Source organism: Gymnoscopelus microlampas (genome assembly GCF_963454915.1).
Source record: "Gymnoscopelus microlampas genome assembly, chromosome: 9".
Classification (NCBI taxonomy): Eukaryota; Metazoa; Chordata; class Actinopteri; order Myctophiformes; family Myctophidae; genus Gymnoscopelus; species Gymnoscopelus microlampas.
In genome coordinates this window covers 40,905,404-40,977,492 of record NC_139946.1, presented here as the reverse complement: position 1 = coordinate 40,977,492, position 72,089 = coordinate 40,905,404, and the positions used below count along the sequence as shown (strand labels likewise).

The following is a 72,089-nucleotide window of genomic DNA, read 5'->3' as shown; positions in this document are numbered from 1 at the left end:
TTCTCCACTCGTCTCTCACTAACATTTTAGTCTAGTTTTTATTTGTTGACGAAATTGTCAATATATTTAGTCTAGTTTTAGTCATCATAGCTTAGTTTTTTTTTGTTTTTATTTCATTTTCATCAGTGAAAAAAGGTAGTCGACGAACATTCTTCGTCATAGTTTTAGTCGACGAAAACAACACAGGTGGGTGGGACACGCTCTCTATATAATGCATTAGATTGCAAGCTGCCTTTTATGATGAGTAGAGTTTGATTAGACAGAAAAGAAAATCGCTGACCTGCGTTCCACTTGCAGCTTAATGGATTGGCCCTCTGAGTAATGCTTTGTGATGACAGCTGCCTCTTTGTTTTAAATAGAGACACAGTGCTGCTACGCAGTAGAGCCGCCTAGATGAGGCTCTACTTGTAAAGCACATCTCAGTATTAATATCAGGAAATTATGTTAATTGATTGTATTGTTCATACTTGTCTCGTACATGTAATTAAAGTGCAGTTAATGTAATTACAGACTATAAAACTAGCACCTGCGACTGGAGAGAAATTCAAAGTCTGGGCGCCCACTTTCTCTCAGTATAATTAGTTGAAGCAACAATACATCATTTTAACCTCTAATGACATGTTGCATGTGACATTCTGAAGTCTTTGCTTTGGGGCATTAGCAACAGGGTGCGGTGCATACTGTGAACTTCAAATCGCATACTGTGAACTTCACATCAAGTTCACAGCCTTAATCGCATGTCATCCCCTTATCTTCCTGTCCTATTTTCTCTATACCTCTTCCCTTAACCCATTAAGACCAGGAACGCATCTCTGTCATTGTAAGATTTCTTTGGCTATTCAAAAATCGCAGATCTACAAGCTCATAGCGCGGCACCGAGTGCCGCGCTATGAGCTTGTAGATCTGCTATTTTTGAAAAATCGTGAAAACGTGTGCAAAGCTTTGAATATAATATATATTCAAACTAAAATCTTTGCCTCTGGGGGGTCCTTGGAACAACATATTTTGAGATGGGGGTCCGCGACCAAATACATATCATTTTGGGGGTCCATTTAGAAGAATCCCCCAGAAAACAAAGATTTGAGTTAAAAAATGTTCGCTTTAAAAAACAAATAATAAAGATTTGCACAAATGTTCACAATTTCTAAAGAATAGCAGATATACAAGCTCATAGCACGGCACCAAGTGCCGCGCTATGAGCTTGTATATCTGCTATTTTTGAATAGCCAAAGAAATCTAAAATGACAGAGATGCATCACCGGATTGAATGGGTTAATACACCATATAACGAAGCAGAAATGTCATGAAACAATAAAAGATATATACGGCATATACATCCGTTCCGCTTCACATTCTTGAAAAATACAAGACGTTGTTTCTTTCATGTCCCTGTGTTTGTGTTTGTGTGTCTTTGACATGATAAAAGTCGTGGCAGAAACAGCCCCCTGTTCTTTTTTACCCGTATCGTCAAAACAAGGTGATTGTGATTTGATTCCTGTTGCTGATCGTTATAGGTGCCGCCGTGGGCGGATGCAGCGCATGGGGATGAGATCCCGTACGTGTTCGGCCTGCCGATGATCGGCCCCACCGAGTTGTTTCCCTGTAACTTCTCCAAGAACGACGTGATGCTCAGCGCCGTGGTCATGACGTACTGGACCAACTTCGCCAAGACGGGGTGAGATGGAACGACCAGAACACATTCATTCACACAGTCACATCTCCAGTGTGTACAAACAATATGATATGAAAAACTATATATTTTGACTGTGTATCCATCCAACAATTCTCTACTATTTGCTAATAACCAGAGCAGGAGTACTCAAGCCTGTCATGCCATCTCGACAGATAAAACATCTCGACAGACACAAAATCTTTAAAACGGAAAAGTTGGTGATGACAACGTGCAGTGAGATTTTGTGGAAAAATAAGCACCTTTCTGGTTAGGAAATAATAATGCCACAGAATATAGTTGGTTTGGTTTGAAAATTCTATCATTATCTAGGGTTAGGCGCAAACCCCCCCGCACCCCCCACACCCTCCCATAGATTTTGCTATGGAGCACTTCTATTGTCAAAATGCACTCATATACATAATATGCATAATACAGTGGCTGTGAATGACGAGACGGCTGGATTATTATAACCGATTCCGTGAGTAACTGCTCCGCAATTACTATATTAGCGGTAATTTATCACCAGTCGATTACTCACGCACTGTACAGTGTACCATTTGGTAATTGCACTTGCAATGGTGGTTGCTCAGAATTAATCTGCATTTAATAACCAAGAGTGGTGAATTTTACCCATAGTGGTTGTACAGTGTGTTTGGTGGGGCCTTACACAGCATGACTGCTAGTCAATGCAGATACACTTCACCTGTCATGAAAGAAATGTTTTAATTAACCCATTAAGACCTGGGACGCATCTTTTTTATTTGAGCTGAAAAGCATTATTTATTTTACACTTTGGCTATTCAAAAATAGCAGATATACAAGCTCATAGCGCGGCACCGAGTGCCGCGCTATGAGCTTGTAGATCTGCTATTTTTGAAAAATCGCAAAAATGTGTGCACATCTTGGAATATATATTTTTAAAGCGAACATTTGTAACTCAAATCTTTGCTTCTGGGGGTCCCTGGAACAACATATTTTGTGATGGGGTTCGGTGGCCAAATAGATATAATATTGGGGGTCCTTGACATGAAAAAGTTTGAGCACCACTGATATAGAAACATACGTTTTTTCAGGGGTCGGGATTTAGAAGACATTCGTAGAATCGGCTTCAGGTCTTTTTTGTGGCAGTTAATGGCATTAGCCATGAAGAGTTACATTCGCGATCTGCCAAAATTAAAATCCCCCCCTCCCTCGCCGCCTCACGTTGCCTTTTAGCATATAGCCACGGCGGTAATTGTTTTTTACCGAGCATAATGGGGGGACATCGGCTCTCTATGCACTGCCCAGTAGCCCTGAGGGGAACAGAGAGACACTAATGATCCAGATATATAACCCTAAATTGACATGGAATGCAGGGCACCTGGGAGATTTATGCCACCATTTTGAATGGTTAAGCGTGTTCCTGATGAGGTCTGGCTGGCTCCATATGCCGATTTCCAGACAATGTGGCGCTCGCTGGGTCTCAATGGGCCTCAATAACTCCTATAGCTCCTGCTGCTGTGCACGTATATTACGCGTAAGAGGCTGAACCCCAGAGAGTCCAATGTGCTCTGTGCTGGTCTGGGATGCAAAGTAATGTTTTGGGCTTCCCATTTCTATGATACAAGTAACCTTTATCTGCTCCCTTTAGCCGCATGAACCCGAGCATCCCTATTCTGGGCATGTCATTCTGGGCAGTGGTGGAAAGTAACAAAGTACATTTACTTACATTTACTTAGTACTGTACTTAAGTACATTTTTTCCAATACTTTTACTTCTACTCCACTACATCTCAGAGGCAAATATTGCACTTTTACTCCACTGCAATTATTTGAAAACTTTTAGTTCCTAGTTACTTTTCTGATATACATGTTTATATTATAAAACATACATTAACCACTTTAGCCCTATTTTATACCTAGGCTGTTTGAAAATAGCCGATCTACAAGCTCACAATGCGTCGCATCGCGACGCATTGTGGGCTTGTAGATCTGCTATTTTCAAATATGTTTGTACTTTTACTTTTGGTACTTTAAGTCAATTTTGATACCAATACTTTTGTACTTTCACTCAAGTAAATTTTGAATTCCGGACTTTTACTTGTAACAGAGTATTTCTATATTGCAGTATTGATACTTTTACTTAAATAAAATATTTGAGTACTTTTTCCACCACTGATTCTGGGCGAACATTAGGCCAAAATAGGCGAATATTCAGGGACGATTTCTTTTGAGCTTGTAGATTGACAAATTTTGCAAAGAGATTTGGGGTAGATGGGAAAAAGGAAGGGGCCAAATACAGACCCCTGGAGGACCCTGGTGACACCGGAGTTAATCTAGGAAAGTGCACTCCTCGGAGCACAGATCTCCGCCAGGCCGGGTTGCCCACCCAGGGCTGTGTCAGTCAGTTGTGGGGTGTGGCCGTCAGGAAGTTGTGGGAGAAACAGTTTGCACGACAGCTGTTCGCGTTTGTAGCACCCCCCCTATGGGCAGAAGTGAAAGTGGTTTTGGAGGTGTGCTCGAATAGAGGCCCCTCATGCGATTTCAATTTGATTATGATTGGATGTTGCATTCATGATATATTATAGGCCCCGCCCACATATTTGTGAAGACAGTTACAGGCAAATGGTATGGAGTATCAAAGACCTGTTCAACAGTCATTGTCTCATGACTCACGAGACCATTGACTCAGGAGACTATCACAGACAATTAAGGTGTCACGATGCGATGCGTTGTAAGCTTGCAGATCGGTTATTTTTGGCAAACAGCACCATTGTACCATGCAGTATGAATTCAACATCAAGCTTCTGTCATTATCTTCCTCCTACGCATATATAGAGACCCCAACCAGCCTGTGCCCCAGGACACCAAGTTCATTCACACCAAGCCAAACCGCTTTGAGGAAGTAGCATGGACACGCTACAACCAGAAAGACCAGCTCTACCTGCACATAGGCCTGAAACCCCGGGTCAAGGAGCACTATCGTGCCAACAAGGTACAGTAAAATGTTTGTGTAATGTACAACACTAGAAGGTCGGGCAGCTACGCGGCCCTCCCATCTAGTAGCCTGGCCCGCACATCGGAGACAGAGACAGTGGAGCATGTAGATGTTCATTGCAACACCGGTGCTTGTTTCTCGCACATGATTTGGCAACGCACAAACCGAAAGCGAAACCTAACTGCAGCATGCAAACCGAAAGCGAAACCTAACTGCAACATGCTAAGCAAAAGCAAAACCTACATGCGCAGTTTTTTTTTGTGGACAAACCCTTTTTTTGGGACAAACCGCGCATGCCAATTGTATTATAAGATGTGTGTTGTACACATGGGGGACCCATTTTTGTCCCCCCACTTCCAGGTATTATGGAAAATGTTCCATATGTATCCGTATGTAAGCCTTAACTTTTATCAGAGTAAACGCTATTTCCTATTTTCCCTCCGTGTCCCCCCTCTACGTGGTACAATCCGGTGTAAAAGCCACAAATATACCCTGGGTATAGTTTGGTCGGGGGTATATTTTGGGCTGTAACACCGTTACCTTCTCACACAGTAATATTTTGGAGTGTTAGATTGGTGTTTGTTTCATCAACAATTATTGCTTTTATTGTAGTGTCATATGTTATTAATAATCATATTATAGTATAAAAAAATCCCATTATGTGACCAACTGAACACTAATTCCGATAAAACTTAAATGGAACATTAGTATTATTAGCCTAAGTGCATTAAGAATAGTTGTAGTAGTATTGTCTTACAATTTCCATCAGCATTGTTTCATTTGTTTTGTATAAGACAAGTGTGCTGCATTTTACCTCATAATGTTAGTATATCTAAAGCAATACTGCACTGTGTAAACAAAGTAGAACACCAAATAATTGTATTGCTTCACATAAATGTCCGGTGATAAACTATAGTTTAATTCAAGTATACGACATGTTGTGATTGCATGGCATTTTAAAATGTTTTTGAATAGGCCTTAAGTGGTTAACAGTTCATTAGATTAAATATTGTTTCTACTATTGTATTACTCTACTGTACCTCTCCTCTCCTCTCCTCTCCTCTCCTCTCCTCTCCTCTCCTCTCCTCTCCTCTCAGGTCAACCTGTGGTTGGAGCTGGTACCACACCTCCACAGCCTCAATGAGGTCACACAGCTCATCCCCACCACCACCAAGGTTGGTAGTACATCGTCGCTGTCAGATGGACACCTTGTATGTCCAAAACCATTACTTTTCAGGAAATGTAAAAAAAGAGAAATAAGAAAAGAAAATGTGCCAATGCATCTAGTGCATTTATTATTTAGTCACATTCTTAAACAGACACAGAGACACACAGACCACTTTCACTTAAAAAACAAAAAGCAAAAACAGCCGATCTACAAGCTCACAACGTGTCACATCCGGCTATTTTGTGTGACACTGTACTGTAGTACGACAAAGTGGGGAATTAAATCACAGAAGAAAAAAAAATACATTAAAAGTTGAAATATGGAGATACAAGATTTCTGCTCAACTGCATCAAAACCATCTGAAGTTGAATCACATTACAATTTTTTTTCTTTCTTTTTACAGCTAGTATGACTCTCGATCCCCAAGGTTGAGAATACTGTAAATCACCTAATAAGAGATTTTTCTAAAGTATTATCAGATGTTCTTGGTCTGAGAAGTAGTCAGATGATGCTGGAATGTATGGCTTGATTTGCTGGTAATCACATAGCAAAGCAATTTAAATTGACGGTAGTCTCACTGATCCTGAACATGCCTCACAATTATCTTATTAAACTGCTATGAATACATTTTAATTACATAAACTTTAAACTAAATATCTATTCTGCCCATTCATTTTTGGGAACAATTCCATTTGTTCCAGTTCCACCTCGTTCTTAGATAACTTTCAGTCCAAAGATACAGTACGTGTATCATTAAAAAAAACATGCATTATTCACCTCCCCAATAATGGTTCTTAGACAATTTCATACTTACATGACTTTGATTTTACGATCACAGATAAACTTTTAGAATAATACATTCAATTTGCTACAGTGACAGTAAAAATGTATCACATAACTAACCTTAAGAATGGGTAATTACTTGGTGAAGGTTTTTGCACAGCATGAAACAGCGGTTCATAATGTTTGGAGATGGTAAGATATGGCTCAAAGGAAGCTAATTGTCTGTTGGATTGTATTGTGCATATTTCAAAACCTCAGTAATCTGAAAGCAGGTGTGAGTCCACATTTTCCAGAATGGATTACGTTGCTAATTAAACATTTCAGCAGGTCTTTAATCGGTGTCATGCCTTAAAAAGTGGCCGCCCAATATAATAATACTATTAATATGATGTTATTTAGTGGTGGAAAGTAACTAAGCACATGTACTCACGTACTGTACTTAAGTACAATTTTGAGGTACAGTATTTGTACTTTACTTGAGTATTTCCAATTTTCAGTATATTTTCTTCCACTCCGTTACATCTCAGAGGCAAATATTGTAATTTTCCATAACTTTAGTTACTAGTTACTTTGTAGATTTTGATTGTGATTACAAAACATACTTTAACCACTTCGGCCCGATACATTTCAGCCATTTGAAATAGCTGATCTACAAGCTCACAATGCGTCGCATCGCGACGCATTATGTGCTTGTAGATCTGCTATTTACAAAATATTTTAATGCATTTGAAAACTTGAAATGGAACATTCTGCATAACAAGTACTTTAACTTTTGGTACGTCTGTACTTTTACAGTACATTTTGAAATCCGGACTTTTACTTGTAACAGAGTATTTCTAAATTGCAGTATCGATACTTTTACTTAAAGTGAGTACTTATTTTTCCACCACTGACGTTATCAACCTTGTCGTATAGGTGCCGCCACCGGAGGCGACCAACCGCACCCCCAAGACCCCCAAGGTGGTGACGAAGCGCCCCAGCAGCCCGACCCCGTTCCCCACGGAGACCCACGACAGCCACAACCAGCCCCACCTGGTGGACCAGCGGGACTACTCCACCGAGCTCTCGGTGACCATCGCCGTGGGCGCCTCGCTCCTCTTCCTCAACATCCTGGCCTTCGCCGCGCTCTACTACAAGAAGGACAAGCGTCGCCACGACGTGCACCGGCGCTGCAGCCCGCAGCGCAACGCGGCCAACGACCTGGCCCTGCACACGCAGGAGGAGGAGATCATGTCCCTGCAGATGAAGCAGCACTCGGAGCTGGACCGGGACGTCTGCCGGGGCGGCGGGGGGATGATGGTGGGGGGCGGCATAGGCGTCGGGGACCCCTCCATGCAGCACCCTCACGACGTGCTGCTGAGGACTGCCTGCCCGCCGGACTACACCCTGGCCATGCGGCGCTCGCCGGACGACATCCCGCTCATGACGCCGAACACCATCACCATGATCCCCAGCTCCATGGGCGGGCTGACCTCGCTACACCCCTTCAACACGTTCCCCAACAGCGGCGGGCAACAGAACAACACCCTGCCCCATCCGCACCCGCACTCACACTCCACCACCCGGGTATAGCCAAACCAACATGGACGAGCGACCCGCCCCGGCCGTCCCCCCATATACCGAGGCAAGACTCTTTTGACAAAGGCTGTCGCTTTAAGCTGATACTGTTTGCTAAAGGCAGAGACTTGAGGCTATAACAGACGCTGATACAACAGGATAGCTGAAAAGCCGCCCCGGCCTTCGAGCTGCCCAGACACATGTGGAATTAACCCTGGGATTCTACTCCACCTTGTCAATACCAGAGGAAATATAGTAAAAAGGATTTTTTTTTGTTGGGGGGGTGGGGGGGGCTTGGACCAGACAGAAAAAAAAAAAAAAAGAAGAATTATGTTTTTGTTTTACTCTTTTTGTAAGAAAAAAAGATAGAAAAAATTACAAAAATAGCAAACAAAAATAAATGATGATAAAAAAAAACCTTTCAAATACGGAGTTGAAGAAACTGACACACCAAGACGAGGATTTTTTAAAATATGAATATATATATATATATATATAATTTTTTTTGTTCCGGTATTGCAACAAAACAAGGTAAACCACTTCTTCTTTCATGCGACAGATATGGCCTTTGGGATCCTTTGGGAACAAATGACTGCTTGACAGTGTTATCTGGAAGCAGCCCGGAGAAGCTGACACGCCTCGGAGGCGCGGGGAAGAGACGAGTGCTTTGTAAATGAGAGAAAACATATTGTTTTCCTGTGGCATCAGGCTATAGATTACTCTTTTGTGGAGCTGAGAGCGCATAGATGCCAAACAAACCAATTCAGGCATCGGTTAACTTCTTAAATTGAGGCTATGTAAGATAAGACAAGAACGGCCAAGAGAGGAGCAAAGAAAGAACAGAAATACTTCAAGAAAAAAAGAATACCTGTATGCACAAAGGAGGACTTTTTGATGAAAAAAAAAGAAATCACAGATACTTTTGATCCTTTTTTTTTTCGGGTTTGGGGCGATTGGGAACAATTTTATTGTATAGAACCTATTTACATATTTAGATCTGTACACTAAGCACCAATGCTGTTTAAGCCCTCTTCTCTGGGGGCGTCTAATACTGCAAATTTGCCAGCAGGGCTGAACCGAGGGAAGAGGGGAATCCAACTACCGGCTTTCTGCCAGTTAACAGCTTCATCACACAAGTGCTGTCAACATAGAGAGCTGGGGGACAACGGATAACTGGATATTTTTAGCACGATGCGCATGACAATTTATCTGCTTGATGGCTGCTCTGCTGATTATGTCATTATTAAGAATAATTTTCATCCCCAACCCCCCCCCCCCCCCCCTCCCTCCTCCCCCCCTCGCTATTGGAATAGTCTCGGAGGGAACACTAATTCCTGATTGGCTTACAGGAAATACCAAACCCCTCAAAGGACTATAACGGGAAATGCACTTCAAGGTGGTGGATCGTCGTTGTTGCGTTGAGGGACAGTCACAAAGGAATGGTTGGGCTGGGGCTATGGTAAACAATTTTGTGCGTAACATATTATAGCTTGAGTGGAGCTGGGCATATAAGGACTAGTTTTGTACTCTCTGTGTGTTGGTACTACTTTTTGATAGTGGTTAAAATCACATCACACTTGTATCAACGGAAGTCATTGTACCTTCAGTTGAGATCAATGTTCTTTGCTATTCTATCTATTGTTTTTTTTGTTTTGTTTTTCCTTCTCACCTCTCTTGCTATACTAGTCAAAGACCACATTGGTGTATAGAAGTAATTATCTGCACTATTTCTGTTGCTTCAGTTTCAGTTTTTTTTTTTTTTTTTTCCCAGTTTCTTTTATTGGGAGGTGCTCTGTCTGTATGACCAATTCCAAGAAACAGTGGATGCCCCGTGGCTATGAAACAAAAGAACCATGGAATGAAAGATTGAAGGTCAGGAAAGTATGGAGGCAAAGGAGGCCTCTAGGCTACGAAGGTTTTCTTTTCCCTTATTAGCCTTTCATACCGTGAAGTTCCAATAGAGCTGTTTAAAGATGAATGCCTATAAATGACTAATAGAACCACAAGGCAAAAAGCCCTGACAGAACGCATTAAGAGGAAGGCTGTTATCCTTTTTGAACCTGCAACCTCGCAGCTGGTAGAGGACAGGAAAATAAGGAATAATCGCTGTAAAGGGAGAAAGAGAAAGCTGGTACTGTATAGGTCAAATCTCAGATTCCAACCATGTCGTCATCTGCTTCCGTGGGTCATATATCGGAGCCACGTTGCATTATGGGTAAAGCAAATTTGTCAACCATCCTTACCTTCCACATACAAACGACCCATTTACCTTACGTTGCGTTCTGTTTTTCTACCATCAATTCTCTTCTCTGTATTATTTTACCGTCTTAGTAAGTACTGGGCTTATTCATTGGCATGGTTACCCCTCATGTCCACACACTCACCCTCTGTCGCACATCTTATGCAAGACATGGTTGTGCCTTCTGGCGTACCGTCTGCAACAATGACTGTGTTGCTCAAGTCTTTAGGTCAGTGCGGCTCCCTCAGCAAGTACGTTACACATAGCAAGCCTCATGATGCAGTGTCCGCGTCGCAACCTCCCTTCACTATAGCTATACTGCGGTTGTCTGCCAAGAGTGTGTGTGAACGTGTCACACACAGTTCGCAGCAAACTGCATCCGTATCCAGTCGCTTAGAGTATAGGAGTCACCACAGGGTAAAATGGTGTTCTTCAAACAGACGGAGAAAAGGTATACCCTGGGATGGCATAAGGCTATTGTGCTCAGATATAGAAATCTGTATGCTCACACTGAAATGCTGCTTGGTAAGCTGAAATGCTTGTCTCCCCTGTTTTCCCCATCACTGACGCCTATATGTGTGTGTGTGGAGCCTCCTCTGTTGTGAGAATACATCCTGCCCCTCTTGGCTCCCTCACAGGCACTGTGCAGTCATTCAAAATAATGAGTACAGACTACTCTTACCCCGCATAACACTGCGCTAGACAAGCCGTATGGAGGGAGTGAAATCTAAATAAAATCTGTCATCAGGAGGGTTGCTTTTTGGGCGAGAGAGAGAGAGAGAGAGAGAGAGAGAGAGAGAGAGAGAGAGAGAGAGAGAGAGAGAGAGAGAGAGAGAGAGAGAGAGAGAGAGAGAGAGAGAGAGAGAGAGAGAGAGAGAGAGAGAGAGAGAGAGAGAGAGAGAGAGATTTAACTCTTTAAGACTGGGAACTCATCTGTGTGTCATTTTTAGATTTCTTTGGCTATTCAAAAATAGCAGATATACTTGTAGATCTGCTAATTTTTTTTTAAATCATGAAAAGTTGTGCAAATATTTGAATGTTTTCCTTTTTTTTGGCGGACATTTGTAACTCAAATCTTTGCTTCTGGGGGTTCCTGGAACTAAATATTTTGCAAATGTTCGCTTTAAAAAATATATAATCCAAGATTTTGCCACAAATTTTCACGATTTTTCAAAAATAGCAGATCTACAAGCTCATAACGCGGCACTCGGTGCCGCGCTATGAGCTTGTAGATCTGCTATTTTTGAATAGCCAAAGAAATCTAAAAATGACACACAGATGCGTTCCCGGTCTTAATGGGTTAAGGTTTAAATATAATAAAATGTTTGTCTCATATGATGTGAACTCACAAGGAGTTGATTTGGGGATTTGTTTTGAGGATTTTTATTTTGTTCCTTTTTTTTTTAAAGATTGTAGGTTACAGTTATTAGGGAATTATTACAAAAAATATATATATACCATATCTGTAAAAACAAAAAACATACGCAGGAATCGATCTTATTTTCCATCACAACACTGAGGAAATAACATGTAGGCCCTTATGAGTGGTTTTGCTGGGCGGCCTGCTTTTTGCTTAGTTGGTTCTTTTTCTCTGAGCGTGTCCTTCTCTCCAGCTTGTCCTGTTTTTCCCAGGTTTTCCATCTCTGAAGTACTCGAGTACAGCTGCTGGTATGTACACATGCACACGCCCATAAACACACTAGCACGCACACACACACACACAAAAGGCGCTAAGTAATTAAACCTAGGTTTTCCAAGTTTTTTTGGAATGGAGTCAAGATACTGTGTACCTTCTGATTGCCTGCACTCGGGCTGGAGATTTATAAGACCCATATAAAAAGCGACATGACCTTGTTTTCGGTAGTCCTAGCCAATGCCTGATATAAATTTCCCAGCATATAGAATGAGTAAATCTACATGCAAGCCTCATATTCGGCCGGGACAGCTCATACGTACTGTAGGTTGTTGAGGTTTGGACGTAATTATCCAAAGCATACAGTATGATCATTAGCCTATATCAACAAAAAAACATGTTTTACAACATTGGGTTTATGATTTTAAAACTATCCACACAAATCTGATTATGTAAAAAAATAATAAAGAGGAAGCGTAGGGGACAGTTTTAAAGTGAGAGATATTGGCTTCTTCAAATGTCACATTAATTTAGGCATTTATTGTATTCTGACTGACATTTTGTGTCCTTTTGTTGTTCATTGACAGCAGCATTAGGCCTAAAGGTTACTTCTCTGTTGTGTTGCAACACAGTCGCACATGTATCACCAGTGGTGGAAAGTAACTAAGTACATTTACTTACATTCACGTACTGTACTTAAGTACAGTTTGAGGTATTTGTACTTTACTTGAGTATTTTCAATTTCCAATACTTTTACTTCTACTCCACTACATCTCAGAGGCAAATATTGTACTTTTACTCCACTACAATTATTTGAAAAGTATTTCTATATTGCAGTATTGGTAGTAAAGAATTTGAGTACTTTTTCCACCACTGTGTATCACAATGCTTCTCACCCCAGCTGTATGCCTCTGAGAGGATGTAATGCTTTCAAGGATTTTATATTTGTTTCATGCACTTAACAATACAGCTAAGACAACACTGAAGACAGTGGAATTCGTGTACTTAGAGTCTCCTCAACAGTCAACTCAAACATAAATAGACAACAGAAAAGCAATCCCACATTCATGAACTACAATGAGCTTTGTGCCTTCCCCAATACACATAGTAAGCCTTTGGTTAAAATTCACAGGCTGTGTATCAATGAGTCCGGCCAAATTCAATCACTGCTCTCTAGTGACCAAGTACATTTACTCAAGTACTGTACTTCAGTACATGTTTGAGGTATTTTTACTTTACTGGAGTATTTCCAATTTTCAGTACTTTTAGTTTTACTTCTACACCACTACATCTCAGAGGCAAATATTGTACTTTTACTCCACTATAATTATTTTAAAACTTGTTGGTTACTTTGTAGATTTTGATTATTATTACAAAACATACATTAACCATTGTCAGCCCTATATACATTTCGGCGATGCGACGCATTGTGAGCTTGTGGATCGGCTATTTTCAAATGATTTTTATACAGTTTGAAAACTTGAAATGGAATCTTTTACTTTTGGTTCTTTAAGTATATTTTGATGCCAATACTTTTGTACTTTTACTCAAGTAAATTCTGAATACCAGACTTTTACTTGTAACAGAGTATTTCTACACTGCAGTATTGATACTTTCACTTAATTAACCCATTAAGACCTGGAACGCATCTGTGTCACTTTTTGATTTGAGCTAAAAAGCATTATTTTACACTTTGTCTATTCAAAAATAGCAGATCTACAAGCTCATAGCGCGGCACCGAGTGCCGCGCTATGAGCTTGTAGATCTGCTATTTTTGAGAAATCGTGAAAATGTGTGCAAATCTTGGAATATATATTGTTTTAAAGCGAACATTTTTTAACTCAAATCTTTGCTTCTGGGGGTCCCTGGAACAACATATTTTGAGTACTTTTTCCACCACTGGACATGCCATGGGGATATACCAAGAACCACACTTTGAATGAAACATGTAATTGCACTGTGGGTAAATAATCAAGTAATTGCAAGCCAGGCAATGTCAAGAGCTGACAGCTGACCATGAATGCTAATGAAATACCTGCCATAACTCAGCTGACTGATTGATGATCAGGGATAAATGCAACCTGAGTCTGAGAATGAGTAAATTACAATTTAGTCTAGCTATCGCAAATCTGATAAATGATGGGAATTAATAACAGTTTCAGCTTGTCCTGCGACTGAATGGTGTAGTCGGACCTACAGTAGCAGCACATAAGGAATGGGAGGTCTTTCTCGTTATAGCTCTAGAATGCGATGTTGGATTTACCAGTGGTGGGAAAAGTACTCAAATGTTTTACTTACAGTAAAAGTATCAATACTGCAATGTAGAAGTAGTCTGTTACAAGTAAAAGTCCGGAATTCAAAATGTACTTGAGTAAAAGTGCAAAAGTATTGTTATCAAAATGTACTTAAAGTACGAGAAGTAAATATACTAACATGTTTGAAAATAGTAGATCTACTGATGCCAACGTGCCGCGATGCGACGCGTTGGCAACAGTAAGCCTATGACTACCCCCTATAATAACTGATTGAAGACCAAACTGGCTCACTGATGGCTAGAAAACTGTAGTAGACCAGTTAGGCCTATTATAGTACAATGGTCAACTAAACAGTACACTATAACTGAGAGTTAATTTAACTGTGAGAGTGTTTAAATGGAATAAAGTTCAGAGTTAAATTAACGCTAACGATCAGTGTAGATGCATTAGGCAATGGTTGCAATGGTTGCAATTCAGAGAGTGTGCTACTGTACATTTGTAGCGCCACTGATTAGGCCACCTGAGTCAGACCAAAACACACACACACACACACACACACACACACACACACACACACACACACACACACACACACACACACACACACACACACACACACACACACACACACACACACACACACACACACACACACACACACACACACACCCACACACAGGCACATTGCATTAGCTTCATGTGCCTCTGTAACAACCAAAGGAGCAGCATAGACATAAAATAGGCCACTATTCTATCTCCATCCTGCCCTAATGCATCTACACATATCCCATATTTCTCACTACATAACAGTGCTGTACGTACCATAGCAGCAGCTATACTCTCTCTCTCGCTCTCTCTTTCATTTGACCATCCCTCAAAGAGTCGTTATCTTTGATTTGTCTGAGAAAGGAGAGAGGGAGAGGGAGCAGAGGTTTTAGAGATGGACAAAGAGACACCCCCTGTGATTTCCACATGAACAAACAGGTCTGTCGGAAGATGAAAATCAGAATTCTAACCCTTTGCGGCCACTCAGTTGGACACAAAGTCATGAAGCAGGACAGGCCATCCGATATCTTCTGATTATGGAGAACTCCCTGCCAAGATCACTATAGACTTGTCGTGTCACCAAGAGCTGCTCTTTGCTATTTGGAAAATGATAAAGGTGTACCGGGAACGCGTCTGTGTAACCACTTTAATTATTATTCTAAACTTTGGCTATTCAAAAATAGCAGATCTACAAGCTCATAGCGCGGCACCGAGTGCCGCGCTATGAGCTTGTAGATCTGCAATTGTTTTGAAAAATCTTGAAAATTTGTGCAAATCTTTTAATATATATTTAAAGCAAAAATGTTTTACTCAAATCTTTGCTTCTGGGGGGTGAAAATGTTTGAGAACTATACTGATTATAGCAACATAAGTTGCTATAACTCTTAGGATTTAGAAGACATTTGTTGAATCCCCAGAGGCAAAGATTTGAGTTACAAATGTTCGCTTTAGAAAATATGTATTAAAAGTTTTTTTTTTTTAAAAGCAGATCTACAAGCTCATAGCGTGGCACTCGGTGCCGCAATATGAGCTTGTAGTTCTGCTATTGTTGAATAGCCATAGTTATGAGCCATGAGCCATGAGCCGCGGCCTGGCTCACACAGTATAAATTAGGCTTTTTAGGCTATCCTTTATTATGGCACTGCTACTAAATCAAGCCTGTTTGAACAGTAAAGATTAACCACATGGACCCTAGTGTCTCTCAAACAATGTGAGCTTGTAGATCGGCTATTTTCGGCATCGAGATTTGTCGTAGACTGCGGAGGGGGCCAAGTATAGGCCCCTGGGGGACCTCGGTCAACAAAGTATGTTGGGTTTAAGAGGTTAACAATCCTGCATTTCCACACTTAAGTAAATTAGAGAAACGGCAGATGTTGACATACTCTAATAGGTTAAGGGCCCTATATTTGCCTATAATTTCTTTGCCACTTTTTCAAACATTTTCAAATAGTTCAACTAGCCGATCTACATCGACACGTTGTGAGCTTGTAGATTGGCTTTTTTAACTGTTTGAACATTTCTTTAAAAATAGTTTTAAAAAATGGCAAAGAAGTTTGGCGAAAATAGGGCACTAAGTTAAATATGCTGTTAGGTTTCAGACCTTGGTAGGGAGTTTTTTTGGATTTTTTTTTTTTTTTTTTTTACAAATCATGACCTGATGTACTGAAATAAGTAAAGAGATCATATAAGTATGAGCAGGGTTGTGTGTGCATGTATTGTTTTGTGAAAACATTCACATTTTAATAATACAGTTACAAGTACTCGAAAGTCCAACATTATATTCAAAACATGTCAAACTTATCTTACTCTGTGTTAGCCTTATCTGACCAGACCTTCATATCAGTGCGTTCCCACATTCATATACCGTACTGTATTTTAGGATACTGAAGTTTCCTTTGTATCCGGAATAATAGTATTTGTTTTTGAATAATATCGTTTTTTGAGGTCGTCCCAATAATGACAAAACCAAATATGATAACTGGTAAATCAAGCAGGATAGTGAGACATATACACAGTACACCATATCCAGTTCACTGTTTGTTTTGACAGACTTTGTTGGTTCTATTTCTATAACAATATCTGAGATATTCTGTTTATTCATGTATGGAGGGATATTTGTGGCCACAATATGAAGATGCGTATTAGCAAGACTTTAATTGGTAAATGGGCTATTGGTTGGAATACTGTATGCGTGTGGCACTCATTGAGAGAGGCCATATGTATTACCTTAACATAAAGGTTTTAAGGTAATACTTGTGGGTTTGAAATGAACTCCCATGCAGCCGTCATACTGACGTTGGGACTACCATGCACTCTTCTAAATGTGTATCTGGACTGTGTTGGGGCACAAACTCAAAACTGTCAAGATCTTGTCAAGGTGCAGCATTACTGGGACCAAAATGGGTCACAATGGGCTGATTATTTTGGATCCCTACATGTCACGAATATTAGTGTATTAGTCTTAATGAGGCACCAAGGCGAATTTAATTCATTGACTGTGCAAGGATGACAGCTTCCCCCCTCGTTATACACTGTACTACTCTCAACATGACTGACTGGTTATCCTGTGTTGTAGTGTGTATGTGGGACAAACAGGAGGAACAAAGCACTGCAAATGATTGTACCGCAACGAGTGCCATTTTCTAAAACCTCAAACAGCAGCAGAAAGGATCAGCCGCAAGACCTCAGATTGACTTGAGAAGGTTCTTTTTTTTTTTTTTTTTTTTATCTAATAACTAAAAGGGTGATTAGCGCTTTGAAAAGCCATGTGAAATGGGGCACTGTGTGAGTTGGTATGGCATTTGTAATGTATAGATTATTTGTCACTTGTCTTTCTTTCTGGTTAAATAGTAATTACTCTTCTGGAGCACAATAAATGATTTTAATAAGCTGACATGTTTATTTTTTTTTGTTTTGTTTCCGAGTGCCTTATTTCTTGACATTCTGTACATGAATAAGTTTATTTATTTTTTATTTTACTTGATAAAGCAAGCTCTTACTGTACCATCTGGCATTAGTGTCACTCACAACTAATTAGTTTGACAACTTATTTCTGATTCTGACTTCGTTAAACTAATTTCATTTAACAAATGGCAAGACACGTCTTCAGCCAATAAAATGCTTGTCAAGCCGAATACAAAATAATTGTGGACAAATATTACACTTTGATCAAGCGGCTTAATGCGATATATCAATTAAATCAGTTTCCCAAATTATGGGTCGGGACTCATGTGTGGGTCACAGACACATTTTTATGGGTCAAAACATTTTCAGATAAAAAAATAACTTAACACATTTCAAAACTTTGCACACATCGCAATGCGTTGTGAGCTTGCATGTAGATCAGCTATTTTCACTAGTTTGGGTCCTGGGGAGACATCAAATTTCTCTTTTGGGTCTCGAGCTAAAAACTTTGTGAACCACAGGTATAGTCAGGAGCTATTTGATCATTTTAACATGTCTCTGTAGTCTGTACCCAGACAGATAACAGATTGTATTCAACATCTTCTCTTTTCTATTTTTTTTACCAGGGCATGATGTAACCGGTCTTTTGCACGAGGGGAGGGGGTGGGGTGTGGGTTTGGGAAACGCTTTACACCTTTCTGAGTTATGATGGTTTATTAAAATGACAAAAATCTTATTTCCACAAATAATTCAAACTCTTTAATAACCTGTGTGGATATATCTAAAACTTATATGGCCAAATAAATTTGGAATTGGGTCTTTAATGGCTTCCTGTCAGTGCAGCTATTGGATTTCATGGAGCGTCACACAAACTCATATGTAGCTGAGATATCACTATAAAACCCTACAGTGGGGATCCTCGTGAGAGACATTTTTACTTGATGGCTAATATTCAGGTTTTTCACTACGATTGCTCTGTAAAAAAAAAAACTTAGAACAGCTTTAATGAAATGCAGCAAATGGGACACTTTTGGGTTCCATCTGGTCAGGTTGTTGGATTTGGTTAAACATTGTCACCATTGTCTGTGTGGTGGAAAGTAACCAAGTACATTTACTCAAGTAATGCACTATAGAGGTGCTTTTACTTTAAATGAGCATGTCTATTTTTCAATACTTTAAACTTCTATTCCATTACATCTGAAGAAGAGGAAAAATATTGTTGTAGGCCTACGTTTAATCCACTACAATAATTTGCAAATTTAGATTATTAAAACAAGATGTACATTAACCAATTAAGCCCTATTTTATTATTTAAAAAACAAAAGTATTCCATTTGAGTACCTTTACTTTGGTTCGGTAAGTATATTTTGATGGCAATACTTTCGTACTTTTACTAAAATAATGACTGATCTCTGTCTAGCATTACCTCTCTCATCTCATTAATTAAATACCATACTTTGCCACTATCCAATATCGCCAGTGTAGTAAATGTAATAGAAGTGTGTCCTTATTAAAGCTTATATGGCTCCCTTATGCCAAATCAGTTCAACAGAACCATATTTCCGTACGTACACATGTCAATTTCTGCACTGATACATTTTTCAATGATTCAGCTATTATTCATGTTTTATTGTTTTGACTGTATGCCTGTGGTTGTACTATAGATGTAGCATTGGTAGAGGAATAGAATGCCACTGCAATCTGTGCAGTATTGCTCCCCCTACTGAAACAAGTGAGATTGCTGTGCCTTTGTGGAAGCAATTGCTGCCTTTTTCCCCCCTTTTTCTTTTTACAGTACATCTCCTCTGATCTAAAACAACAAATCACACATCATGCTCAAAAGAAAAATGTGGCATTTGCCCGGGTGCTAATTGGAAATCAATCAAAATTCATCCACTGTGGAAAGTGACATTTTCCCTCTCTTTGACGTTGATTAGAAACAAATTATGCCAGTGTGTACTGATTGACATTTGGCGAAACAGGACAACATTTGGAGTGGAGAGTGTGGAAACGTTATGATCTCTGGTGTGTGCGTGCGTGTGCATGTGCGTGTGCGTGTACAGGGACGTGCACAGATAGACTCTAGGTGGTGCTAGAGCACTTGCCCTTTGCCCTCTTGACCAGAAGTGCCCTTTTTTTTTCAGTTTACAGCAGGGGTCTTCAACAGGGGGTCCGGGACCCCTAGCGGGTCCTCAGAGTTACTAAAGGGGGTCCGCCAGTTCTTTATGTGATATGATTTTTCTTTTTACCATAACCACTCGAAACCTAGCATCCCTTTTCTGAGGAGAACTTTAGCCAAAAATAGCAGATCTACAAGCCCACAACGCCTCGCGCTGTGAGGCGTTGTGGGCTTGTAGATCGGCTAATTTTGGCAAAGAGGTATAGGTGTAGAGGGAAAAAAGAGCAGACCAAGTAAACAAAAAAAAGTATAATTTACTTGAGCACCTGCCCCTCAAAATGTCTGCGCACGCCACTGTGCGTGTACATGTGTGAGTGAGAGAGAGTGAGAGATAGAGAGAGAGAGAGAACATGCATTTGTGAGTCTGACCAAGGGCATACATTAGTCTGGGCTGCTCAGCCGGCAAGCCCTGTAGGAAAAAGCTCGATAAGGGAGGCTTGTTTACCATAATAATGCATCACATCTTTGCACATCAAACACTCCTGCCTGGTCTGATAACCCGCTCTTTAATTTAGCACAACTGTTTGATCTAGCCGTATACCGCTGCTATCCCACGGCCATTGTCGCAAAGCAGTATAACAGTTGGGTAATTGCTGTGTACTGTAGCAATGTTTCACAAACAGAGCACTTATGCAACATTGATGCACCTATAGTGCAGGAAACCCCACTGTGTGTGTGAATGTGAAACTGCGTATTGAGCTGGGATGAAATCAAGCCTTTTCATCAATGTGTTTTTGTGAACCAATTTGATTTCTATCCCTGGGAGTTTTTATAGTAGCTGAAACTGAATAAAGTCAAAGGGCTACCCATAGATGTTGCTGCCAATTATTATCACTAATAACCATGCACAATTTACCAGCATTTGGTTGGTGTCTGGTGTTTTGTATTCATTCCCATCCCTGATTTTAAGTCAAAGAGACAATATGATTGTTTCAATATCACGAGCAATCTAAAATACTGAACACATTTGACGGTAACTCTATCGATTTATTTATTGATCCTGCGGGGTACATTTGTGCGGTCGTGTACTCGATAATGTGTGTGGAGAATAGAATACACTGATAACAGTAGAACAATACAGTATCCATGCGCAAGTAAGTCTATCAGTACGGTTTTGTCATCAGAGTGGATCTTACTCCAGAGTTATTGGTCTATTGACCGAGCAGAGCAACTGTGTGCCTCGTTGTACAACCTCATGGCTATACCAGCACAAAATACAGACCTCTTCGTGATTCGGGTGAGGGTGGGTGGGACATGATAGCTTCCACACCGTTCTCACTACCACTTCTAATAGGCTCTATGCACAGCAGCCATATTGGAAAGAAATTGGGCCTCTTCTTACTTCCTTCACAGGTGTTACCAATGATACTAATGAAGGCTCTGTTCCATTCTGGTCAAACAGAGTCAGGGTGCTGATATTGTGCATTGTTGGCTCACTGGAAACACTCTGCTACACCAGTGGGTCTCAATGTGTGGTCCAGGGACCCTCATGGTTCCTTGAGGGGGTTCCAATTGGCCCCTTTACGGGTGTGTATCAGAGTTATGGTGGTCCTTGAAATTAAAAGGTTTGAGAACCACTGTGCTACACTAAATGGAACAGAGCCTTCATTAGAATCATTGGTAACACCTGTGAAGGAAGAACGGAAGAGGCCCAATGTCTTTCCAATATGGCTGCTGTGCATAGAGCATATTACTTATTACAAGATGGGGGTGAGAACGACACTTCCACATCCAGTGTGGGCGGGACTACTGGGAGCGTTGCCAGGTCGTGTCAGACAGGTGACACATGGTCAGATGTTGGCCCAACTCGTCACTATAGTACGACTTGAGCGTAAGAATGTGTAGTCCAGGCAACTTACAGTTTGCATACTCTGATACTCAACCGGTGGTTCTCAGCCATTTTCCTGTCATGGACGCCAGATTAAGATACAGTATAAGCCACGGACGCCTCATCTGAAAAGATTTGTTGCCAGTATGGCATCAGTATTTTGTGCATGTCAAACATTTTCCAAAATAGCGAAAATAGTCTCACAATGTGTAGATTGTAGTTGCTTGTAGATCAGCTATTTTCTCTATTTTGGAAATAGGGTTCAAGTGGTTAAACTGTTCTTCATTTTGATGGGGACCGTATGAAACCCCCTCAACAACCCCTGGGGGTCCCCGGACCCCACTTTGACAACCTGGTCTAATCCACTGAAGTTCTATCCCCTGAAGTACGATTGTCCTATTTCATCACCTGAAATCACAATGCTCCCTTTAAGAAGCAGATCTGCTACGGAAATTACAGAAAGTTAATCACATTTAATTTTTCAGAGGAACAGACTGAATGAATTCCCGAGCCACTTATTAGATATCTTAAATTTGCCACGCTTTGATTCGGATGAGACACACATTCTCCCCTTAACAAGCAGTTTAATCACGCCTGTGTATATTGTCTGACAGCACAAAACCTTTGTTCATCTCGCGTGTTAGATTTAATTGGACTTTGCTGAGTTTTTGCACCATTTGTGTTGGTCCTTTCAATGTTATTGCACAAGGTACCCCCAGGTAAGGCAATTATAATAAGCATGCTGCTGTTCTTCTGTTGGAGGACACGATTCATCTAAAAAGCATCTAAGAGATCCCTCTGCAGAACGCGCAATAAGCTTGTTCCGAGCAATGTTACAAATTTTAACGATCAAGCACTTGCTTACATAACGAATAACATCTGTTCAACATTGTCCAGGTGGCTATAACTTGGGATTGAGTCCCATGGATTTAAAGGGATATTTCAACCCAACAAAAATACTTTTTTTCTATCGATTAGTCACCCCATGGAGACTTGAATTCATGGATATGTTTTTGTTATTGTCACATTCCTGAGCCAATAATTTGATGACCGGCAGTGGTTCCGGTAGGAGACACAAAGCTGCCTACCATCTGGTCATCAAATTATTGGCTTAGGAATGCGACACAAAACTAAAAAATATCCATGATTTTTTTGGGGGTGAACTATCTCTTTAAACTGTGAGAGACAATCGATTTAAGCTTATAAATTCATGGATCAGATTTTAGCTGTTATTAACAAACAATACAAAGAGTCTACTTTGAGTCTCCTACCGGATACATACTTTCCGCCGGTAATGCCATTTTTGGCTTAGGAATGCTACAAAAACAAAAAGTGAGTGAACTACTCCTTTAATCCCAATATACTTAGTTGACTGGTGTCCCAGGGCTCTAGAGCCCCTCCTGTTTTCCCTCTATACAAAATATCTTCAACACAAATGGCAGATCTGTAAGCTCACAACGCAACACAACACAACACGTTGTGAGCTTGCAGATCTGTTGTTATTTTTTTTAACATTGAATGTTCGCCACAGAATAGGGATGCTGGGGTTTAAGTGGTTAAATCTAAGAAGATCTCATGGCTCTCTTAGACTGTCTGTCAAAACATCTTTGACGATTAACAAGATCTGGCAGTTGAGGTCTCTTTCAAATGAAAAAGTTGGAACACTCCCTGATGAAGTTAATTTGACAAACCTGACAGCTATAGCCTCTCCTCAGTACCAACACACAACTTAAAAGTGTGAAATCCTGTTGGTTGTACCTGATGATATATACATACAGTAAGAAGCCTTGTTTTTCAGGCCAAGGACCCCCTAGCTGAGAGAGAGATGAATCAGGGACCCCCACTACATATTGTATTCATGTTAAATGTGTATGTTCAGACATTTAACCACTTTAAACCCTCAATACTTTGTAAACTTGACCGTTGGCTCTGTACGTGGTCTGCTCCTTTTTCCCTCTACACCAGGGGTCTTCAAAAGGGGGTCCGGGACCCCTAGGGGGTCCTCAGAGTTGCTACAGGGGGTCCGCCAAATCTCTGTGTGATAGGATCATTGTTTTTTACATTAACCACTTGAACCCTAGCATCCCTATTCTAAGGACAACGTTTGCCGAAAATAGCCAATCTACAAGCTCACAACGCCTCGCAGCGCGAGGCGTTGTGAGCTTGTAGATCGGCTATTTTCGGCTAAGAGGGGGGAAAAAAAGCAGACCAAGTACAGAGTGAAAGTTTACCAAGTATTGACGGTTTAAGTGGTTAAATGTCTGAAAATACGCATTAACATGAATCCAACATCTATGAAAAGCTTTAATCTGCAACACAATTTTATGTAATATATAGTGGGGGTCCCTGCTTCATCTCTCTCTCAGTTAAGGGGTCCTTGGCCTGAAAAGGTTGAACAACCCTGCTCTACACCAAACCTCTTTGCCGAAAATAGTTACGAACATATCTCCGGACCTGAGTCAGTCTTTGATGACTCATTCTATGTTCATGTGTGAGTGAGTGACCCCAAAATAGATTGTAACCTGCGGTGTTATAATTATTTTACATCAAGGTTTCACAAGAGTTCCTTTATTGGAACTTATGATGAATTTAATGCCATGAACATTTTCCAACCCATTGTTTCCACTGAGATCATAATACGTCAGAGGTATATGTGCACACACACGCACGCACGCACACGCACGCACACACGCACGCACATACAGTAGTTGGGTGTAGTTGCTGTGACCTCCGTTGCTCTTATAAAACACCCAATGTCATCGTCTCTCCTCCTCACGGCAGAGAAAATTAGTTTGGATGCAGTCATTTCTGGAAAGATGACAAGTTTATTGTGTCGTGAGCTACAGGGTCCTGAGTGAGTGAGGAGATGACACAGGACGGTATGAATTTCTGCCTTCCAGGCACATTTTAGCTGCTTGTTAAGGCTTCTGCCATGTTAAACCTCCTTCTGTAGCTCAGAAAGGTTTCCCACGATGTGATTATGTGAAGTGCTTCAACTTTTAATGACCTTCTGTTGTGCGCTTCTTTCCCAGTCAATTACTCAAGGAATTGTACATTAAAGCCTGATTTATACTTCGACGGTACGACACCGCTGCACATAGAAAATAGCTCATTTGCAAACTCACAATGTGCCGTGTCCGCGACGTGTTGCATAAACCCGGCATAACTTCTAACGTGAGGTCCAAGTCCAAGATGACAACAATGTCAAATTAGATGATTATCTGCTGTAGAAATAAATCTGGGAAAAAAAAGGTCATTGGAAGTTCACAATAAGACTGTGAACGCCCATCCCCTACCTCTTTCATGCTTACAGCACCGTTCTCACCTTTCTTCTGGAAGTCACTTGGTTTTGATTTATCAAGTTAAAAAGGCTGAGTGATTATGGCAAATCATAAAATCAAATGTTCCATCTGAGGTGTTTTGTTTTCTTTTACACAGACTCTCTCTCTACATTCTATTTGCAGGTATTAATATCATCCGTCCAGTTGATGGAATTGCGCCTGATTTGCTTTTCCACTAAAAACTTCACTTGAGATTAGCTTGAAAACAGAAGGAAAATATTATTCTTTATGAATCTATTTGATATGCATGCATATTTTCACTTTATTTATTTATTTTATCACAAAAACATTTAACATGGGTTATGGGTTCTTTATAGAACCACTAAAATACAGTAAGTGGTTCTTCTTCACTCTGAAGAACCAGTTTCGATTCCGGTCGACACCTTTATTTTTCTGTGTGCACAATACTTAGTCTCATGTTCATTCGACCAGCATGGCCTTTTCCTCGTAAGGTGCTAGCTGCATTTCCTGGTCGGGCCAACAGCCGTCAGCCAGGGTCAGTGTCACGGACGACTCTCTCGTGGGACTGGATAGGACAGGTGCAGAGGATATCTTTGTCAGCTGTGACACAGACGTCACCGCAGAGAGCGAGAGCGGGAGGCAGGAGGAGAAGAACTGGGATGGAAGGATTGAATGCTAAGAGAAAAAGTCCCTGGAGGAAAAAAGTAGGAAAAAAAACAAACATGAATGGCATGAGAAGGCCTTACAATAAAGGGACGATGAAAGGGGAAGAGGAGAGGACAGGGGGACGACTGTGGCAGTGTGTGTGTGTGTCGAGTGGTGGAGATGGGGAAGATGTAACACAATGCGATTCAAAGTGGAGGAGACGCAGTGGGGAGGGCTGACTATAATGTCACAGAAGGTCAGCAGATGTGACAGCTTAAGAGGAGTCAACGGGACGTGCTCTGGGACTGGGACCCAGCAGGGCGCCCAAAGAAGCAGGAGGACGTTCCTGATGATGCCGTCCCAGCAGACTGACTGACTGGCAGGAAGGAGAAGAGAGAGAATTAATTTGTTTGCATTGAGCCGGCTTCTCATTGCGAGTGCTCCTTTAGTCTCTGAAGTGCTGAGGGAAGAAAGGTCCGTTGGGAGTTCAAGGTAAGAATAATGTATGCTATAAGGCAACGCACAGCTGTCAATCATGGTGGAAGCTAGATGGCGTATATATCATTTTATAAACTAATTTAAACAAACTTCTTTAACAGTCATTCGGTTAAGCTTGCAGATCTGTATGGCTGCATTGGCTATTTGAAAATAGCAGATCTACAATCTCACAACAGGTCGCATCGCAACGCGTTGTGAGCTTGTAGATCTGCTATTTTCAGCGCAGCAGCGCTTCTACGAGAGAATTGGCTAGGGTCCAATGTCAAGTTAATACGTGCAATAAAGTGATATATCTCAATAACCATACATCTTTAGAATCCGCCTTTTGGATATGTTGTACAACTCGTTAAGGCGCACACGTGGATGTCTTGTTTGTCACGGTACGACACTCCTAAGTTGACCTTCTATACTTTTGGAAGGCTCATAGAGTCTTAAACCTTAAGACCATATCAAAGGACTAAGTAAAAAAAAAAACATATCCAAAAGGTGGACCCTAAGTCCTTATCGTATTCGAGATATTGAGCAAGATAGCGAAGCCGTAACCATAGCCAATTAAAGGATAATTAAATCATGATTTGATATCAGGGTTTGATCATCTCGACTTTTGGCATTATTTTACGTGTAGATTTAGGAAAAAAATATATCGGGGAAATCACGGGCCTGGAACACCCTAAAACCAACCAGGAAGTGGCCTTTTGAGGCACTTCCTGTTTTCCGAGAAAAATAAAACGTAAATATTTGGAATCAGTGTCATCATATTTGTCTAAAACCAGAGTCTCGAAGAAAAATATAATTTCTAAAATTTTAGCAAGAGTTGACCTTTGCAGTCTTTTCGCTGAACTTTGAGCTTTATCAGTGTAAAAAAAAATCAGGGCTGGTGCCAAAATATCCGGCTTACTCTCAATATGGATGGAGAGAAGTTTTAGATTTTTAAAAAATATCTGGAGCGATTAGTTCCAGATTTTGTGCTAACTTTTGTGACAAAAGTCAACGTCCAATCTTTTTGGTGAGATTTTGTATTTCCCAAGGTCCTAGAAAATCGAGACCTATTCCATTCAATTCAGCGTCCTTTTCTGAGTCAGAAAAAGTGTTTTTAAATTTAAAAATAAAATATTTTTAAAAAATGTGAGAAAAGATAAACTTTGAACTATTTCAAAAATCTATAACTTCCCTATTACACAATACTAGACTATTGTGTAACCTACCATTCGACTCAAAATGATCTAAATAAGAGGGTGGAAGGGTCAAAATAAAATAATAATAATAATAATATGTTTGTGAAAAAAGCTTCCAAGTTTATGAAATTTGAACGCTTGTTTAAACCACTTTATAAGGGTCATACAAAATCGAGACCTAGCCTATTCGATTCAGCGTCCTCTTTTGAGTCTGAAAACATGTTTTTTAATTTAAAAAATTTTTTTTTGAAAAATGTGAGAAAAGCTTAACTTTGAACTATTTCAAAAATCTATAACTTCTTATTGCAGATCAGCTATTTTCTTTTTTTTCTTCGACCATTTTTTTTATATAGTTTGTTGATTACTTTTGATGCAGTATTTTTTTTTTTTTTAGGTATTAAAAGGGTTACTTAAATTGTCACTTCACTGTCACTGCCACCTACCCCCCAATCAGGTGGGGATCCCCTGGGGGTCCCGACCCACAGGTTGAGAACCTGACCAGACCTACAGTGCGACATTACGTCATTACGTCACGCAGCTGTTCAAGGCGGAGCTTATCAGTTTTGAACCGACCGGTCGGGTTCAGCCAGAGAAACTAACCGTCGGCTAAGAGAACATTTATTTACAAACCAGTTGCTTCCGTGCTTCTACTCTACTAGATAACAGGTAAGATGAATTACTTTATGGAATTAAAGTGTGTTATCCAACTTGTTAGTATCGTAAACGTCGTGCATTTGTCGTGTATTAGCTATGGATCACACGACGCTCGTCCATCACGAGCGTCACGGCCGAACTTCAACCAGTTTTTTGCACTTTCTCCATTTACAACCTGTACATCTGCATAAACGTTCAGATTTTAAATATAAAGTGCTCAATCTATGGTCACGGATGTTACAAGTCTACTCGGGCACTCGGCAATACCCGTATCGTCTGTATTGTTCAATAAAAAGCATTTTAATTCGATCGATGGCCATTTTCTCCGTATTTCTGTACGCTTTCAACTACTTGACCCTATCAGTTGGGAGGAGTACTGCACTCTGTTACAATATAACTCTATGACAAAATGGCCACCGATCGGATTAAAATGCTTTTTTTTTTTAACAATCCGGAATATACGGGTACTTACACCGACCCGAAGTGGATTGTAACATCCGTGGCCATGGGGTAAGCACTTTATATTTGAAATCTGAACGTTAATGTAGATGTAGGGCATTACATGGAGAACGTGCAAACACCAGGTTGAAGTTTCGTCATGACTGTCATAATACAGGGGGTTATACAGACTCACGCATGCCCAAACATCACTGATCTACAAGCTCACAGCGACGCATTGTGAGCTTTCAAATCAGTTTTTTTGGGGCGTGCAACACAGTCTTAGACATGGCATTAGCATATTAATTTCCATGTGGTGCATGATGTCATTGTTTATTTCAGGTATAAATCAGACCACATCAGTGAGAGCTAATGTTGGCCTCATTTGTTTTGACTGTAATTCATTATTATTATTATTATTATTATTATTATTATTATTATTATTATTATTATTATTATTACATCTATGAATTTTGTTTTGAACCTACAGTACAAAGTAAAATCATTTAATTTAGGGAAAGAGAGTACAAATGTACCAATGGAATGAATGGATCCTTAAGACCAGGGGTCTTCAACGTTTTCAGGCCATGGACCCCCTAGCTGAGAGAGAGATGAGGCAGGGACCCCCTCTATATTGTATAAAATTGTGTTTCAGATTCAACTTTTTTTGTTTACTTGGTCTGCTCTTTTTCCCTCTTTGCCAAAAATAGCTGATCTACAAGCTTGCAGCGTGAGGCGTTGTGAGCTTGTAGATCTGCTATTTTTGGCTAAAGTTCTCCTCACAAAAGGGATGCTAAGGTTCAATTGGTTAAGGTAAAATAAATAATCATATCACACAAAGATTTGGCGGACCCCCTGTAGTAATTCTGAGGACCCCCTAGGGGTCCCGGACCCCCTGTTGAAGACCCCTGCTTAAGACAGTTAAATTAACATATAATCATATCACACAAAGATTTGGTGGACCCCCTGTAGTAATTCTAGGCCTGTCAAAAAAAATCGATTCATGAATAAATCGCGATTCTTAATGCCACGATTTTAAAAATCGAATCAAAATATTAAAATCGATTTTTTTGATTTTTTTTTTTTTTTATATAAGTTAGTACTTTTTTCACTGGCACTTTGTCTGAAATCAATGTCAGAAAGACTGACTGACATGATCTGGCTGCATTGAAGTGTATGATTCAACTTTTCATGGTTTATATTATATTTAAATGTTCTAGTATGATTAAAGCAAAGTGATTTGGGGTAGAAAATCGCAATAAATCGCAGAATCGAATCGAATATCAATTAATCGCAGAATCGCAATTTTAATCGAATCGGCACCCTAGGAATCGATTTTGAATCGAATCTTGAGGTACTGTAGGTGAATCGTGACACCCCTAAGTAATTCTGACCCCTTGTAGTTATTCTGAGGACCCCCTAGGGGTCCCGGACCCCCTGTTGAAGACCCCTGCTTAAGACAGTTAAATTAACACTGAGTTTAGTCTGCACACTTTTTACTGTTTTTTTCTAATCTGTTTTAAAGCATTGCAAATACGGAGACTATATGGAGGTCATGTTTTAGTTTAACAGTCTATTGTTATGTGGAAAGCAACAGACAAACACTGTTAACATGCAAACCATATATGTCAAATTATCTTTAGGTGAAGTTCTCACAGCTACACAATGGATGCTGAGCATTGAGGTCGGTCGTTGTGGCTCCACAGATCAACTTCCTGGCTGGAATGGCAGTTTTCCAGTTATTACAACTTTGGTGTACCAGGAGGAGCACGCCTGTTACACACTGGAATTCATTCAAAGGTAACTTTCTGCTTGAAGTAGAACCATCATGTGTAACTCAAAAGATGTGCTCTCTTGTAGAACAGCTCTGAGTGCACCTGTTCCATATGTGTTTTGTGATTTCAGATGTTTCGTTGGGATCAACCCATTGGCGCAATTTGGCGGTGGCACCAAACAACAAAGCTGCTCAGCCAGAAAAGTGGGTTTGTCCTCCTGTCTCCTCCCTCCTGAAGCAATTGATGGACTTCGATTGGCTTTGAGTGTAAGTTATGTGCAAAACATTTGGACCATTCTCTTCCCCACTATATGAATGACATTGTCATGGTCATATTTTAGTAGAGTTTTATTACTTAATTAGTTTTCTCTATCTCAGGCTCTGATTTTAGGAGTTGTTCAGAAGTAAAGAAGTGGTCAGAACACTGTCTTAAGTTACATTTTATTTATCTATTTGTAAGAACGTTTCGATTAGCTGACCTTCATTAGGTAGTTAAGCAAATAAATCTTAAGTAATTGAATATGGTGTGCAGGACCACTTATTTTCTTCTCTACGTTGGCTGTCATCTCCTGTGTAACTGCATGTCCTTTGTAAGTAGGTGTGCAAAAGGACTTTACCTATTAGGTGTTGTTCAGAAAAGGGAAAGTCAACTAATGTAAGAAGAAAGGATCACAGGGCAGTTTCTGGATTGCCCCTCACCTCCCCAGACCTGCCATCTTCTAACTGTCCACACACCTTTCCTCATCACCTGTCTCACATGACAACTGTCCCCAATTCTCAGCCCTGTAGATACCTGACCTTCTCTGCTTGTCTTCCCACCTACACCTCATAATCAGCTTTCAATACTTATATTGTTCTTTTTTGTGCCCTTCCAGATTGTCATGTCACTGATTTCCAACCATGAGTTCCTCACCCCGGTGGATGCCTGCTGGTTTAGACATCCTGCCTGAATGGACTTTTGACATCTCCTTAACGGACTTGTTTGCCGTGTGAGTTTTATGCCTCAAGAGTTTTGGTTCCACGCCCTTTTTCTCTTTTTTTGTTTTGGTTTATTTTCAGATATTTTTTTCTAATGTTATATTTCATGTCTCTCCAGCCTTCTGCTCAATGGTCTGCACCACAGCTAGCAAGCCCTAAGGCCATCACACCAGTCCATACCCAGGGCTTCTGTCCACAGATTCCTGACACGGTACAATGTTCTTTTCAATACTATGTAAGGTCTTTACTTAACCCATTTAGACCTGGGAACGATTCTACAAATGTCTTCTAAATCCTGACAGTTTTCTGAAAAAACCCAGTTTCTATGTCAGTCATTCTCAAACATTTTTATGTCAAGGACCCCCAAGATTATATGTAATTGGCCGCCGACCACCATCTGAAAATATGTTGTTCCAGGGACCCCCCTGAAGCAAAGATTTCAGTTAAAAACGCTCTGAAAAAATATATCCAAAGATTTGCACTACATTTTCACGTTTTTTCAAAAAGTGCCGGGCTATGAGATTGTAGATCTGCTATTTTTCAATAGCTAAAGTATAACATAATGCTTAAAACACCAAAAGGAGTCCCGTACAAAATGGGTTAAAGATAAAAATGTCGTAAGTGTTGGTTAGTTAATCTACAATTGGCTGTAGATTTTCAATTTGACAGACTACAAACTACCGCTAATGTTATTTTGCTATGTCTCCAGCTTTATGATCCGTTTTCAAGTGGGGCTAGCCCTTGGGCCACACCGGTCTTTCCCCAGGCCCTCTGCCCAGCTCTTGACACGGTAAAATGTTTTCAATACATTTAATGTCTACATTTAAGTTGTGACTTTGTAACATTTCAGATATACTGTAAGTGTTGGTTCACTAGTAGTAAGAGACCACACCTTCTGCTCAAATTTAACAGTATCGCAGGGCAAAGCTGTGGATGAGAAGGTTTGTTGGGGAGGAGGGGGGAATTCATTTGAGTCAACTGATCTCGGGTGTATTTATACTGTGGTGAATGTTATGTGATGAACACAACACTCCATTGAACACAACTTCATTTAGTAAATGTATTTGTACTGATCTTTGACAGACTACAAACTAATGTCATTTTTCTGTCTCTCAGCCTTACGACCCATTTAACTATGGTCTACAGCCATGCCCTCCGGCCTCTACACAGGCCTGTCGACCTGTTGAAGAGGTATGTTTTCTTTAGATTGAATTTATTTGTGACTTGTATTACATTCCACATTGCTTTTGATTGGTCTATCTAAAATCCACAATGCATTGCATAAAGGCATAGCTATTTTTTAAAGATCTTTGACAGACTACAAACTAAGGTTACTTTTCTATGTCTCTGCATCCTTGTGATACCTTTTACCCCGATCTACAGCCATACCCTCCAGCCTCTTCTACACAGGCCTGCCGACCTGTTGATGAGGTATGTCTTTCTTAACCCATTTAGACCTACAAGCTCGGAGCACAGCACTCGGTGCTGCGCTATGAGCTTGTATAGTAGCCTATAGTTTTGATGATTTTTGACCAAGTACAATTAAGGGCCTTTTCTCTTTTCTGCACAGCCGTATGCAGCTACATATATGGACTTGGATCAGTGGAACCAAGAAACACCCAGTGTACTGCAACCTCCATCTCCGTCCAGTGATGCTCCAGTAGAAGGTGTGGTTCCTCAGCTAAGTGTCAGCAGACTTGGCACTGTTGTCCTTCAAATTCAGGATTCATAGATGAGTTTTGCATTCTACTTTTTTTTTTTTTTACTTTTCTTTACAGTTTTTGACGTGCTTTCAATCTTTCCAGGTCAAGCAAATCCATCGGACCAGAGCATACCAGAGGGTCAAGGGTGGCAGCCTTGCGACTCTTGTCGGTTTGAGGTGGAGAAGCTCCAGCTCCAGTTGAGGAGGATAACCACTGTGCTCTCCAGTGTCAGTAAGTTTTATTGCCTGTAATGTTGCAGTTTTCAGTTGTCTGCTAATGTCTTTGTCTCACTTGAAACTTTACTTTATCCTGTACCTCTTTTGTGAGTTCTCTGACATGACTGGAAAACTTTGGTATCCCAAAATATCCCTACATTTTCTGTTTACTGAAGAGCAGGGGAGATCGACCCCTGCTACTGAACAAATACTCATCAATGACTGCTATCAGAATATACTGTAGAGCTATATAGAACAGTACTCAATCTTATTGTTTTACAAATACACTCAGTAGACTCAGATTTTTTTGTCTTTGTTCTAGGCTCTGAGCAACTAGACGCACTGAAGGGCTTTATCACCCTGGTGACCTAGAGTCTGGAGTGTCCAGTCTCGGGCAGCAGGAGCTATATCCAGGTATGGATGTTTACGTTTGCCATACATTTCACACTGAACCTGACGTTCTTGGTAGCGAGTGATCCGTGTTGTGAGCTGCAACTAGATGGTGAAGTTTTCAGAAGGTCACAGTTGTCTGTTTTCATGGTGCACTGAGCGCAGAAAGGGGTCAATGTAGCTGAGCCTTACAAGTGCAAAACTGATGTCTTAAAATGCAGTTGGTTAATTGCTCGCTCTCTATTCACAGGCTGTGGACAGTTGATTTCCTCTGTGCAGCTGGCAGCCATACACCAGCGTGCCAGGAAGGACTGCAAGAGGCTATTCCACGCGTTGTTCGAGGTGTTCTTCACCCATGAGGAGTGCCGCAATGCCGTCATATGCGGAAAGCATGGTGTCATCCCAGAGGGGAAGTAAGTATTTATCACACCACTAGTTCCTCAGAGTAGTGTTATAGATGGCCAGTCAGTGGAGTTGGTAACCACTTATAGATATCTTGGGACCATAATCGACAATCGTCTGAAATTCGATTCCAATACTGAAATTGTTTGCAAGAAAGGCCAGCAGTGCCTTTTCTGTTTAAGGAAGTTAGCCAGGTTTCAGGTAAACAAATCAATGATATAGAGCCTTCATTGAATCTGTCATATACAGTACTTTGCTGCTATTTGCTGGTATGATAATCTAGGTATTAGACAGAAAAATGCCCTTAAAGGAGAATTCCATACTAAAAGGCTTTCTTACCTTTCTTTGTAGTTGTTAAGTACACACCAAAGAGGTCCAGGTGTTATTTTGTGCAAAAGCTCCTTATTGGCCTTATTTCCCCTACCATGAGCCCTAAATGAATTGCATTGAATGGGGCTATGGGGTGTTGTGCTAATTCGCTTATTTCTTTTGCTCAAAATTATTATTATTTTTGTATATATCCTCTTTCCATAATGTAAATAATATCCCAAGCGGCACACTTTACTACTTATTTCGATGGAAATAAGCGAATTAGCACAACACCCCATAGCCCCATTCAATTCCCATTCCATTCAATGCAATTCATTGAGGGCCTACGGTAGGGGAAATAGGCAATAAGGAGTTTTTGCACAAAATAAACACCTGGACCTCTTTGGTGGGGACGTAACAACTACAAAGAAAGGTAAGAAAGCATTCTAGCATGGAATTCTCCTTTTAAGGGGGCTAAAAAGATTGTTGGGGGTATCTTGTGACAATATACACATGTCTGTCTTACTGTATTGTGTTTTAGGGCGTTTATTATCTGCTGTGAAAGGCCCAGCTTGGGACATATAAATATACTTGATCCTTGACAAATCTTGGTTTTGTAAATTATATTCTCAATTTATGATGTCACCAATACATTATCATTGGGCAATTTGGCTGCCTTTGTGCAGTAAAAAAAAATGCATGTTCCAACATGTTGCGCTGGTGGGACGTACAGTACACTCTGAACCAGGTTGGCCTCGTCTGTGGCTATGCTGTGCTCAGTCTGTAGAGTCATATAGTCTTTAAAATGTATATATTTAACCGGGGGAAACCCATGTTGACTGACTTGTGTCATGTCATCTTCTCTGTCTGCAGACTACGTCTTGCGGTGTTCCTCTCTGGCATCATGGACCAATGGTTTCAGTGAAGAGGGCTTGAAGAAAGCCATGACCAACAAGTGCCGAAGCCGTGCTGCAAAGGACTATGTACTCCCCAGTGTTTTTGGCAGCAGATTTTAGTTTTAGTCATTAGTCTCTTGAATAGTTTTCACTTAGTTTAGTCACCTGGAATGTTTTAGTGTTAGTCTAGTTTTAGTCAACTAAATGTCATAAGATTTTAGTCGACTAAATCTACAGTTGATTTAGTCGACTAAAAATGTATTTTGTCGGGCCTTGATGCCGTCGTAATGACTGTTTTTACACTTGCTGAAAATAGCCAATCTACAAGCTCACAACACGTTGCACTGCGACACGTGAGCTTGTAGATCTGCAATTTTCAGCATGCAACTAATTGTAAGATGACATATACTAGATCGCTTGTCCACTAGTCCCTTCCTAACATTTTAGTCTAGTTATTTGTTGACGAAATTGTCAGTATATTTAGTCATCATAGCTTTTATTTAGTTTCCATTTAGTTTGTCAGTGGAAAAAGGTAGAACATTTTTCGTCTTAGTTTTAGTCTCCCCACTCCCAGTATACCTAAGTTTCAACTTTTATGTAAATTGATGCCAATACATTTTTGTTTTTGTACATATAAATATATGTTAAAGCTGCCTGCTGTTTGTGGATACTTCAATAAATGTGTTTTTGCCACAATTAATGCTGTTTTTTAAATATTTATTAGCATGTTCACTCATTTATACCTCAATGAGAAATGGGAAATTAAATCTCAATTATTGCTAATGTATGTCTCAATGAGAAGCTAAAGAGACTTAACAAAGCCAATAGGGAGATCTCACCTATGCCTCATTTATCACTCAAATACAGCTCTTAATGTATCTCGCCTATGTCTCATGTATCTCTCAAATACAGCTTTTAATGTATCTCGCCCATGTCTCATTTATCTCCCAAATACAGCTCTTATTGTATCTTGTCTATTCCTCATCTATCTCTCAAATACAGCTCTAATGTATATACCGCTGTCTCCCCCTATGTCTCGCTTACGGATCCTAGTATTCAAGTTAGGAGCCATAAAATCCATAGGTGATCTTTAAGTGATCTTCAAATGAGAAATAAAAGCTGGTTGCTCAAGAGAAGCATCTGAGATTAAAATGAGAAGCAGATTTTTCCTCTGGGAGGTGTGTTTTCCACTTCCTGTCGATTTGATCCAATGAAATCCAATGAAACTGGTCAGATGACCAATGATATCCAATGAAATCGACAGGAAGTGGAAAACACACATCCTAGGAAACAGGTGAATAGGATTATGAAATTCCTATAAGAATCCAATAGGATTTTCCAATGTTCAAATAGAATCCTATCCTATTCCATCTTAATGTTCTCTCTATAGAGCAGCCAAATCCGACTGAATTTATGCATCTTAGCTGGGTCGCGTTTCCCCCCTCCCCATTCTGAATTCCCACGGACGTGTTTAATATCGCGTCAAATAAGAACTGTGTTCCAAAAATAAACAAATGATCCTGCCGCGGTTTAATCTCTCAAGAACAGATTCTGCTCTGCGTTCATATCAAGGACCCCCGAAATAATATATAGGCTACTTGGCTGCAGACCCCATATGAAAATGTTTTGTGCAAGGGACCCCCATACAACTTTTGTGTTGTTTATGTTTCAAAAGTATTCCAAAGTTTTCACATTTCTTTCGAGATTTCATTAAAATATACGATCTACAAGCTCATAACGTGCCATGATGTGTGACGCATTGCTATTTTGTCCATGGCCAAATAGGCCTATACATACATTTGGGGGTCCTGACTGACTCCTGTCATGATGAAAATGCTTCAGAGCTGTGATATGTGTGTGGGTGTGTACCATTAATGAGGTGCACCTGTGCCCAATTAACCTCTCCTCTAAATCCAAAGAGTTTTCTCTTCTGAACTGACAAACTGCTTAAACCACTGGAAATAATATTTTCTGTTTACGTTTTCCTCAAGCCTATTTTGTCTTATATGGACTTTTCTAAAGGAATAACTTTCTTTCAAACTGACTCCATGCACATAGTGCAAAGCTGCTCTTGTTTTATTCCTTAATGATGTTGGCATTGTCATAATGTGAAACTCTGAACCCCTTTCTACTCCCCCCTCCCCCCCACCCTTGTGCACTGTGTTGCCATGTCTGCATGTTATAAGCGACTTTGGGGTCCTTTTTCTGTAAAGTTTGCTTGTAAAAATGTGTAGTTTGCGGGTTGCTGTTTTTCGGGCTTATTGTTTGTTTCTAACGTGTACATGCTTATTTAAGTATGCTTTAAAAAAAAAAAAATACTTTTTTTAACCAGTGGTTGTCAAATATTTTCATAAATGTTTTGTGCCCAGGGAAGCATTTGTGTTGATAGAATGTTTCAAAAATATTCCACATTTTATTTCAAGATTTTTGAAAATAGCAAATCTACAAGCTCATACGACGGGTTGTGAGCTTGTAGATCGGCTATTTTCAATGGATACAGTAAGTAAGTGGATACAGGTTTAAAGTCCTCATAATGGCCTAATAGTGCCCTAGTTTCTTCTTTTGGGCTTGTTTTCCTAGACCTTGTTGCTTATTTATCTCACACAACCTGGCAACACTGTAAGTGCGGCAAACGTCAGCCTGTAATTCAAGGCGTCGTCACGTCAGGTAAGAAAAGCTCAAACATACAAACATAACATCCCTAAAACTAAGCCTGTACGCAACAACTACTTCTAGCTATCGTAACAACCTATGTTAAACCAATGCAAGTGCTTTGCTGTTACTGGTCTGTGGCGTTTATTGATTTAGGCTAATTGGTTCGGCTGAGTTTGTTGTTGTTAGCCTCGAGTCGAACCCCAATAGTTTCATATTGGAGGGTAGGTATCAGCTTTTAGTGTGTGTGTGTGTGTGTGTGTGTGTGTGTGTGTGTGGGGGGGGGGGGGGGGGGGAGTGAATTTTACAAAAAACAACATTTTACACACTTATTGTATACACATGCAGTATTTAAGGTAGGAGAGTGTTTTCCTATAGACATGTTGTTTATGGCAGTGGTTTTCTATCTTTTCAGGCTGTTACCCCCCCCAAAATAATCATATTTGAACTTGGGACCCCCCAAAATGATCATATTTGAGCTGGGGACCCCCCCAACACTGATAAGCACTTGCAGAATGTACAGTAGGAGTTGAGTCATTACACTTTGTTTGACTCGGTTCCACAGATAAATATTGTGAAAATGGCATGTCTACAAGCTCACAACGCCTTGCTGTGAGCTTGTAGATCTGCTATTTTCTAAACGTTTGCCCCTTTCTTAATTATTTGACAATTTGGACAAATTTTTTTTTTAGGTATTAAAAAGGTCTTAAAAGTCCTTAAATTGTCACTTCACTGTCATTTGGGGACCCCCCAAAATCGGGGGTCGGGGTCCCGACCCACAGGTTGATAACCACTGGTTTAATGGCGTGGGTGGGGGGTGTTGATGTTAGAAAGTCTTGGTGGTTGGAGTGGACCATTTAGTTCAGTGGTTCTCAAACTTTTTCATGTCAAGGACCCCTAAATTGACACTTATTAGCTCGCGGACCCCCATTGGAAAAAATAAGCCAGGGACCCCCATAAGAGAAGATTTTTACAGCTGTAGCCGTAAAAAAATTTATTTCAAGGACCCCCAGTTTGACATGCATTAGGCTACGGACCCCCATTTAATGGCATGTATGTCTCTGGGACCCCAATTCATATTGTAAAGTCAATGTTAATTTAACTCTGAGAGTGTACAGTCCATTTGGTTCCATTTGTACACTCTCAGAGTTACAGACCCATAAGGGTCCATTTGGTCCCTGTCCATCATTTAGCTGGAACCCCCTCAAGTACCCCTGGGGGTCCTCGGACCCCACTTTGAGAACCAATGCTTTATACATCAGCTATTTGAAAAAAGCTGGTCTACCAGCTCACAACGCTCAACACGTTGTGAACATCAGGAAACACCATTTTGACTTTTGATTTTACAAAATGTCTTCTAAATCCTACGTTTTTTTTAAAGAAACTTATGTTGCTATGTCAATGGTTCTCAAACGTTTTCATGTCAAGGAGGACCCCCAAAATGATATGTATTTGGCCACCGACCCCCCATCTCAAAATATTTAGTTCCAAGGAGGACCCCCAGAAGCAAAGATTTGAGTTAAAAATGTTCGCTTTAAAACAATATATATTCAAAGATTTGCAATTTTTTTCCACGATTATTCAAAAATAGCAGATCTACAAGCTCATAGCGCGGCACTCGGTGCCGCGCTATGAGCTTGTATATCTGCTATTTTTGAATAGCCGAAGTGAAAAATAATGCTTTTTTAGCTCAAATCAAAAAATGACACAGATGCGTTCCAGGTCTTAATGGGTTAATATTGAAGAGGCAACAATCTGAACAAGATCACGGTTCAAGGTTGTGCTTTATTGTTACGTAGGTTACATCTTGTGTGTACAGGTACATGAAAGTAAAACTATTTTTTTCGTCCTTCAGACAGGTAATAATAACAATGATAAAAAGAAAGAGTGCAAATAAAAGACAACATCAGTATATACACGTGCATGTGATCTTGCTATATTACATACACCAACAGATATTATTAAAAACAAATGGATGCCTTTTTTGTTTAGGCAGTGGGTGCTCAGCTATGAATATAACTTGGATTAAATGCCACCAAAGTGGAAAAAGCGGCACTCCAAAAATAAAGGATGCGAGACACACATTTCAGATACACATTCTCATTTATTGGGAACGCTTACGCATTTCTTCCGCAGCCTTCCTCAGAGCAGATTTTAAAAGATATTGAGCATTCTAGTCACCTGAGTAACAACATGGGCCAAGTTACTGTGGAACATCCTGCTCCACTAGCAGAAGACCCTATATTGCACGGCGCCTATTCCCTTATGCCTAATCTTAGGCATAAGGCATCCTTTTGAAAAACCTTTTAAAATAGCCCAACTACATCGACCTGTTGTGAGCTTGTCGATTGGCTGTTTTAAAACGTTTTTCGAAATGATACAAAAAATGCCTAATAAGATTAGGCACACGGGACAAGGCGCCCCTAGGCTAATAATGTGTACTTTTGGTGTGAAGTTGCGGCTGTAACATAAATGTAAATGTCAGCAGTGAAAAGTGTTGATGAACATTACTTGATGACCCCTTGTAGTCTGCACTAAAAGGTATGGTCAGGTTGCAAAACGGACAAAACTGTGCCTCTTACATTCAGGTATAGGCGAAAACTATAATTACACCCTTGTGATATTAGCACTAGATTTGAGAGGGAATCATATTCTTCTGGCAGTGGTTTTCAATTATTCCAGTATTGTATGGTTGGAGAAATGTTGCAGCTTACAGCAAAAAAAAAGATGGAAAACAAAGCCTTGCAAAGTTTGGCCAGGTTGAACTGATATAATCGAGCTCCAAAAATGTAATTACGTAATATTATTTATATAGCCGCGCCACGGCCTAGCACTGGACTTCCAAAGTACTTAACTCATATAAATAGGAGCAGTGAGATATAAAAAAAAGGGCCCCTGATTTTTCCAAAGTCTGTAATACATCACCTGTTTGCAATAAAGTGTCTTTATTTCAAACTTTTCTAGGTCCCAAGATCACACACTTTGTGCCCCTTCCTGTCTTTTGGTCTGCATGACACTGGCTCCAAGGCAGGGACAACGGAACCGCTGGGGAAGATTCTGGAACGACTTGCCTTAGGAACGTCATTTCATGGTAAATGTGTGGTGAAGGGAGGTGAATACATAACTGTTGTCACAATACAGTAATCACTCAGCTTGTCGCTGTGTGATTACTGTATGTAAAAAAAAACATTTAAAAAAATGATATACTACCAAACATGACTTCACACCTTGGTGTGGTGAATTCATGCTCTAAAGCATTGGTTCTCAAAGTGGGGTCCGGGGACCCCCAGGGGTACTTGAGGGGGTTCCAGGGTGTCCCCAGCTAAATGAAGGATAGGAACCAAATGGACCCTTATGGGTCTGTAACTCTGAGAGTGTACAAATGGAACCAAATGGACCCTAACGGGTCCATTTGGTTCCATTTGTACACTCTCAGAGTTAAGATAACATTGATTTTACAATATGAATTGGGGTCCCAGAGATAGAAATGCCATTAAATGGGGGTCCGTAGCCCTAATGCATGTCAAACTGGGGGTCCTTAAAATGTATCTTTTCAAATGGGGGTCCGCGGGCTAATAAGTGTCCATTTGGGGGTCCTTGACATGAAAAAGTTTGAGAACCACTGCTCTAAAGACTGAATTCCCAAAAAGACTTTAATGAAGAATTGGCATTGGACAGTTGTTTTTAAAATATAGATTTAGAATAACTTGTGTTGAACTTGAATAACTTGTGTTGAACTCCTGTGGGTTTTGTGCTGTGTAGCCTATATTCAATTTTGTATTTTTACTCATATTTTAGAATCAATATTTCTTGATACTGTATTGTGTATAATGAATTGTAATTCATACGATCAGCAACATACTGTATAGGTCATAATCCGCCTAGGCAGTTCAAAAGCTGATGAAGGCGATAAGGGTCGGAGCGCATTTATTTCGATGACTTGTGCTGCTGCGATACATTAAAAAGCTATGTTACTCTGAACTCCTTTGATGATACTGTTGTTGGAAGCTCAAAGCCAAGTGGGCCCAAGTGGGCGTCCCAGCTCAGGGGTAGAAATGTTTGCTCCCTCACAGGAGACCTGGGCTCGAATCCCGGGAAAGAGATAAATCTTACGGATTACAGCCTGAAAACTTATAAGATTAGATGAACCCTATAGTCAACAACAGGGTAAGGGGTCATGTACAGTACTATGGGCTTAATGGAGTTCTGAAAGAAAAAACTGCTACAAAGTAAGTAGGGTAGCACAGTGGTTCTCAAACTTTTTCATGTCAAGGACCCCCAAAGTGACACTTATTAGCCCACGGACCCCCATTTGAAAAGATAAGCCAGGGACCCCAATAAGAGAAGGTTTATACGGCTTTCTAGCAGTGATTCTCAACCATTTTAATGTCAAGGACCCCAAGTTTGACATGTATTAGGCTACTGACCCCCATTTAATGGCATTTATACCTCTGGGACCCGAATTTATATTATAAAATCAATGTTAATTTAACTCTGAGAGTGTACAAATGGAACCAAATGGACCAGTTGGGGTCCATTTGGTTCCATTTGTACACTCTCAGAGTTACAGAACCATAAGGGTCCATTTGGTTCCTATCCATCATTTAGCTGGGGACCCCCTGGAACCGCCTCAAGTACCCCTGGGGGTCCCCGTACCCCACTTTGAGAACCAATGGGATAGCAGATAGTCTACCATCCTCGCACCTCTAATAGAAAACTACCTAAATAGCATGTGAAGTAAACAACATGCATCTGATTAACATTCTAGCATTTTTCTAAATGGGCAACAATAGGCTCTATGCACAGCAGCCATATTGGAAAGAAATTGGGCCTCTTCTTACTTCCTTCACAGGTGTTACCAATGATACAAATGAAGGCTCTGTTCCATTCTGGTCAGGGTGCTGATATCGTGCATGTTGGCTCACTAGAAACACTCCATTTTGGTTCCCAAATGGCCCCTTATGGTGGGTGTGTAACTCTGAGAGTGTACAAATGGAACCAAATGGACCCGTAAGGGTCCATTTGGTTCCATTTGTACACTCTCAGAGTTATGGGGGTCCTTGAAAATAATACAACCACTATGCCACACTAAATGGAACAGAGCCTTAATTAGTATCATTGGTAACACCTGTGAAGGAAGTAAGGAAGGGGCCCAATTCATTCCTAATATGGCTGCTGTGCATAGAGCCTATAGACGGGTTTCATGTTTGTAAACATTGAGAGGATATGACCGTGCAGAGGAGGGGGAAGCCTATAGAGGGCGCCATTACCCGCAGCAGCTCTGGTCAAATGTCCATTCATAAAAGAAATGATCTTCACCGGGTTTAATGAAAGTAGATTAAATTATGCAGTTTGTAATACCTTGTTTACTCAATAAAAATGATTTGTCGGAAGTTGGATCTGTTTGTATATAATAGCAACATTATGCCTATTATGCCTATAATAGCAGATTTATGGCTATCTAACTCCCGAACACAACAACAGAGTGAACGGCGCAACAATTCGTTTCCCCCGAGCATGCGCAGATTGCGCATTCTGCTCTGTGATGACGTCGCGCGGAAATCCGTCTATTACACTGAAATATCCAGTGCTAGTGGATGATGTGAAGTCTGAAGAGGTGAGTTCTCAGACTGCGGTGGCATGGGAAGTGAGTCTGTGGTCCTGGCTGGTGCAAAATGTCTCCTCACTGCCACTAAAAAGCTCCTGTCTTAGCTGCACTCCATTGGCTTTCAGAATACATTTTAAGGTCCTTTTTATTTGTTCTGGTATCTTATCATGGGCTGGCTCCTCCATATCTCGCCGAACTTGTGGAACTTTATACCCCAGTCACGGCTCTGAGGTCTGCTGACAACAAGTTGCTCCTGGAGGTTCCCAAAACCAGGGGTGACTGTGCCTTTGCTGCTACTGCCCCCAGGCTCTGGAACAGCATACCCCTTCCAATTAGAAGTGCTCAGACTATCAGGTTTTTTAAAATTCTCTTCTCAAGACTCATTTCTATTCTCTAGCGCAGGGGTCTTCAACGTTTTCAGGCCAAGGACCCCCTAGCTGAGAGAGAGATGAAGCAGGGACCCCATACTCTATATTGTATAAAATTGTTTCTCAGATTAAAGTTTTTCTTTTTTTAACTTAGTCTGCTCTTTTTCCCCTCTACACCTATAGCGTCTTTGCCAAAAATAGCAGATCTACAAGCTCTCAACGCCTCGCGCTGCGAGGCGTTGAGATCTTGTAGATCTGCTATTTTTGGCTAATGTTCCCCTCAGAAAAGGAATTCTAGGGTTCAAGTCGTTAATGTAAAAAAACTAAATCATATCACACAAAGATTTGGCGGACCCCCTATAGTAGCTCTGAGGACCCCCTGTTGAAGACCCCTGCTCTAGCGTTTAATCTTGTCTGAGTCTATGACTTCTATTTTGTTTTATATAATGGTGTGTAGTGTGCGGAAAGAGGTGTAGGGTTGGATCATATCCTGGGGAGCTGGGCCCTTGGCTGACTAGAAAGCATGGGAAATGGGCGAGTTGGGGGTGGGTGGGTGGTAGTGAATGGTAGTAAATGAAGATGCTCAAGGAAGGCATTGGGTCGACAGGACAGCAGTGTTAATTTTGACAGCAAATTTTGATTTAGTCTTAGTCTTAGTCTTTTGAATAACACACCATTTAGTTTTAGTCCTATTTTAGTCTTCTGAAAATTGTTTAGTCTCAGTCTAGTCTAGTCGACTAAATATCAAAAACCTTAGTCTTTTAGTCTTAGTCTTAGTCGACAAAATTAACACTGCAGGACAGCTGATTGGTCTGGTGCATGATGGGTGGTTTCAAGACCTCTGCAGTGATGTTGCTAGGTTTTCAATGTAATGGGTCCTGGGATGCAAGGGTGGTCTTTTAGATGGGTCCCAGGGACATTTTATGGGTCCCACAAAAATGCACAGCGTTTAACTCGTGTTTCATCTTATATGGTTATATTCATGTACATGTATCTGAAAGAAAAGTACACAATTCCAAATCCGACAACTAGTACTTGTAGTACTTGTAGTACTTGATTTTTTTTTTTACATTAACCACTTGAATCCTAGTATCCCTTTTCTGAGGAGAACTTTAGCCAAAAATAGCCGATCTACAAGCTCACACTTGTGAGCTTGTAGATCGGCTATTTTTGGAGTTATAGGTGTGTAAAGGGAAAAAAGAGCAGCAAAAGTTTATCTGAAACACAATTTTATACAATATAGAGGGGGTCCCTGCTTCATCTCTCTCTCAACTAGGGGGTCCTTGGCCTGAAAACACTGAAGACCCCTGCTCTACAGGGAATTATTTGATATCTGGCTGCACGGCAAGACACAAGAATCACAGCTGCCATTAATTAGTGCTGTTCAGTGTTGATTGCCTAGTGGTCAAATTGGGGTCAACGAGCCATCGTTAACTTGCTTTGAAGTTGAGCTGTAAGTTGCGCAGCACTCTGACCCTCTCCCTCTAGCAGCACTCGCACTGCCCTGAGACAGAGAGAGAATACTTCTCCATACGGCGGTGTTTTACCGAGATTTTTCTTGTTTTCTGCACTATGCCTTGTAATCCGCGGACGGCTTTGAAATACACGGATGGCCTTCAAATCCGCGGTAATTTCCGCTAAATTGTAGTGCGTCCCATGGACGCAAGACGGTGCCATGAATGCGTCCTTTTTCAATATGGTGCGTCAGAGACGCAGGACGCAGGCCTATGAGCATCTCTGCCTCTGGAGATAGGCATGAGATGTTGGAGTGAGTTTTAGACAACTATGTCAAGATTAGTGGGAAACTAGGCAAAAGAGATTTTGATATAATCTTTAATCAAAGTAGGTGATGAAGGGTTTGGCTGGCACTGAGGGGTGAGTGGGAAGCCGGTGGCTGGAGGTTGAGAATGTGGAGAAGAGCTTCCTTGGGTTAGAGGCAGAGGACTGAATTTCAGTGCAATAGAAAGTGGACCTAGCTTCGTAATGAGAGGGAGAGAGAGAAACGTTTAGTGTTAAATGTTAAGAATGTGATTTAGATGTTGCTTAGAAAGATGCTGGGTTCATTATCTTGTTTATTGGCTAGAGCTCATGCTTACATACTGTACTGTGCTTATTCCGATTTCACACTTGTAGATCGCTCTGAATAGGAGTGTCTGCTAAATGCCTAAATTGTACGGCAGTGAGGAGTGAAAGACATCTGTCATCTGATTGGCCAGTTTTGTGCAACTTCGTTTCGGCTGCTCTGAGATGTTAGCCTGGTTCCAGACCATAGACCCCGCCCACTCTCTGAGTGAGCTCCTCTTGTTCTGGCATTATAATGTCAGCCTATGGCTTTTCACGATCGAAGAGAAATCTGTCAAATCAGAGTCGTATGTGGGGGGGGGTCTAACGGCAAGCCAATCAGCGAATATCTGCTAAAACAAGCTGTGTGATGACGTCAGATGTAGGCGGATCCGTCGATCTCTTGTGATTGGTTTAGGGCAATTTCAATCCCCTCCCGCGGACAATGCAGCCAATTTCAGACTGAAGCTCCACGCAGCTTCAGGCTGATAATCAGGCTACTGAGATGTGGAAGGCGTCACTAGAAGGAGCTAGTGGAGACTGAAAGGCCGGCCTGGAGGAGAGAAGACAGTGACGGTCAAAGACATGAAATTGTGGAAAGTACGTACTGTAGGAGTTTGCAGAGAACAGAATAGAAATGCTGTACGTGTGGGACACAATTTTATTTTAAACTTGTTATGAGCATAATGATTAGCCGTTGATGTGACGTTGTTGTCCTCCCCACTCGAAGCAGGAGCTCATTAAAAGTTTTTTTCCAGGAACTCTTCTTGTAAGTGCTATAAGCATATTAGCATAACATCCTTAAATCCTTATGCAGAGATTAAAAGCCGGTGTTTAATTGCCGCAAAATAAACTTTGAAGTGATGTTTTTTTTTTGCGACAGCACCTCCCCCTCTTCCCCGCACGCATATGAGGCTTAGTGACATAAGTTGCATTGTTTTGCCTTGAGCATAATAATAAAAGTAAAGTCAGTGATATAAGATCATTTCTTTCCTTGAAATAATGAAAGGCAGAAAATACTGTAATGTGTCTTAATACATTTTTTAAAATATTGCTAATAAGTTAAATAAAGGCGGGCACGGTGGAGCAGCCTCACCATGTGGATGTCATCTTGAATGAGACTCAAAACGGAGTTGCTCTTTAATTAAAACTGGTGTGTTTGGAGGAACGTGCAGCTATGGGAATCACACATGAAATCAAGATCCATATTTATTCCTAAGGGTCTATCTATGTCATCAGACACTCGATTTTCGTTTGACAGGAAGTAATAAATATTGTTATAGGAGTTTTGATAAGATAAGAATATGATAAGAACATACACAAATGGATTTATTCCAATTTCTTTGTCACCTGTTGTTAGGTTTGTCTATATTATGACCACGGGTATGCCCTAAGGTTATGATTATTCATTATCTCCACAAGGCCAGAAGGTCTGAGGCAATTTTGTGTGTGTGTGTGTGTGTGTGTGTGTGTGTGTGTGTGTGTGTGTGCGTGCGTGCGCAATTTCAACCCACAGCTTCCTCTGGTCCTGGTGGCTACATGGTGCACACCTTTCTGGTTGTGTATAGTGGATAATTAAATTATTTTGCCATTTACAACAGTGCATGGTCTATTGATGACCATTAGTGTAAAAATTGAGTAAAGGCAACACGGAGCAGTGGACAGTAATTATTGGCTTATCGGTCAGTTTCTGCAGTCTGCCCTTTGTTCAACTAATGATGGACTATGGAGTCACACAGCATGGTCAAAACAAGTGTTGTCTCAGGAACATTGATTGGGGACCTGGGGAGAACTTAACTGATTTGTCTAGCTTCAGTATTCAGAGGGCCAACTGATGAATGTAGTATTTATTAGTCGTTTATTTTCTTTAGTAGCCATTGATTGCCTCCAAAATGTAAGCACCGTTTCATCATGGTTAGGTCTTATTTGTTTGTTTTCATTTGTGCTGATGCCATGAACCATTTAGCCCTGACATTTGTCTTGCGATACTTATTGAGCATTCAATTGGATGTGGAACAGGTGTGCTTCGATAAGGGTGCCAGGGACAGACTGGGACACAGTAAGATGGAGAGGCCTTTTCTGAAAGCAAAAACATGTATGATTATATTATTGACGTTGCTGTTTTGGTATAACTTTCGACTGAATACTGAAATATGCTTTTTTTCCCTATTTTTGTCTGAATAATTTTGTTTGCAGAATATTCGGTGCATCACTAGTTGCCACATTGTTTGTTTTTTGATAGGAACACAATGGAAATAATTAACTTTTCTCCTGGATTGATTTGTGGGTTTATTATGCAATCTAAATAAACTAAAGACTAAAGCTAGCCTTCAGAGAGACGTGATGACACCCAAGGTTCTCTGAAAATGAAATGAAAGTTGTTTTGAAGTGTTTCGTTGCTGTCTAGACTGTATCTAACCACAATGTGTTTTTTGGAGCTGTAATTAGAGGTTTTTCTGGCTGTTGGCAACAATTGCTGTTGTGCAGTTAATCAATTACAGGCAAATTGTACATGGCCCTAGAGCATGAAAAATATAGAGTAATATTGGCAGGCTGAATGATAAAATTGGCAGTGACAGGAGAATTAGAAAATTAATGTTCTACCCCACATTTTCAATCCGCACTCTCCTAAAGCTATTAGTCAAAGGGGCTTTCCGCGGACATGTGGATTGACATTGACTGGGGGAAATGTAAGAGCTCACTCAATGGCGACAGTAATAAATGCGCGAGCACTGAAGCACACTGTTATTCAGCCCCACTGCCTGCCTGCCCAATTGTTTTATAAAAGGCATCTGTTTTTATTTATGCTCAAACATTATAGAGATTTAACCCATAAAGACCGGGAACGCATCTGTGTCATTTTTTTGATTTGAGCTAAAAAGCAGTATTTTACACTTTGGCTATTCAAAAAAAGCAGATCTACAAGCTCATAGCGCGGCACCGAGTGCCGCGCTATGAGCTTGTAGATCTGCTATTTTTTAAAAATATGAAAATGTGTGCAAATCTGTGAATATACTGTTTTAAAGCGAATATTTTTAACTCAAATATTTGCTTCTGGGGGTCCCTGGAACACAATATTTCGAGATGGGGGTCCGCGGCCAAATACATATCATTTTGAGGGTCCTTGACATGAAAAAGTTTGAAAACCACTGATGCTCAAACCACTGAAAACTGTTGGGATTCAGAAGACATTCGTAGAATCGGACTCAGGTCTTAATAGGTTAAAACGGGATGAAGAGGGTGCTTAAAAATCCAAACCGTCATCTCCATAATCTCCACCTCAGTAAGCTCCGCTGGGGTGAGAGAATGAAAATTACAGCCTGTCAGGCATCAATGACAAAGAGAAATGGGAAAATGGTGGACTATTAACAGCCATCTTATACTCATACATACCCACAAAAACATTCTCGCTGGCCCATTTAACACTGTGTCAGGCAAGGTCACTCCCCCTGAGTTAAGACTGTCAGAAAATGGAACCCACATTTTTGCAATTCAAGATGCGACACTGTGATGAGATGAGCTACATTTGCACAGCATTACATTATATTCTTAGGTGCATACATAAATTGATAAAATAATATAAATTAGAATGTATAATAGTGAAATTCAAATAGGCCTTGTGAATATCATATACCTGACCTCAACAAATACTTACAGTATACTTAAGATGGACTATACTTAATTCTGAGAGTGGCAAAAACAATGCTCGGTCTCTGCAACCTCATAGTGAAAGTATTTTATTTGATGGTAAAATGTAAGCAGACGCATTTCTCTTCTTTACCCTGCCTCTGTGGTTTTACAGGTAGGTTTACTGACTGCGCGCAATATGCACTCCACGACTTTGCAGATATAACTTCCAGTCATTTACTGTAGTTATAATTATGGTGGCTGAGACTGTGTGTACACAAAGCCCCCATTCTCCTGGTTATTCAAACCTTTAAATTTAAGGTCAAACTGCTGATAAACATTTACTAGTTAGTATTGCCCACATTGGATAATTTAATTTACAGACTATATTCGGGGTAGTTCTATTCAGTGCCTGTGACTGGAACATCTGACTGTCGCTAACTATCTCTACTGGGTTTTTACAACTTATTTCCATGGCTGTTGACATGGCTGTATAGTCAGTTCAGCATATGCTAGTTTAAATTGGTATATTGCCTAGAACTACTCCGATCCTGAGCAAGCCACAAGCATTTTGGGTTAGAGTGGCTTTGCCGAGTATGAATTTGTGCATTTGGCGGTAGTCAGCCATTAGCAGGGTTGATCACCCGACTGAGTATGTTGAATCAGCGGCGGAGATCAGGATAGGGAGAGAACTGTTTGTTTGTTCAGCCGAAGCAAATCAGAACATGATAACATGATAAGAAGTGAACTGCAAGCCAAAGAGGATATCAAGGGCTCTACATTGCAAGTATTTCACTCACATTTGCCACTAAGATAGATTATGTACTGTATGAACCGTAGAAAAGAAATATATTTCCAAGTGCAATGTCGGGAGTAAAGATTACAACCTCTAAAGTAAAAGAGAATTTGTTTTTTGGTAATCAGAATCCCCCATTATTCCCCTTCTCCACCCTACCATCCTTTCCACAACCGCAACCAATCCCAAAACAATTATTGTCATCGTTTTGGATAGATATAATTGGGTGTATTGGGTCTGGGTAGCACACATCAGAGAGAGGAAAAGATAGTGAGGCAGAGAGAGAGAGCTGCAGGCACTTCACGGTCACAATTTTATGGAATGCACTATTTTTGGTGAAAGAACGTTATCATTTATAATATGAAATCCTAATAGTGAATATAGTTATTTCGCGATTGTTCTGCTTGTGCCCATAATAACACATAATATAGGTCAAATGTGACATGCCAGAAACAACAGAGTACTTGCTGTACCCGTTGTTGGAGTGCCCCGTGTGGTACCCATTACCACAGCAGTAATAACATTAGATATTACAATGAATTGGGTTATTTATTTATAAACCACTACGAACTACTCCCATACTGCCAATATTGACTAAATGTGGAGATATAGGGGACCCTGATGTCGTCAAAAACTGCTGATGTGTTGTTGATGCTTCATCTCTCTCTCAGTTAGGGGGTCCTTGGCCTGAAAACGTTGAAGACCCCTGCGCTATAATATAGACAGAGACAGACAGACAGACGGGTACGACTGGTATCCATAACCGGAGGGGCATGCGTTCCCAACGGGCATTGTTGCCAACAGGCAGTATAACATTATACAAAGATTTCCAATGAGGGCACCAAATGTATTACTTTGCAATGTATTATTATTTTTTATATTTTACAGTACATACAATACTACCCATTTAGAAACATTAGCATTTTATTTTATTTTTTATTTATTTAATAGCCCTCAAGCATCTTTTTTCTTTTGTGCATTACTGCTACAGAATCCTACCTTTGAACCTACCTAGTTGGAAATGTGGTGTTTTACTGTGCCCAAGTACGTACCTATTTGCTAGTGATTATTGACAGTCTGATTGCCTGATACATCACGGTTATATTATGACATTCCAGTGAACAAATATTCCTAAAAACTTGATACTGATGGTGCTTGGAATCGAGCTGTTCATATACTGAATGATATTCATGACCTGTGTGGCTCAATATCCACAAAAACTCAAAACTTGAAAAGTTTGATCAATTCTGATTTTTCAGAGTAGTTATTTTGTGAACACTCAACTTGAATATTAGGTTATATGATAATTAACCCAATTAATTAACTGTCATTTTTAGATTTGAGCTAAAAAGCATTATTTTACACTTTGGGCTATTCAAAAATAGCAGATATACAAGCTCATAGCGCGGCACCGAGTGCCGCGCTACGAGCTTGTAGATCTGCTATTTTTGAAAAATCGTGAAAATGTGTGCAAATCTTTGAATATATATATATATATATATATATATATATATAATTTAAAGCGAACATTTTTAACTCAAATCTTTGCTTCTGGGGGGTCCCTGGAACAAAATATTTTGATGGGGGTCCGCGGCCAAATACATATCATTTTGGGGGTCCTTGACATGAAAAAGATTGAGCACCACTGATATAGAAACATACGTTTTTCAGAATACTGTTGAGATTTAGGAGACATGTAGAATCAGCTTCAAGTCTCAATGGGTTAAATGAGCGTGTACTGTCGTTATTGATTCTGAGATGGTATCCATTCTCGATTCAAAGATGCTCCTCCCCTCGCTCTCGATCACGAGACTCGAGCAAGACGTAGTTTTATGTTGTGCGTCACACACGGGGTGCTCTCTTGGATGCGATAGGGAACACCACAAGCTTCACTACAACAATACAGAAAGAACAAATACAGAAAAAGTGAAATTTTAACTGTCATTTCGAGTATTTATCATCGGTGAGTTTTCATTTCATCATGCTTGCTGGTACATTTGATTACGGTAGTAAGTGTTGACTGAGAAATGACTTGATACAAATCTAAAATAAATAAACATAAGAAAATATGACGGTGCACATGGTCGATTATGTGAATAACAAGTTCAGGAAAAAAAGTTCGCTAATTTAGAATTTAGTGTTTCGCTATTCACATATTCACAGTGTTTGAGCAGGTTTATTCTAGCAAATGTGTTCTGAAGTTTGACGTTTTTGTGCTAAAATGTATTGTTTCACTGTATGGTTTGGTGCTAGGAGAAAATATTGCTCTTTTCTTTGCTCCGTCATTGCATTTAATGACACTTTGCCACTGCATTGTACTGTGTCGACTCGACTATACCAGCTTTCGGTACCATGTGCCTTGTTTTCCACTACAGATCGTACCCCTTCAATGTAGTGTAGCTGGTCGTCATAGCAAAGTCTGTCGGTCTGTGTAGGGGAGCGCTAAAGAACAATGGCAAATATATGTCCCTTGTGTTATCAATAAAGGCCTATCTGTTTGTGACTGGTCTAGAAACAATCTCTAATTCACCTACAGTACATGCACAGTCCAAGAAATATCTGAGGTTAGAAATAGGCCATGCCGTTGCTCTCATTATTTATTGATTTCACATTTATTAGTTTGAACGTCTTAACAAATTATATCTAAGGAGTCGAGTTGAGCCGGTATCATGCGTAAGTGCCATAAGTGACAATTGTATTCAAAATGCAATGAATAAAATGTGCTAATAGAATATTATAGATTGTTTTTCTTCCCCTACGTGTGCTGTATGTGGGATGGAGTCAGAAATGGCGAGCCAGTATATCGTGATCAATCTCATGACAAGCTACCCTTTATCTTACTGTAAATGTGTGTGTGTGTGCATGCATACATTACCTGTCCTTCACGTATCTCCAGACCTGTCGGACCGACCCACTTCAAACTCGGCATGTGTGTCGCAGTCGCAGAGGACCCGAGGGAGTGCGGTGCCCGGCATGAAGTTGGTCAGATAGGCGGTTGTCCATATCCCATATATGGGCATACAGATGTGCCACTTCAAAACTTCACATGTCCTGCCATCGCCAAGACAGTACATTTTCAGGGGATTCCCAGGGAAATAAGAGGGACAAAGAAGGGCATTTAAAATGGTGAATTATTTTGATGATCACTGCTTTTATGATGCTAATTAATTTGAGCAACTGGTCAAATCACCTTTCGCCTCATAATGAGTCTGACACCTTCTTCAACACATTCTTTTGTTCTCATGTATATGGATGTCTGTTGAAGGGAAAAATGGGGGGGTGTAGTGACAACTTCTTTTCAGGGGCAAAACAGTGGATTTTAAGGGCAGAAAAGGGAGGAAAAACATGCAATTTCAGGGGACTTTCAGGGAAAGAACAGTAACGTGTGAAGTTTTGAAGTGGCACATCTGTATGCTGATGACATCAGGGATATCCATATATGGGCATAAAGGGAGACAGACAGACAGACAGACGGGTACAACTGGTATCCATATCCGAGGCAGTATAACATTATACAAAGATTTCCAATGAGTGCACTCATTTTATTACTTCTTTTTTTACAGTAGACACAATACTATCAATAGCATTTGTTATTTATTTAATAGCCCTCAAGCATAATTTCTCTTTTGTGCATTGCTGCTACAAAGAATCCTACTTTTGAATCTACAGTAGTTTGAAATGTGGTGTTTTACTGTGCCCAAGTACGTACCTATTTAGTGATTATTGACAGTCTGATTGCCTGATACATCACGGTTATATAATGACATTCCAGCGATGAACAAATATTTCAAAAAACTTGACACTGATAGTGCTTGGAATCGAGCTGTTATACTGAATGATATTCATGACCTGTGTGGCTCTATCCACAAAATCTCAAAACTTGAAAAGTTTGATTAATTCAGATGCAATTACTTGAAATGAGCAAATCAAAACAAAGGCCTGAACTGCCCACCACTAATTTGACAAACAATCCCTTGTTGAACAGTAGAGTTGGAGGAGGAGAGTTGAAACCAGACAACTCTGTCAGTGTTATATTGGTGCCTGCAAAGTTCTTCTGTGGCTACTTCTCACCCATGTCTGAGTGACATTGACTTTTACAAAGTAACCAAGAGCATCAATATTGCTCAACTCTTCAAATTGCATTGAAAGTGATTTTTTTGTTGTTGTTGATTGATTACTTTATTAACCGTTTGCAAAAACAAGTCACGGTGGCACATATTTATACAAAACAATGCTAAACGTATGACCCAGATAAGCCCTCAGGGCTTGTTTCCCTTAAGGTCCTGTGTGTTCAATAAATTGAGACATTTAAAGACAAACAACAATATACAATAATATGCAAAACACATCATATGAAAGAAAGATATGTACAGTAAACAGTTGGAGGGTGGGGGAGGGGGGCTTTTTGATGATGAGCTTAGACTTTTTTACTTTTTACAGGGGCCTGATATTATGTTGCTATATCAGTTTTCATGTAAAGGACCCCCAAAATGATAAGTATTTGGTCGTGGACCCCTGTCTCAAAATATTTTGTTCCAGGAACAGGGCCAGAAGCAAAGATTTGAGTAAAAACATTTTCACTTTAAAAATATATATATATTCAAAGATTTGTCACAAAATTCAAGCCGCGCTATGAGCTTGTATATCTGCTATTTTTGAATGGCCAAATTATAAAATAATAGTTAAAGTGTTTAAAATCTAAAACGACACAGATGCTTTCCCGGTTCTAATGGGTTCAATTATTTTCTGTATAGATGCATGGAGTTGAGTTATATTATTCTGGTAATTTTCATTTAAATAGTTCCTTCTAGGGGGAATAATCACACAAAGTGACTTGGAACACAGCTGACGGTGATGGCTCTAGCACTAGAAGTAATTAGAAAACGGCACAGTTAAGACAAGAACGAATAACACCAATTTAATGAGGTGAAGTAATTACTTGGGTTTTGACAAAAATAATAATCTCAGAATCACTTTAATAATCCCTTATACCCTTCTGTATTTTATATACTGGCACTTTGTACTACTTTAGCTTCCGCCCAGACACCTTTACCTACATTGTTATGACTGGCTGTGGCATTGTGCTCCCCGGGAGCTAAATTTAGCTGATGGCTTCTAGGATGGATTACTGAGAGGCTTGAAGGAGACGTGATATCTGGGAGGGAAATTACTTCAGCTTAACCCGTTAAGACCGGGGAAACGCACCATTTTTTTTTTCGATTTCTTAGGCGGTGCCACGCTATGAGCTTGTAGATCTGCTATTTTTGAAAAATCGTGAAAATATGTGCAAATGTGTGAAAATGGAACGCATCTGTTTGTCATTTTTAGATTTCTTTGGGCTATTCAAAAATAGCAGATCTACAAGCTCATAGCGCGGCACCGAGTGCCGCGCTATGAGCTTGTAGTTCTGCTATTTTTTAAAAATCGTGAAAATGTGTGCAAATCTTTGAATATTTATATATTTATTAAAGCGAACATCTTTAAAATATGTTGTTCCAGGGACCTCCAGAAGCATAGATTTGAGTTACAAATGTTAGCTTAAAAAAAAAAATATAATATTCAAAGATTTGCACACATTTCCAAGATAAAAAGAAAAATAGCAGATCTACAAGCTCATACAGTAGCTCTATGAGCTTGTATATCTGCTATGTTTGAATAGCCAAAGTATTAAAATAATGGCTACAGCTCAAATAAAAAAATGACACGCTATGCGTTCCCCGGTCTGAATGGGTTAATGAAGTACATAACTCATTGCTCGCCATGCTGCCTACTATATGGTGCACACTCTCAATCTGTGAGGACAGTTTAGAGGGCACTACAACACTTGTAGAGGGTGATGGTGCCCCCCCCCCCTCGCCCCCCCCCCCCCGCCCCTCCACACCCCCTTAAGAACCTCCACTGAGACCTCCTTTCAGCCTGACCCAGTTTGGAGGGGTTGAAATTATGACTCGATCGTGACTTTTAATGGTTGTTCAATCATTTTAACTCTTTAAGACCGGGAACGCATCTGGGTGTAATTTTTTAGATTTCTTTGGGCTATTCAAAAATAGCAGATATAGCGCGGCTCATAGCGCGGCACCGAGTGCCGCGCTATGAGCTTGTAGATCTGCTATTTTTTGCGGACATTTGTAACTCAAATCTTTGCTTCTGGGGGTCCCTGGAACTAAATATTTTACAAATGTTCGCTTTAAAAAATATATATAATTGTTTTTGAATTATTTTATAATTCAAAAATTTGTGGCAGAACCCAAGATTCTGCCACAAATTTTCACGATTTTTCAAAAATAGTGAATATTCAAAAATAGCGGCACCGAGTGCCGCGCTATGAGCTTGTAGATCTGCTATTTTTGAATAGCCAAAGAAATCTAAAAAATTACACAGATGCGTTCCCGGTCTTAATGGGTTAAATGAAACGATAACGCGTTCCTGCGTTACCTTTTGTGTCAAAATGTTAAAAGACCACGACTCATGTTACAGCCACACAGCTCAGCACAGGTAACGCAACTTTTTTTTTTTTTGTAATTAAACTATCCATATACGATACTTTAGGGCATAATGCAAGGAACTCTAGCCTCACAATTATTTTTTTCTTCATAAATCTGAGTCTGTATTGCACATTTTTTGATTAATTTTATACCGGTTCCTGAGGCTGCGAATAAACCGACCGACTTTCTGACAAACGGCGTGTATCATCAAAGGCAAAAAATAAACCCCACAAAGAATGTTTTATCAGTGGCGCCTCAAAGAGGGTTTAGTGTAGTTTTTTTCATAGGGTTAACCCATTAACAGCTGGAACGCATCTGTGTCATTTTTTGATTTGAGCTAAAAAGCATTATTTTACACTTTGGTTATTCAAAAATAGCAGATATACAAGCTCATAGCGCGGCACCGAGTGCCGCGCTATGAGCTTGTAGATCTGCTATTTTTGAGAAATTGTAAAAAACGTGTGCAAATCTTTGAATAATATTTATTTTCAAGCGAACATTTGGAACTCAAATATTTGCCTCTGGGTGTCTCTGAAACAAGACATTTTGAGATGGGGGGTCCTTGGCCAAATACATATACATTTTGGGGTCCTTGACATGAAAAAGTTCGAAAACCACTTGACATGGTAATTGGTAACATAAGTTTTCAAAAAACAGTTTTTAGAAGACATTCTAAAAAACAGACATTTTGTAGAATCGGTCACAGGTCTTAATGGGTTAACTGTTTCCCCAAATGGGTCGGGGTGGTTAGATTGGAAGTGAAGGGCGTGCTCCTTGGGCGTGAGAGGCGAGGAGTGAATGAGACAGCGAGCGAGCGGCCCTAATGCGGCATCTCATTACAACCTCTGTCAGGATCCCTCTATTCTACCATCAGCTCCCTTTAACCCATTAAGACCGGGAAAGTATCTGTGTGTGTCGTTTTTTTTAGATTTCTTTGGCTATTCAAAAATAGCAGATCTACAAGCTCATAGCGCGGCAACGAGTGTAGGAGCTTGTAGATCTGCTATTTTTTGAAAAATCGTGAAAATATGTGCAAATCTTTGAATATATATAGTATATAAAACCAACATTTGTAATTTTTTTTGTTCCAGGGACCTCCAGAACCAAAGATCTGAGGAAAAAAATAAATATAAAAAAAAAAGTTGCCAATTATTTTTTACATTCAAAAATGTGTGTAAAAAAAAAAAAAAAAAGTTTTCAAAGATTTGCAAGATTTTCTAAAAATAGCAGATCTACAAGCTAGTAGCGCGGCACTCGATGCCGCGCTACGAGCTTGTATATCTGCTATTTTTGAATAGCCCAAAGTATAAAATAATGGTTAGCTAAAAAAAATCTAAAATGACACACAGTATGGCCTTCCAGGTCCGAGCGGGTTAACTTCGTGAGAGCCCAACTGTCGTTTCGAGTGAGTGTGTCGCCAAGGAGGCATTTACAAATAAATGAAAAATGTCACATTTGATTTCACTCCTCAGAGACACTGCGGCGCCTGCCTCAGCTTTGTCACAAACTGTCTTTGTTGTTCTCTTGCGCTCTCTAGGTCCTGCTCCCGGACGCGGTCGATAGGTTCTGGCAGGTTCGAGGGCCCTCTGCAATCTCTCCCAGGGTAAGCCCTCAGACAATGACCTTCCCTTAATGTTGTTGAAACCCCTGTATCTTTCTTTTGTCTTTTTTTTTTTTTCTGGCGCGGTCATCCTCATCTTTTGAATGCCTTGCTATAGCGTAGCAGGAAGTTAGAGCTAGAGGTAGAGATGGCGCGGGGGCAATAAAGAGCTGGTAAAAAAATGGCGTGGCATGCTGTTTAAATGGTGGAGTCAGCGTGGTACCGTATTTTTAACCCTTGGCTTTGCGGTTCGCCTGAGATGCCCTCGCTGCTGATGCTGATGCAGGGAATTAAGGGAACACGCCACCTTTTTTTCGCTGTTCTTCTACAATTACATCAAATGGATTGACGCTTCACAATATAAAGAAATGTTGTTTGGCTTACGCCATTTCAGTGTTGGTATAATCGGGATATTTCGCTATCTTTGCTGCGCTTTGAGAATGTATTTTTTGGATTCGTAAAAATCTCTTGTTCTTTCGTATAGTCTTAATATTTATTTTGCTATACCAATATCGAAAAAGAATTTGTCGTATTCTGAAATCAATGCTTGTGGTTACCCTAACCCAAACCTGAACTACTATTTCATTGAAACAAATGCGTTATTTCTGTACCATAAGAAGTACGCGTGATGTGTGTTGCATACTTGAGCATTTTGAAAGATAGGTATACATTTACAGTACAAACATCTCTAAAAATATTACTTCAACTTGCAGTTTTCCTCATGACATTGTTAATTTTTCTGGTACACACGAGGCTATTTAATCTTTTTGCACCTAACAAATGGTGCTCTGAACACCTTGAAGTACCTTTAACCACACAAACCCCTAGCATCCCTGTTCTGGGTCATCATAGGCAAAAATAGGTGAACGTAAATAACAGATCTACAAGCCTAACGACGTAGATCGGCAATTTTTCGTGAAGAGATTTGGTGTTTAGCCAAAAAAAGGAGGAGTCTAAGAACAAACCACTGGGGGAACCTGATCAACTACGTATAGGTTTTTAAGTGGTTCAGCTAAGAGGTTAAATCCTCCAATTTATGGTTTGGCATCATAATTAAGATTGGTAAAAACAACAATGCATCACCGTCAAACTAACCCATCCCCTAACTTCCATTCATAGTACATGGAGACACGGGCATGTCCCTTTCTACACATACTGTATACCATTGGGTCCGGGGACCCCCAGGGGTCCTTGAGAGAGTTCCAGGGGGTCCCCAGCTAAATGATGGATAGATAGGAAATGGACTCTTATGGGTGTGTAACTCTGAGCGTGTACAAATGGAACCAAATGGACCCGTTAGGGTCCATTTGGTTCCATTTGTACATGCTCAGAGTGAAATTAACATTGATTTTACAATTTAAATTGGGGTCCCAGAGATATAAATGCCATTAAATGGGGGTCCGTAGCCTAATGCATGTCAAACTGGGGGTCCTTGAAATTAAAATGGTTGAGAATCACTGCTAGAGCCGTACAAATCTTCTCTAGTGGGGGGTCCCTGGCATATCGTTTCAAATGGGGGTCCGCGGGCTAATAAGTGTCAATTTGGGGGGTCCTTGACATGAAAAAGTTTTGAGAACCACTGCTGTATACCCTAATACTCACATTAACTGTGCAACCTCAGAATCAGCACTGTAAACTTTGTTGGAGGTACCGTATCCTCCATATTTACACAATAAGCACCATCACCTTGTAGCACTTAGCATGTTAGAAGCTGTCTGTTTTCATATTGAACACGTGGTGTTTTATTGTCAATAAAGGAGCCAACTGTAATGAGCAATATTCCCAGCTGAAATAGTTGAATGGCTTTTCTAACGTTGACAAGCTGATGCTAATTGTTTTAGAGAGAAACACCCTCTTGCCAATGACTGGAAGGAAAGACGTGTGCTAAATTCATTTCAAATTCATGATGTGTTATTTCTGTCAGGCAAAAAATAAATCAATTACCCAAAGTCTCTCTTAGCTGAAGGTTATGTGGATATCTTCCACTGCACTGTGCAAAATGCAACAAGCAACTATTCTGTGCTATTCACAGTGCTAGTGTACTGTTATACTATATACTGCATGTCCTAATGAGGAAGCACACATAGCATACATGTCTTTACAAGTTGCAAAGAGCTGTTCACTGTTTGTAAGTGTTTGTTAATGACCATCTTGTAATTGTCACGTTCTGCTATTTAACCCATTAAGACCGGGGAACACATCTGTGTGTCATTTTTAGATTTCTTTGCCGCGCTATGAGCTTGTATAACAAGCTCATAGCACATTTTTAACTAAAATCTTTGCTTCTGGGGATTCCACGAATGTCTTTGAAATCCTAACGATTCCTTTAAAAAAAAAACGTATGTTGCTATATATATATCAGTGGTTCTCAAACTTTTTTATGTCAAGGACCCCCAAAATTATATGTATTTTTCCCCATCTGAAAATCGTTAGTTTCAGGGACCCCCAGAAGCAAAGATCTGAGTTACAAATGTGTATATATTCAAAGATTTGCACACATTTTCACAACTTTTTTTTCAAAAAAGATCTACAAGATCAGCAGATCTACAAGCTCATAGCGTGCCGCGCTATGAGCTTGTATATCTGCTATTTTTGAATAGCCAAATAAATGAAAAAAAAAAATACACAGATTCTTTCCGGGTCTAAATAGGTTAAGAAACGGTCAACAAAATGTTTCAACAAAACCTCCTTTTGGAAGAGGAAACAAATCATACAAAAAGTTTTACTCACCTGCTCTCATTGTACCAGGTTTGCATAGCGAATGTCTGGCTGCCACAGACCAGTTTTCACTAAGAAGTATTTGTAGGTTTTTTTTTTTTATGGAGTACAAATGCCCCCTTGCTGGCTTTTGGGTATGGGCTGTTAAGCTCCTTTAGTAACAGTCTAAAGAGACAGGATGGATTGGGTGTAGCGGTTGGGATGATCCGGGAGGGAGAGATGGACAGACTGTTTGAAGATCCCGAGGCCAGGGCACTTCTACAGTTTAAAAGCTGTTAATGATGCATGTCGCTCAACAAAAGGAAACGTTGAACTGGAGCCAGCGGCCTCTTGAGAAGTGCATGTGTGCGTGTGTGTGTGTATGCGTGTGTGTGTGTGTTTGGGACACCTGTTGTGTGCTCCTCACAGGGCCTTTCAGTTGGTTGTTGTGAGCAGTGGTGGGAAAGGTACTCAAATGTTTTACTTAAGCAAAAGTATCAATAATGCAATGCAAGTACTCTGATACAAGTAAAAGTCCAGAATTCAAAATTTACTTGGGTAAAAGTACAAATGTATTGGTATCAAAATGTACTTACAGTACCAAAAGTAAAATGACTAAAATGTTTGAAAATAGATCTACAAGCTCACAGCGCGTTGCGATGCGACGCGTTGTGAGCTTGTAGATTGGCTTTTTTCGAATAGCCTACAGTAGGTATAAAATAGGGCTAAAGTGGTTAATGTATGTTTTATAATGTAATCTAACTATATAAATGGCGACCGACTTCCGCACCCTCGGTGTCCACACCCCACAGCTCTGTTATCGAATAAACAACGCACCGCCAGACCACATGTCGCCAACTGACTCGCCACGGCGGCCGCGCTGAATTTACGCCTCGCGTAGGGGACATCTCACTGTTCACTACACCTTTTCCACTGCGCAACATAATTAATTCTACTCACCAAATGTCGGACAAAACGGAAGGGGAGGCAGCTTCGTACCGTTTACCGTGCGCACGACCTCATCACCACAACAGCAGGCAGCCGCTGCGGGGGTTTTTTCCTTTTTTTCCAAACTTTTTTTTTGGTCACCATTTTCTCCAGGCACCATTTCTGGTGTAACGTCGGGTGTTTCTTTTCACCAGCCAATCACCTTTCACGTTGCCACGTCCGTTGCCACGTCGCGCTGACGTACGCTAAACAAGCGCTGCCGTGCGCACAATGCAAACGAGCCCAAAGGCGCGCAAAAATAAGCCGACCATTGCTTAGACACAAAGTCAGACCTGGCAACGCAGCCTACGCCAATCATGTGTGAGAGATCTACAAGCTATGGGGCAGAGACGCCACCGTATCTTAGCAACAACTACAGCGCTCACTCTCATTGGTCGTGTCACGCTAAGAGCAGTCTCCAGACAATGGCATCGCAGACAGCTTGCTGTTACTCCTGTAGCCATCACAGGCAGTTGCAGCACGACGGACAGGGCGCTGTGATAGCTGCCATGTCGCTAACGCTAACCTGGTTGTCATGCCTGCAGCGGCTGTGCAATCACTTTGTCAACAATGCACGTTCGTGTGGTGAATGTCTATATTGCTGCTCAGTTCGTCCATTGTAGATGCTGTATGTTTGTGTGTGTCTTCTGGAGAACTATGTAGCTCCACAGCAACTACAGTAACTAACGTAATGGCAGGACCGCCCCGTGCAACGCATGTTAGGCTGCATTATGGTCATGTAGTAATTTCAGATAATTTCGCTCCGATTAGAGCAGTGTTTATCAACCCTTTCACGCCGCCCCCCCCCCCCCCCCCCCCCCCCCCAAATACACGTACTTGATCTGGGACCCCCCCATTCTGTTTGACTCCGTTCCACAAGTAAATATTGTGAAAATAGCCGATCTACAAGCTCGAAACGCCTCACGTTGAGAGGCTTTGTAAGCTTGGAGATCGGCTATTTTCTACATCATTGCCTCTTTCTTACATTCTTTGCCAATGTGGCCCATGTTTTCATAGCATAGTTTATTGACTACTTCTGTTGCAGAAATGGCCATTTCCTTTACTTTCGCTTTTTTATTGTCTCCGCCAGGCCGAAAGGCATGGCGCAAGACTATGTTTCACCCCCTGTCCGTCCGTCTGTGATAGCTAATCTCTCACATCGTTGACTTGATCGCAGCAAAATAACAGCCCCATGTGGAGAGTCAGTGAGAGCTGGATAAACGACGTAAAATGTGTCAAAAGGAGTCTGTACGGCTGTCGATAAATGAACACATGACGTCGGTGGGAGAGGAGATATTGTGTCTTTTGGACAAACAGCAGCGTGGTGCTGATGTTTGTTGTGTGAAGCAGCTTAATGTCAGAGTGTTTGTGTTGGAGCGCCTCAGTGCGGCTGCAGAGTTCATGTGCAACCTCTTCCAGAGAGACACAGAGACACTAGAAACTCTGCTGGGGAAAAAAAACACTGCTGGCCATTGACTTTCCTATGGACATTGATCTACACACTGCAGGTATATCTGCTACACACACAACATCAAACTACACACTGCAGGTATGATGCAGCGTTTGCATTACAGCCAGCATGCCAGCGTAGTTCCCATATGGTTTCAAGGTGGGCTAAACCATATGGACCCCATGTCAGCAATGTCAGCGGCATCCACTTCAGTCCCAACTGCGATGCCCATGCAGCCTATAAGTAGCTTCTACCTGGCCCTTAGGTGGGCCCCAACTACCCATGTTTATGTGGGACCAAGGCGGGTCCTAACTGGGTTTGCCCATGCAGGCTTTAACTGGGTTCTACCTGGGCCCTAGGTGTACCCTAACCAACCACAGTGCAGTGCCCATCGCTCCAATTGTTGTGACGTCAGGGCTCTCAATACTGCACATTGGTGGAGGAGGAGGGGCCGCAGGGCGACCGCACACATCGCTGAACCAATGGTAGCCCACGGATGTTTCCTCTGTGGATTTACAATCTGCCCCTCTATGCCACATATCATCCGCACTACAGGGTCTTCACTGACCGAGCCACGGCCCCACTGACCCTCATGACGCTACGCCACTTAAACGTGCGGCAGCATGCGCTGGGTTGCCAGGTTTGCACAGCCTGCGCCAGAAACAAGCAACCACCTTCATGAAAAAAAAAAAAACACCGAAATGGTCCGCAATGTTCCAGGGGTGTCCCCGCGCGTCCCAACACTCCACAGGGGGTCAGTGGACCATCAGGGGGTCCGCGGACCCCCTGTGGACCCCCTGAAACATAACAAATATTATTTCTTCAAATGGTTTCCTTTTTCAAAAAAACTTTTCCACAGTTTCACTCCGGCGATTTGGGTCCCCCAATATACAGACGGCCACGCTGGGCCCCGTGCGCGGCTGGGGTTGAGGGGGGCGTAGCCCCCCGAAACTCTAGTAATGTATATATGCAAAGTAACTAGTAACTAAAGTTTTCAAATAATTGTGCTGGAGTAAAAGTACAATATTCGCCTCTGAGATGTACTGTAGTGGAGTGAAAGTAAAAGTCTACTATAGACCCTCATGGATCTGTAACTCTGAGTGTGTACAAATGGAACCAAATGGACCCTGACGGGTTCCATTTGTACACTCTCAGAGTTACAGATCCATAAGGGTCTATTTGGTTCCTAACTACCGGTATCCATCATTTAGCTGGGGACCCCCTGGAATTCCCTCAAGGATCCCTGGGGGTCCCCGGACCCCACTTTGAGAACCAGTGGTATACTACTGTATACAGCACTGTCGTGATGAGAGAGATCTGAGCCAGAATGCAAAGCTCTCTTCCTTTCTAATCTCAGATATGGTCATGAAGTGTGGGTAATGACGACCGAAAGAATATTTGATTTTGATGTATTTGATTTGCACAACAGAATATATGTATATATACCTACATATGCATAGTATACTAGTTCTTTCCTAGGAAAGATGACAGATAATTGTGGTGCCGGTGAGGTAAGCCCCCCCGCTTATAAGAGAACCTCACCGTTGGACATTACATACTGTACTATTAGAATTTATCATTGCGGAATACAAGCAGCCTTTTCTCAGATGGGTGGCTGGTTTCTCTCTTAGGGAATAGGGTAAGAAGTTCAGTCACCTGGCCCCTAAGGTGTTTCGGGCATGTAGCATGGATGCTTCCTGGGCGTCTCCCTAGGAGCATGTCCCCCTGGAGAATACCGCAGGGCAGACCAAGGAGGACCAGATGGGGGTGGTTATCTGGATGGATGATTAGATCAGCAAATCAACGCAAACCTCTTAAAACCTTATTTTAAACTTGTTTTGTAGAACGCTGATGCGCACAAATAGCAACCGATCAGCCCTATATATATATACATGTATATATATACATTTCGGCCATTTGAAAATAGCAGATCTACAAGCTCACAATAGCAGATCTACAAGCTCACAATGCGTCGCGATGCGACACATTGTGAGCTTGTAGATCTGCTATTTTCAAAAGACTCAAATGGCACATTCTGCATAATGAGTACTTTCTACTTTTTTTTTTTTTTTTTTAGATTTTTTTTTGGAGGAAATGGGGATAGAGATGGGGGGTGACATGCAGCAAAGGTCGTCGGGAACGGGAGTCGAACCCGCGACACGCTGTCAGGCTGGCATTGCAGCCTAGGGTGCCTGGACCGTCACGCTATGGCCCAGGCCTGTACTTTCTACTTTTGGCACTTTAAGTTAACCTGACGCTACCAGATCCAAACAGCTTGCTCCACACATTGTTTCACAGGAACCTGGTTACTCAATACCGCCACCTCTGGCAGGGTCAGGTTAACTTTAAGTACATTTTGATACCAATTCTGTTGTACATTTACTCAAGTAAATTTTGAATTCCGGACTTTTACTTGTAACAGAGTATTTCTACATTGCAGTCAATACTTTTACTTAAGCAAATAATGGGAGTCGTTTTTCCACCACTGCCCATGAATGACTGGTATACATTACAGTAGACCTGCATCATTGTCTGTATTATCACCAAAACTGATAGCTGACCTTGACGATCTGGCTGATGACCGTTGAGGTGCCCTGTCCCCCACAGTCAACAAAGACCTTTGATTGCTTGTGGAGAGGCCACGTGTGTGCATGTTTGGCATGTGTGACTGATGAGTCTCATTCATTCAAGGTGACTTTTGAGGAGTCATCCATTACCTTCGTGAGTGTGTAATAATTGTCTTCTGATAACTGCCCTAACCCACCGCTTAAAAGCTAAATGCACTCACCCAGTCCTGGCTTATCCAATTTTAATGGGTCACGTTAATGTGCATTAATGTTAATATACACTACTGTTGATGTACACTACATTATGTCGGTTGAAATGTATCGACAATTAACCCATTAAGACCTAGAACTTTGTCATTTTTAGATTTGAGCTAAAAAAGCCTTATTTTACACTTTGGGCTATTCAAAAATAGCAGATCTACAAGCTCATAGCGCGGCACCGAGTGCCGCGCTACGAGCTTGTAGATCTGCTATTTTTGAAAAATCGTGAAAATGTGTGCAAATCTTTTAATATATATATTTTTAAAGAGAACATTTTTAACTAAAATCTTTGCTTCTGGGTGTCCCTGGAACAAAATATTTTGATGGGGGTCTGCGGTCAAATGCATATATTTTTGGGGGTCCTTGACATGAAAAAGATACATACGTTTTTCAGAATACTGTTGAGATTTAGGAGACATGTAGAATCGGCTTCAGGTCTTAATGGGTTAATAAAGTTAAAATTGCCTATTTTTTTTTAGCACACTGCTTGAACCAATTTGTTTTTAATGGCATGGGTCATTATCTCAGCCTTTAAGTGATGGATGGCATATTACTTTGACTTTTACAGGAACTTGTTTTTGCTAAATACACGTAGGTGCCACCAATTGAGAAGGGGGGGGAATTGTTTCAATGGTCCAGTAGGCTAACATTAGTGCAGGGGTCTTCAACGTTTTCAGGCCAAGGACCCCTTGGCTGAGAGCGAGATAAAGCAGGGACCCCCGTTATATGTTGTATAAGATATTTCTTATTTCATAGGCAGCTTCATAGACTTGTTTCACAGCACTATCATGTTGGATTCATGATAACGTGTATTTCCAGATATTTAACCATGTACTTAAACAACACTTAGTAAACCTGACCTTTCACTCTGTACTTAGTCTGCTCTTTTTCCCCCCTATACCAAACCACTTTGCCAAAAAATAGCAGATCTACAAGCACACAACGCCTCGCAGCGCGAGGCGTTGTGTGCTTGTAGATCTGCTATTTTTGGCTATAGTTCTCCTCAGAATAGGGATGTTTGGGTGAAGTGGTTAATGTAGAAAATCACAGATTTGGCGGACCCCCTGTAGTAACTCTGAGGACCCCCTAGGGGTCCCGGACCCCCTGTTGAAGACCTCTGCATTAGTGGGTTATCAGGGTTGGTAGACTGACTGCAAGAATATCACCTGTACGGAATAATAGTAATGGCATACATTGCATTTAATACCTGACTACTTCTGGCTTAACCGACTCATTATTATTGGCTTGACATTTCAAAAAATGATATTTTTTGGAGACCATAATCCTGTGGGCCAAATTCAGTTTCATCAGCTTCACCCAGCTGATGGATGCAGTGCTCAGATGGTCATGATGAGCACTGCGTGAAAATAATTGATGGTGGGAGGGTGTTCCCCACAGGCAGACCCCAGATATTTAAGGGCGTCTTTGTCCATAGCCTCCCCTATCATTAATGTACTACCTGCCCACATACGGTACTCACGAGTATGTATACATCTCTGAGACACAATCACTTGCATGTACCCCCTGTGGCGTCTGCCAGCAAGCTCTTCACACACCCCTAAACACTCCTACTGGGCATGTGCGTAGGTTACGTTTTGATTGGTGCTTTAAAATCCCTCCCCACCACGCCCCAACCACTACTGAGCATGTGCAAAACCTACGTTTTGATTGGAGGTTGTGGTTTATATCCCCTCCCTACCCTGCTGCTGCTCTATATTTGTAAATCTTTATAGGGAAGCATTACCAACTTGTCCAGTCCTGCTTTGTTCTTGCTTCGAGGACTCAATAGGCTCTATGCACAACAGCCATTTTGGAGCAAAATTTGGCCTCTTCTTACTTCCTTCACAGGTGTTAACAATGATACTAATGAAGGCTCTGTTCCATTCTGGTAAAACAGGTCAGGGTGCTGCTATTGTGCATGTTGGCTCACTGGAAACACTAGTGGGTCTCAAAGTGTGGTCCAGGGACCCTCATGGTTCCTTGATATGGTGTAACTCTGAGAGTGTACAAATGGAACCAAATGGACCCTTCCGGGTCCATTTGGTTCCATTTGTACACTCTCAGAGTTATGGGGCGTCCTTGAAAATAAAAAGTTTGAGAACAACTGTGCTACACTAAATGGAACGGAGCCTTCATTAGTATCATTGGTAACACCTGTGAAGGAAGCAAGGAAGAGGCCCAATTTCTGTCCAATATGGCTGCTGTGCGTAGAGCCTATTGAGAGAATGTAATTTCACTGAGAGCTCTCCAACAGATAGACGTTTTATGACGGTACTCCCACTGCCCCTTTTTGTCTGGACTGTCCACTCTGACCACTGTTGTCCTTGTTACTCGTCAAGGACAACATAAAAATGCAATCAACTGAGCCACAACATGCTCTACTCTAACCAGCCCCCTCACTGATACTGAGACTAAATCCTTCTGAAGGTACATTTCCATTTAGCTTTTAGGAATTGATTTAATAATTGTCTTCGCGGTACTATTTAATCAACCCTTTAAGACCCGGGAAGGCAACGCATGTGTGTTATTTTAAGATTTCTTTGACTCTTCAAAAATAGATATACAAATACAAATAGATATACAAGCTATAAGAAATAGGTATGCAAGCTATACAAGCTCATAGCGTGGCACCGAGTGCCACGCTATGAGCTTGTAGATCTGCTATTTTTGAAAGATTTTGAAAATGTGTGTAAATCTTATTTGTATATATATATTTTTAAAGCAAACATTTATAACTCAAATCTTTGCTTCTTTAAAAAAAAAAAAAAAACGTACGTTGCTATAATCAGTGTTTATATGTAATTGGCCACGGACCCCCATCTCAAAATATGTTATTCCAAGGACCCCCCAGAAGCAAATATTTGAGTTAAAAATGTTCGCTTAAAAAAAAATATATATATATTCAAAGATTTGCATTTTTTTTTCACGATTTTTGAAAAATAGCCAAAGAAATCTTAAAATGACACGGATTCTATCCTCATCTAAGTGGGTTAATTAAAACAATCTGCATCCCTTTTTAGAGGGTGTGTTTATGACTGACCCTGCCCCCAGCCTCTGTCTGTACTTGATGCTGGCCATGGCAACAGTCACCGGTGCTATCTGATTCAAGCAGACACAATTGTCACCTCTGCATAAATGATTCCTTATCATCAGATTTATTGCAGCTGTGTTTCAAAGCACTTTGGCGTAAACACCAGTGGACATTATTTCAACACATTTGTTTGTAACTTACTGTGCGTGGTGATCGAGGACATTTGTGGTGACGTTATGCGTTATTTTGTACTCAAACTGGCTGAACCACTGCTGAGCCCAAAGTATTCATGTCATTTTACAAGGAACACCAGGGCCTTCATTAGCTGTATATGACTGGTTAGAAACGTTTGTCTTTGTATGCTACTGATTAATTTTTTGTTTGTCATTTTCGAGAATCTGTCTCCTCACCAGTCTGGACGTGCTCATTAAACATTAATTAGCTAGAGTTAACATTATGGCTCTGTGCTCTGACCGGGCATCTTTCTGCTGAACATGGAGTTAAAAATAATAGAGCGGTAACGGAAAATCCCCACCCATTCACTTGTATGGAGTTGTTCACCCAGCGCATACTGCCCTTTCACCCAAGCTTGTTCCGGGTTGGGAAATGTGACGGGGGGGGGGGGCTATTAGTGGCCCCTCCCTGCTTGTCGTCTCGCATGTGCAGTATAGTGTCACCTCCGTGCGCCAGTGGCGTTGTACCCACTGTAGAGGCAGGACAGGCAGGTCGCCTGCCCAACTAAGATCTCGCCTCCCCCTAGAAAACCCAAATGACCCGAAAAGGTGTCATTGCGTGCTTCTTAATGTCCTCAATGTCACGCATCCAACAAGCTTCGAACTGAGCAGATTGGACCTTCCGTTCTAGAGATAATGGCCAAAACATCTTGAAAATGGCCCGTTTTCGATCACCGATTTTGTTGAAATCGTCGTAATCGTCATAAAAAAAAATTGCACTCTGGGATTTGGGTCTGCCCCCCCACCAGCTGTTTGAGCTGCACACGCACACGCACAGGCGTGTACCCGCGTGTACCCGCGAGAGATTTACTTCAAACATAGGCTCTATGCACAGCAGCCATATTGTGAACAAATTCACAGGTGTTGCCAATGATACTAATGAAGGCTCTGTTCCGTTCGGGTCAAACAGAGTCAGGGTGCTGATATCATGCATGTTGGCTCACTGGAAACACCAGTGGGTCTAAAATGGGGGTCCAAATGGCCCCTTACAGATGTGTAACTGAGAGTGTACAAATGGAACCAAATGGACCCGTAAGGGTCCATTTGGTTCCATTTGTACACTCTCAGAGTTATGGGGGTCGTGGAAATTAAAAAAGTCTGAGAACCACTGTGCTGCACTAAATGGAACAGAGCCTTCATTAGTACCATTGCTAACACCTGTGAAGGAAGTGATAATATGGCTGCTGTTGCATAGTGCCTATTAGGACCTACCTGACGTGACCTGCTGCCATCCCTCACCTCGCGTCACGCTCAAAAACAAACATTCACATTGTCTGACGAAAGCAGCTCAGTGGCAACGGCGCGAATTAACATAGGAATGACCCTGGTTGGATATCAATGGTCCAGTGTGTGACCTGTTAAGTACTGTAGTACTTCATTATTGTCCCCGCCAGGCCGAAAGGCATGGCGAGAGAGTATGTTTTACCCCTTGTCCGTCCGTCCGTGTGTGTGTCCGTCCTGTCTGTGTGTTAGCAGCTAATCTCCGGCACCGTTGGCCCGGTCGCTCCCAAACAGTGCACACACACTCCCTGGATGCCAATTCAGAACCTCTGCCCCAATGTTTTCACATGGGCCTGTTATAGCGCCACCAGGAGGCCGATTTGTGCAAAACCCATTTTTTTTACATTACTCCTACAGATTTTATCCAAATGTCATGCAAGTCGGTACACAGTATCTCTATAGTCATGTGATCAACACGGATCTGTCCGATTCCCCATATTCCATCCTCATTCGCTTCCAAAATTTGCAGGATTGGTCCGTTTCGAACAAAATGCCTCAAATCATGAACGCAGCTTGCGATTTCCGTGAAATTTCACAAACACATTCCCATTAGGCCAAGGAAGAAATGCCACCCTTTTTCACATTGGCCTGTTATAGCGCCACCAATAGGTCTAATCTAGCAAATTGCCTCAAATCATGAATGCAGTATCCGATTGCCGTGAACGACCTAAGAATAAATGGCACCCTTTTCACATTGGCCTATTATAGCGCCACCAGGAGGCCACAATAACCTACCTGACCTGGCGGAGGGAGACCTGTGCTCCGAGGAGCACTTTTTCTAGGTATGCTCTTAAATTGGCAAGACAATTCCAGTGTTAGCCCTCTAGATTCCTTATAAGAGGGACAATATAATTTGCATCTTTATTTCTTAAAGTAGGGATGTAACAATACCAGATAATATCAGAATAACAAGTCCACAATACAATAGTTATCTTATAAGAAAAGTACATGTGCTCAAGTACAATTTTGAGGTATTTTTTACTTTACTGGAGTATTTGCAATGTTCTGTACTTTTACTTATACTCCACTACATCCCAGAGGCAAATATTATGCTTTTACTCCACTACAATTATTTGAAAACTTTAGTTACTTGTTACTTTGTGAAACATACATTAACCACTTAAGACCTATATATATACTTTGGCTATTTGAAAACCCAACGCGTCGCTTTGCGACACGTTGTGAGCTTGTAGATCGTCTGTTTTCAAAGGATTTTATACATTTGGAAACTTGTGAAATGGGACATTTTGCATAATGAGTACTTTT

General features: G+C 40.9%; 1 protein-coding gene and 2 long non-coding RNA genes across 4 annotated transcripts in view; all 3 read left to right on the top strand.

Annotated features, from left to right (window-relative positions):
* The window catches only part of nlgn1 (neuroligin 1), a gene marked incomplete at its 3' end in the record, with an annotated part of 373,866 nt that extends 365,695 nt beyond the window's left edge, over positions 1-8,171 (top strand). For both annotated transcript variants that reach the window (XM_084067845.1, XM_084067844.1), the window contains 4 exons: positions 1,515-1,675; positions 4,489-4,645; positions 5,746-5,823; positions 7,515-8,171. In XM_084067845.1, the coding sequence (XP_083923971.1) occupies positions 1,515-1,675; positions 4,489-4,645; positions 5,746-5,823; positions 7,515-8,171 (1,053 nt within the window). The remainder of the gene's footprint in view (positions 1-1,514; positions 1,676-4,488; positions 4,646-5,745; positions 5,824-7,514) is intronic.
* A 19,761-nt stretch (positions 8,172-27,932) lies between these two features.
* Positions 27,933-32,290, top strand: LOC311052294. Its single transcript, XR_014601496.1, has 6 exons — positions 27,933-28,026; positions 30,096-30,252; positions 30,358-30,493; positions 31,102-31,215; positions 31,323-31,415; positions 31,914-32,290. It is a non-coding gene; the product is annotated as an uncharacterized lncRNA (long non-coding RNA).
* A 37-nt stretch (positions 32,291-32,327) lies between these two features.
* LOC311051741 lies at positions 32,328-32,957 on the top strand. Its single transcript, XR_014601419.1, has 3 exons — positions 32,328-32,395; positions 32,588-32,635; positions 32,775-32,957. It is a non-coding gene; the product is annotated as an uncharacterized lncRNA (long non-coding RNA).
* The last annotated feature ends 39,132 nt before the right edge of the window (positions 32,958-72,089 follow it).